General features: G+C 37.9%; 1 pseudogene; it reads left to right on the plus strand.

Annotated features, from left to right (window-relative positions):
* The first annotated feature begins 27,042 nt into the window (after nucleotides 1–27,042).
* On the plus strand, nucleotides 27,043–50,531 carry LOC149205726 (aldehyde dehydrogenase family 2 member C4-like; annotated as a pseudogene).
* Nucleotides 50,532–72,089: the final 21,558 nt, after the last annotated feature.

Raw genomic sequence — 72,089 nt, forward strand, 5'->3', positions numbered from 1 at the left:
ATATGTTTTCTTGGTGAAGAAAACATGTTAATGCATGCAGTTAAAGATTGAATATTTTATATGTTTTCTTGGTGAAGAAAACATGTTAATGCATGCAGTAAAAGATGATTATTTTATATGTTTCTTGGTAAAGAAAATATGTTAATGCATGCGGTAAAAGATGATTATTTTATATGTTTTCTTGGTAAAGAAAATATGTTAATGCATGCGGTAAAAGATTGAATATTTTATATGTTTTCTTGGTAAAGAAAGTATTTTAATGAATGCATATAAAAGAAATAGCAGTTAAGTTGGATTTTATTGAGAAGGGATATATGCTTTATTGCATTGGGATACTAGCTAATCTCTAAGTTTCTTGTGAAATGATTATGCATTACATGCATGATAGAAATAGCTAATGATGTGTTTCTAGGCACATAGATATTCATTTCTATAGTTTCTTTTCGGAAAAAGAGTGCATACTTCATGTATGAAGATGAAGGCTTTTATGAGAGTTTTCTTGAAAATAAAAATAGAGGTTCTTTCCTTTAAAGACACATATGAATAGTGTTCATACAAGAACCAGAATCCATACTTGTTTCATGAAAAGACTATGTGCATTGAAGTAAAAATAATTGTGTTAGGAGAAAAACACATGTTGCATGCACATAAGGGTAGCTATTGTGACTTTGGAAATATGAGTTTGTGTGTACATAGAGGAAGGGATCATGTTAAATTTCTTGAAAATAATAATCTCTTGAGGAGATTGTCTTGTTAGATGAGTTGTGTTGATTTCTTGATTTTGATGCATAAAGGGTAAGTAAACCTTGTTTTTGTATCTTGATTTTTATGCATAAAGATGGATATCTTTAATAATTTCTTGAAAGGGAAGCTTGAGAAACCCTCATATAGAAAGATAGAGAAATGAGGTTATAATGACTTCCTTTAAGAAAGAGGTATGTGGTTTGTTGTATGAAATGATGGTAGTATTCTAGTGAAGGGAATATGTGTTGCATACATTAAAGAAGGGCTAATATGATAAGCAATGGTATGAACAAGGAATAGTCATTGTGATATGGAGTTATGTTCTTTGTATGTTAGAGAGACTATGTTGAGTTCTCGAAAAATAACTATGTGAAAAGAACATATGTGCTTAAGCATGGAAATAACAGTTTATTACATGTATGAAGATATAACGAATGTGTTATACATGTTAGTAGAACTAATGAGTTAGAACTCTTAAAGAGAATTATGCATTAGTGTAAATAAACATTGTGGAGGTCAAACAATATTTAATTGGGTGTATGTACTAGTTAAATAGTATGTCATGCTTGCTCATGCATATGAGTAGATGCTAAAAGATCTCTTTTAGAGGTTGATTATTGATTCATTATTATGGTTTCTAATCTTGTTGCCAAAGCTTGTTGACGACAACATTGACAGGAAACGATGGCAGTTGGTGCCAAAGAAAAGTGATGTTAACATTGTGGCAGGAAAGTGATCAATGGTCCATGCAGATGAGTTCGAGTTGCAGGAACGTACATTGCTAGAACAATCATGCCACAAGGAATGTTGTATGTGGCGGTATGTAAGTAAAAGATTACATGAAAACTGTATTAGCTTTTAGCTAGTTATGTGACAAATTAATGATAATTCATTGTAATGATTTTATAACAATGGTTAAGGGATGGAATCCCTTATAAGCCATTGAGTGAGGGGTGAAATCCCTCATGAGCATTTAATAATAAGATTAAATGTTTGCTGGTTTTCACCCTACGGGGTTTCCAGGGTATATCGGTGTTCAATGGTGTGATTTCCTTTTGTGTCAGTTGGATGATGTTGAATCCTTGATGATGATGTTTCTTTATTTGATGTGATAATCATAATGTCCTAGTACGTGATTATTTAATATGGTTAAGGATATCATTAAATGGTTGCAAGGATCATGAGACAATTTATGCTATTAGACTACCACAGTGATGGTTAATGGTTATGCAACTTACTGTCTTCTATTGCAATTTACTTGATGTACTGATTGTTAATGGGGAATTGTGGAGTTGTGAATCTGATAATTACTTGTGGGTAAATTGTATAAAAAAATTCTAATTCCCTGCTTTTACGTGTGAGGTTACCGGGGTATGTGAAAATATATATTTGTTTTTAAGAGGTAGGAAACTTGTTTTTTAAGAATTGTATGGGAATGTTACTTTTTCAATGGGAGCTACTGAGAGTTCAGAGAGCTTTGATGTAATAATTGAAAATGATTACAATTCACAACATATTCATAATTGCTAATTATATTGACTTATCATTAACGACATTATTAACTACAATAAGCACTGTATACATTTGTCATCACCATACATTTGGGGTTGGGTGGATGTTGTTACAACCATAGCTTAATTTGTAGGCGGGTTTATGATTTCCAAGGTTTACATTTATCAATGGTTTTGTCAACCACCTAATTGACTATCCCAATTATACAAACCCTCATTCTACGCATCGGGGTACTGTCATAAATATCCACAGACTTGATCTATTGTGGAACTGTACATTCTTTATGGTGGACTCTAATTTTCAGAGGCCACTTGCCAGGACAAGGGGACAACCTCCTTGGGATGCTTCTCCATGGAGGACAGTTGTCCCTTGCTGCTTCGAGGTTTGTACCCCACCGAGGGCTCTCCTTGCTACGTTGAATATGATGGTGGAGGTCGCTGCTGACAGTATTATGCTTGGTTGAATACAAGAAATGTCTTTATTGTTGTTCTTGCTCACAATGGAGGGTTTCTGCTCTTGTCCATGCGTAGAGGGTTTCACTATGGTAAAACTCTGAACCCAACTTTTGCCTTTTCATCCTTGCTGCTGCTCGAGAAGCCCTTTCGCTCCTTGATTGTTCTTCCTTCTTGACTACAGTGTGCTGCTATGGCTTTGGGGGCGACTACAAGGGTACTGGAGGTGTTTTGTGACAGTCTGGGTAAGTCAACCCAACACTAAGGCATTGTTTATTTAGAGTTGCAGTGTTTGATTCAGTTGCCAATGTTTTCTAACTAGCCTCATTGTCAAGGTATGCAAGTGCAACTTGAGATGCCTGACTCCTGTTAACGCTCGAATCTGCCTCAGGCTGAAGAAGGCAAAACTCAAGGCAACATCAAACCACGCTCAGCCTCGTAGCTAGCCCTACGAGGACAGGAGAGGGCTCTCTCCGGGTCTATCTCGGCAGACAAGTTTTCAAAGGGGCTGAGATGACCGATAAAGAATACTGATTTTAGGCTAGTAAAGAGATATGAAATGAGGTTTTAAATAAATGTTTGGGTTTTCTGGGCTGCATGGGCAAAGACAGCAAGAGCAGAGGTTTAATCAAAGGCACAGGTTAATCCATAAGGCGAGGTAGGAGTGAAGTTTAACAATAAAATTGAGATTAAACGGAATGGCAAGACTGCTGAGAAGTCGACAAGGGCATGTGTGATGGATCCTTATCAAACAGAAGAAAACATTAAATATGAACACTTCCTCAAGACAGAGCAAATAAATTGAATTCTGCCTTTCTCACTTAAAAGTATTCATTTAGAAACGATTATGAATGAACTATGAAACATTACAAAATACATTGAAACAGAAAGAAAGATACATTTGCTAAACTTTCACACCACAAGGATCTTACAAATCAGAGCTGTACTCTTCAATTAATCTCTATCAAACACTGTACAATGAAATTTTGTTCTTCTCTACGCACTTCTCAAAATTCTCCTCCCCTAATTTACAAATGATTTTTAATACATTAAATCAACTATCCTAGAAGAAAACAGATCGACCCAATACAGGGGCGCTGTTTCACCTGAAGTTACAAAAATAGAGATAGAGTCATTTCTTTTTTCTAAACAGAAGATCGTTCCCCTTAAAATCCTCTGATGGCCAACAAACTGGAGCGCAGATCCACTTGGAGATTTAACTGAAGCCCTTAATAGGAGATCGAATCCTATTTCTTCTGCTGTGATGGATATCTTCGTTTTGTTTTAGGCGTATTTTGACTTGGCATTTTTCATTTGCTATTTTAAATAAAAACCAATTTTTAATAAAACTAGATTTTTTACTTTTTATTTCCTTCTTTTTCACAATGCTCACGTGTAACTTCTTCAAAAGCAGCTGAATCTTCTGACACGACGTTCTCAAGATCAGATTGAAACAATTTCAAATCGGATCTACTAATTTGATGAACGTTGCCAGGCGCTGACACGTACATAAGTGATGCTCCTTGGCAGGTCCACATAGCAGTAAAGGTGTTAAGCGGATGGGATTCCCAGATATTCAGCGAACTGCTATCATTTGGAAATTTGATCAAGTGAATACACTTTTTCCTTTTCTAAATTTAGGATTTCTTTTTAGGATTTTTGAACAAGGAGAAACCAAGCTGATTATGTGCTTGACATTGAACAAAAAATTGCTTTCTGACGTACTATGGTTTAACTAATTGCTGAGAAACTTTGTAGAATTCAGATCCTCCACTTCTCTGATAATCTTTCCATTGTTTGGTTTCATCTTGGAATTGTTATCAGAGAGATTTTTTATTTTAACTGGCTCCGTTAGTTCAGATTTGTCTTTCATTCTTGCGATCTCAAGAGCCTTAGAGCAAACTGGGAAATTATGATCTCCCCAAGAATCAATAATAATCCCCGATCCTAAACAAATATTTCCCTTGTAGAAAGCTACATATTGTCCTGCTGCAAGTCCTTGATCATCTTCTGATAGCCTGACTATGGTGATCTCTTGAGCAGTCTCTCCCAAGATCGGATGTTCGTTTTCTTTATGAAGGTTTCCTTTCACAATCTCTATATGACAGTCGTAAAATTTTGGTCCATGACGTACCTTGCATTGTAGATTTTCAAGATCCTCTGGAGTAGCACCTAAAATCCATTTTAATGAGCTAACATTAAATGAGCGCCTCTTCTTGTCAAGAGAAAAATAATTCCTTGAAACAAATATGACATTGTTCTCAGCATCTTCCGCAACAACATACCATGGTCCTCCGGGAAGTCGAAGACCTTGACGCTGCCCAATTGTATAAAACCAAAATCCTCTGTGCTTCCCAAGAAAATCCCCTGTCTCTGCTTCTAACAGTATACCTTCCATCTCACCAATATGTCTTGCCACAAATTCACTGAACTTCACCTTGCCCAGAAAACACAGTCCTTGCGAATCTCTCCGATCTTTATTTGGAAGACCCATTTCAGCAGCAAGATTGCGCACTTCTTCCTTTGACATACAGCCAAGAGGAAATAGTAGCTTTCTCAGTTGTTCCTGTGAAAGGTGAGAAAGAAAGTATGTTTGATCTTTCACCTCATCCGCAGATAAATGTAGAACAGAAGATTTAGTCTCGCCCTCTACACTCATATGTTTAACATGAGCATAATGCCCAGAGGCCACATAGTCAAAATCCATGTTGTTGATGAAATCTAAGAAGGCACCAAATTTGATTCTTGTGTTGCAAAGAACATCAGGATTAGGAGTCCGACCACTTTTATACTCAGAAATGATGTGAGACACCACATTCTTCCAGTACTCATCAGTTAAATGCACAACTTGCAGATCCACGCCAACCTCATCACAAACAGATTTCGCATATGTCAAATCTTCATCCCATGGACATGCCGACCATAAATTTTCGAAGTCTTCCAACAATGGAGCAATCCTGAATCTTGTTGGGATGGACGACTCCCAAGCCTTGAACAACTGAAAAAATGCATAAAAATATTCCATGACATGTGTCTCTGCTGAAGGCACGTTTCCATGCTGCCACATAGATACCCATTGTTCCAGATCACAACCCTGAAGACGTACATTCACCTTCCAAGTTTCATCCTTTGCAAATGCATCGCTTTAAAGTTTCCCCAATCTATAGAAGAGCACGCAATGCTTCACGGACAAAAACATCGAAAAGAGAACCTGGGAAATGTAGTTCTACAGCCAATTGCTCTGTAATAATTTGACAATTCTCAAAATTCAAACATCTCCAGAAGTCTTCATGAACACTAGCGAACACTAGCAGCATGCCAATGTCTGGATGAATAAGAGAAATTTTGTGGGCTCTACCCAGTGCGTAGCGCACCTCTGTGTGCGTAGCGCACCTTCCTTCTCATATATTTTTTATGAAGTCCAATAAAGAATATCCTTGTTCTCCCAAACTCTTGTTCAATGACTCATTTGCCAGTTATGAGCTCCAGCAGAGGCATATGTGCGGTGATCCTTTTCTGATAAGTTGTAAAAGCCGTTTCCAGCATATTGAACAGAGACTTTGACAACCACCTGTCTGAATTGGACTCTGACAGAGGATTTGAGAAGACAGAGTCTAACATTGGCTCCAATGGGGATGGCAGTTGCCACTTCTTGGAAGTGCCAAGAACCGTAGAGCTTTGGGAGAGCAGACAGTGCCTCCGTCCATTGGGCAATGGAGTCATTATTTCAACAAATCGACACAACTCTTGACTCAATTTTTAAACTGAAACTGAACTCAAACTGATTCGATCTCAAGACTGAAATAACTGAAAAACTGGCTTAACTAACTTCAAACTAAAGCTGCAATGAAACTGGAACAAGATGCTGCCTTATGGCTGCTTATTTATTTACAAAATCTACCCTATTTTGCTGTAAAAATAGTAGATCAGGTAATACTGAAATGCCAGATTAACCATTAAAGTAAACCTGAAACTGATGCTGCTTGAGAATGTTTCCACCAGGACACAGATGTAATTGTTGGCAACCCTTCATGCACGTAATGAGCCTGATCATGTAAAAGACAGTTTGATTTGACAGCCAAACTGAAAAACATTGTCATGTACATCGCAATAGGATCGTGAAAGCCAGACTCTATTGGCTGCCCCAACTCCGTAATACATACCTCCAGCTGCACACTGTCAATGCAAACATCTGTAGGCAATTCTATTATTTCTTGTTTCGAAGGAGGAATGATTTCCAAGAATGTTTTAGGGTCTCGGAAATCATATGACTGGATCTGCTCATCTAAACACTGAATCTCCTTCTCAACTCTTTCAACAACTAATTCACAAACACCAGTTTTAGCTTCAAAAGGGAACTTTGGAGATTTCAAACATTGAAGCAAGGCACTGAAAAATTCTTCATTAATTTCAGAATCTGCTAACTGATTTCTTACTTCTTTTGCGGCTTCACACAGTGCAGGGTTTACCATTGCATAAATGGATCAGCGAGCACTGGAATGTCTGGATCGCGTTGGAGTCGCCAGGTGAATGTTTTCAGCCTTCATAAGTGTCCGACTGTTGTCCACCATCAGCATCAGATCTGCAATTTGATTTCATGTACTGGGACAAGACAATCAACAAGTCGAATGTCACATCAACATCAAACCATCTCCCCAGTATGGTCGCCACTATGTTAGCGCTCGAATCTACCTCAGGCTGAGGAAGGCAAAACTCGAGGCAACATAAAACCAAGCTCAGCCTCGTAGCTAGCCCTACGAGCACAGGATAGGGCTCTCTCCGGTCAATCTTGGAAAAAGGTAATCAAAGAAGCTCGAGATGACTGAATTGATGACTAATTTTAGGCTAGGTATGAAGTACAAGGACTATGGAATTGATTTTTTGAAGTTTTGTTGAATTCAAGGGAAAGGCAATTTTGGGTGTGGGGATGAGGCATAGCTTTTGCAGAGGTCTACTTGGGGCAAGATAGGCGATTGTTTTGATGCCTTTAAAATGATTGAATGAATAGACCTGACAGGTGATGAGCTAAGGAGAGCAAGGAAGTCTCAAGGATTCTCCTTAAACTGAAGAAAACATGGAAAATTAAACAAATTTAAAGGCAGAGCATAGCAAATTTATGGATTCTACCTTAACACTTCATTTGTTTAATTGCAGAAGATTAAATAAGGAAAGTGGTACACATACACAACTTACAAGTACTGAGAGAAACACACCATCAACACATAAGGCCACATGAATCCCAAATAGTGCTGCAAAACCCTGGTCTATCCTTTGCCAAAAATGCAGATAAAATATGTACAATAGTGTATCAAGCTATTCCAAAGAGTCCAACCCTGAAAATGACTAGGAAAATACATAATATAGGCAAGCTAACTCATTCCCTTGCATCTAGGGGTCGAACTCATCATCCTAGGAGCTGTTTCAACCAATTCTAAACAAAGCACTACAATCTAGGCAGTCAAAACAACTTGCCTCTATAAGCTAGGAAACCAATTCATTCATTAAATTTTTGCTATTTTATGAATGAATCATCTAGAATAGGTAAATAAGTGTCAAGTCAACATAAATTTCCATTAATTACATCAAGAAGGGTGAAAAATCCCATCACAAATCAAAACTGGTCAAACTGGCTTTGTTTCCTGAGCTGAAGATGAAAATTACGCCAAAAACCCTGATGCACCTTGCGCCTTCCAACCTGCTTTTGGGGCACTTCCCGGCATCCAAATTGAGCTCAGGTTGGCTTTTTGGAAAGCCCTAGATGTCTACTTTCCAACCCAAGTGGATTTTTCCAATTTGGTGTCCATTTTCCCCTCCAAAAGTGCATTCTCCCAAGACTGCTTCCTGTGTGTCCAAAAAGGGGCAGTGAGGTCATTTTTTGCATGTTTTTTGACCTTTTGGGGACCCAAACCTTGATGAAATGCCTTGGAAATAGCTGAAAAGGCATATTTCATCATGAAAAATCCAAAAATGCAAACCATTTGTGATTTGGACCTCCCAATCTTATGGGTAGCGCGCGGCGCGCTACGCGTTGAGCCAAAAAACCTGTTTTTAGGACAAAATTTTCAAAAATGACAAAAATTTCTCCGAATTTCTTGAAATTTGGACTGAAGGTTCTTCATCAAGGGAAATGATCAGCCAAGGATGCCTCAGCCAATATCTAGAGTCCTTCATCCACTTTTTGCCTCCTTGAAGCTCTCTTTACCTTTGCTTTCAAACTCCCGAGGCGATTGTATTTTTGACATTTCTCTAAAACCATGACACCTGTGTAAAAAGTGAGGGAGGTTTTTCTTCTTTGGCATGTTGTGGACAAAAACCTCTCTCATTTTTCCAAAATTCATCTTTGATTGCTCTGAAACATCTTTTGAGTGAAACTTGTCCCGATGTGTGAAACAAGGAATTTTGTGGAAATGAAGCAAAATGAAGGAGATAGGGAGCTTCTAAATTCTTGAGGAAATTTTGGGAAGTAGGGAGGGATGTTAGGAAGCAGGGGAAAGTGGAATCTCAGAAATTGAGTGAGGGGAAGGGGTCCAAAAGGGCAAAACACAGGCCCAACCTAGAAAATTGCCAGGTTGTAGCAAGAAACTAGGGTTTGTGCGAAAATGAGGAATTTGGGGGATCTCAGTGATGGGAAGTGTTTAATAAGGTACATGAAGGATAGGGGAAGGTGTATGAACATCTGGATACAAGTTTTGCCGATGATTTGACCGTCCAAGAGAATTTACCTCCAAAACCCTAGGAGAGGGAAATGAACCTTGCCTAGGCGCAACTGAAGCATGAACAAGGTGTAAAATGACCCAATGGAACCTGACATGATGAGGAAAACCCTATGAATGATGATAGACTCAGCTGAATGATGACATGGACCAACATTTGGACAACTTTAGAAGGAGTGAAAGCAAACCCTAGACCTAATGCCTAGTGACCAAATTTTGCTTGAAGACTCTTTGAAATGACAAAATTTGACCTTGATACTCTGAGACCACTTTGTAAGAGCATATTTGATCACTAGAGGAAGGCTGGAAAGACTGACACTAACAACTCCGACTGTGGAAACTCGGCTTGGTCTTCAATGGGTATGAGCTTAGTTCTGTATATCTTTCAAGAAATGAAGGGCGTGCCCTTGGTCTCATGAATCATTATGTCGCGTGTATATGTTAGCAAGAGTCGGGGTTGCTCTAGTTTAGAGCTTCTAAGTTTTTAGCTAGGTTGAGCTGGTTGACATGTATTCTCTGTTAATGAGACCACGAATCTCTAGTCTTTGAGGCGTTATTTTTAGTTTTATGAGGGTTGGGCCCGAAATCTCTGCTCCTTTTGAATGTATGGTACTGTTCTTTAATTTTTGTGGTGACTACTATCCTCAAACTGATTGCATGAATAAGTTGGCTCGGCCTGAGTTTTATTATGTAAAACTGAGACATTTTCCTCTTGAACTGTAATTTCTGAGGACGGTCTCTATCTTTGGTTAATGTATGATTCACAGTTATTGCTTATGCAAAACCTACGGCTCATTTGCTTGGTGTCTGTACTGGAAGATAACTTTAAGTGACTCTTTTGCTCACTGATATTTAATACTCTGTTTTCTTTGCTTCCTGGCTTGAATGTATTTGATCTCGCACATTGTTTCTTTGCTATAGGTTTTCCATGTTTAAAACTTTCCTTTCGTGGATAACTGCAGCCTTGCGGCTATATTTCGTACAATTTCCTAATGATTGCTTCCTTTCCAACTAAAGAATTAGTTCCAGTTTCATTTATCTGTACCCAGATTTGGGGATTCCACCAGATTGGAATAGAGTTATGTTTTTGTTTTAATATTAAGAAGGAAATGGTTCTCTGTATTTATTGAAATGTAGATGTTATTCTTTCCTACGGGTATTGGGCCATTATTTATGCTGTTATCTGGGAATTCTTTTGAATAGATACACAGTGTTATCTCTTAAGCTTTCCGAAAATTCTGTCTCATGTTGCCAACTCTTGAACTTAAATGGGTTTCAGTTTATACATGTTTAGTGAATCAGTTTTCTTTAATTACTATTCGTATATGGGACTATATTTGGGATTAGCATTTTATTTAAGGGTTATTGCTGTTAGTAATTAAGCAAGATGTTTCAGATGTAACTTCTATGGTTTGTAATTTAGCATTCTATTTTATTAGTTACCATTGATAGTATTCAAGCAAGATATTCCAGATGTAAAATTGTCTCGCTTGTAATTTAGCATTCTATTCTAAGAAAATTACTGTTAATAATAATTAAGCAAGATATTCCAGATGTAAACTTGTCTTTCTTGTAATTTAGCATTCTATTCTAAGAAAATCACTGCTAATAATAATTAAGCAAGATATTCCGAATGTAAACTTGTTTGGCTTTTAATTTAGCATTCTATTCTAAGAAAATTATTGCTAATAATAATTAAGCAAGATATTCCAAATGTAAACTTATCTGACTCGCTAAACTACCTATAACCTTATGACTTGTTCACCCTGCCAACCTTGAGACTTGCACTCCAGCACCTTCAGTCTCCCCCCGAGGTACTCGAACTTGGTAAATTATTCAAGAAAACTCCATCTTGAATAGCAACAGATATCTGATCTTAACGAGACTTATCCACGGCTTGTCTGTTTGTCTCTATAGCACAAAAATTCTCCTTTCTTACTCCTCCATTCCCTTGATCGCAGATGCCCCTGCCTCCCATCCTCTTGATCTTTTAGGGATGGATTTTTCATAGGAGCAGTTAGGTTTGGGTAACTACCCCACCAACTATTTCTTGAGAACTCATTTCCATCACCCTTATGACAGATATATCTCATGAATTAAAACAGTTTCTTTCCTTAACATATTCCAGTACTAAATTTCTTTTAATCAATTTAAAACAAAATTTCTAATTATAAAAACTCAAATCAGTTCTAGTTTATTTTATTAGCAGTAAAAATAAATATTCACATTCACAGGGGATATCACATCTTCCCCCCTAAGATTGAACATCGTCTCGATGTTCCTCTATGGGAAACAACCATGGATAGACCTCCCTCATAGTCTGCTCATTTTTCCAGGTGGCTTTTTCAGGCCCATAATGCTGCCACTGGATTTTAACTTGGGTGATAACTCGTCTCTGCAGCATTAATTCTCTCCGATCGAGTATACCCATTGTCTCTACCATGAATTATCCTTCCAGTTCGACCCGCTTGACAAAATAGAAGAATTCAATCCTAAAAAAAAAAAAATTCAACTCCTAACTTTTACTTCTGCATTTGTATATCTATAGATTTGTATGTACATTTACAATAGATTGTTTTGAGAGATTCGTCTTTCTGACTCACCTGGATGTCTTGCCAGATTATTATATGTTTAGCATCATAAATATATCTCTTAAGTAAAGAAACATGAAAAATGTTGTGCACATCAATGTGGCTGGGTAGAGCGAGTTGGTATGCTACTGGCCCGATTCGAGCTAAAATCTGGAAAGGCCCGCAGAATTGGGGTGCTAGCTTAGCACATCCGGTCCATTACAAGGTGCTTTTCTTGGCCTTAACCCGAATGTACACATGCTCCCTTGCTTGAAACTCTCAGAAGCTCCTTTTCCGATCAAAAAAATTGTTTTTCCGGTCTTGAGCAGCCTTTAAACTAAGTCACACACTTTTTACCATATTTTCCATCTCTTCCAGCATATCTGGTCCCAACATTAGTTTGTCATCTGGCTTGTTCCAACTTAAAGGTGTCCTGCAATTACGCCTGTATAATACTTCAAATGGGCTCATCCGTAAGGATGTATGGTATCCATTGTTGTAGGAAAATTCTACTAGATGCAAGTAGTCTTCCCATTTAGATGGTTGTTGCATTACATAGGCTTGCAACATACCTTTGACAACTTGACTTACTATTTCTGTTTGCCCATTTGTTTTTGAGGATGATATGCGGTACTGAAATGTAATTGGGTCCCCAATCCCTCAAATAGGGCCTTCCAAAAGGCTGACGTAAATTTTACATCTCGGTCAGAGATGATTATCTTAGGTAATCCATGCAACTTAAAAACATTTTGCATAAAAATGTTAGCAATTTGTACTGCTTTATAAGTTGATTGTACAGGTATGAAATGAGCAGATTTTCTCAACTTATCTACCACCACCATGATAGAGTCATTTAGCTTTTTTGTTTTAGACAGTCCAGTAATGAAATCAATAGATATTGTCTCCCACTTCCATTTTGGAATGGGTAGTGGGTGAAGCAATCCTACTGGGTGCTGGTGCTCTGCTTTTACGAGCTGGTATTCCAAACAGTGTCCTAGATATTCTGCTACTTCTTTCTTCATACTAGGCCAAAAGAATTCCTTCCTAAGAATAGAAATCAATTTTTGATATCCTGGGTGTTCTGCGTAAGGACTTTTATGATATTCATTCAAGATTAATTCTTTAAGCAATTTTTGGTTAGGCACATAAAGTATCTTCCTATAAACCAACAACTCATTTGGAGTCACTTCGTACCGCATTTGCTATTCGTGGCTATTTTCCACTTTTTCTTGCTGCCACAAACGGTTATATACCACATCTTGCATGGTTGTTTCTCGAATCGGATCATAGAAGGTAGTGCGGGACTCACTAAAAGAAATCTCATATAAGCAATTTACCTTTCGGCTTAGAGCATCCGCTACCCGGTTTTCTTTCCCTTCAAGTGCCTGATTTCAAAATCAAATTCGCTTAGGAAGTCAGCCCAACGAGCTTGTATAGAATTTAATGTGGACTATTTGAAATAGCTTTTTAGGCTTTGATGATCTGTTAAAAGCAGATTTTTTTCCCCAACAGGTAGTGCCGCCACATTTTCAAAGCATGAATTACTGCTGTTAACTCTAAGTCGTATGAATAATACTTTTGCACGTATTCCTTGAGCTTTCTTGACTAGTAAGCTATGACCCTACTATATTGCATTAGTACGCCACCTACCCCCTCCTTGCTAGCATCCGTACACACTACATATTCCTTACTAGGATCAACAATACTCAAAATTGGAGCAGTGGTATATTACTGCTTTACCATCAAACATAGCAATCTTCGTGGATAGAGAAAATAAAACAACCTTAGTTGAAAACATGACAGAGGCGATAGCAGTAGAGAAATGCGTAATAGCCCTGGAAAAGAGATTCGCGATAGAGGAACGCAAATCTAAAAAAGTCACTTTCAAGGAAGACTCCAAGAAGAAACAAACAAAAGACCCTTTCGATCTGGAAGGATTGCAGAAAGTATTAAAAACCATGTCTAATGAGATGGTTGACATAAAAAAACAAGTAGCAGAAACTTCTTTAAAAAATCCCTACAGAGCTTTTAAAAGAGGTCCTTCAACGGATGCAAAACCACCCAATGCCATCTCCAATGCTGAAACTGAGGAAGAGGAAGAAGAAGAAAGTGCCACTGAAGGGCAGACCGATGACGAAGAAGTTGTGGAATTACAAGGAATGTGGGATTTCATCCTCCCACAAGAAGAAGATCAAGAAGTATTTCCGGTTAGCACACGAAGCAAAAATCAACTTGATCCTCCCCAAACTACCCCTAAGCAGAAGAGCGCAAGCCCTAAAACAAAAGATAAAGTCGCAACAAAGAAAACAACCACTAAAGCGACTCAATCTAGCCCAGTCCGAGTAGATCAAACAACTCCATCAAAAACACTGATAGTGTCGGATGAAATGGAGTACAATATTATTGATGACATGAAAAAGACTAGGGCTAATATTACCCTTTATGAATTGAGCAAATTGAAGCATCAACAGAAGATAATGATGAAAGAATTACATGCTGTGCCTATTTTAGCTTTGCCTACCACTGTACTCTCTTAATCTTCCCACAACATGGGAAGACCTCCAACTAATGCGATCAATAAAATTGATCCAAATAATATCGCCTTGATTGGAGGAAGATCAAGATCTCACACTCCCCCGTTTCTTCTCACTTATGAAATTTTCAATAAAAATGTGCACAATTGTTTGGTAGATTCCAGTGCTTCATCGAATATTTTACCCAGATCAATATGTGCTAAGTTAAATGTTCAACCACAAAAATCTGCAGTGCGCATAGTTCAGCTTGATCGATCTCAAGTCGAAGTGATTGGTGAAATTAATCAAGTAACCATAAGATTGTCATCTAACCCGAAGGTATGTCAGGTTATTCACATTCTAGTGGCTGATATCCCAGAATTCTATGGCTTAATTCTTAGTAGGGATTGATCCAAGAAACTCCATGGATACTTTGCAACCGACTGGTCGCACATGTGGTTACCCTACAACGGTAAACCGAATCAAATAAAGGTTGAACGAGAGTTACACCAGAAGTACATAGTAACGGAATTAGAGGGAGAAAATGAAGCAATATCGTATAACAACAGTATCATAGGCAATTACTTGGTAGATTCTTTTCTCGGTAATTTCAATGCTCACACATCACCTTACTTGGAAAATTCAATTTTGTCCCAAGTCAGAATTTTTTCCCAAACTGATAGTTCAAAGTTTGTAAATTTTGTAGATGAACCTGTAAATACATCTTTGTTTTGGAAATTATATTTCAATGGCTCTAAATCTAACGAAGGAGCAGGAGCAGGATGCGTTTTTATTAGTCCAGAAGGAAACAAGACCATGCTTACGTGCAAACTCGAATTCAATTGCACAAACAATACAACAGAATATGAGGCCTTGGTGCAAGGCCTATACAAAGCAATCGGGTTAAACGTCAAGTATCTTCAAGTCTTCGGAGACTCTAAGATTATCATCAAACAGGTACGTAACACTATACATTGCCTATCAGGTCATTTAAAACACTATCAATCTTTAGTACAAGATCTGACTGAGCATTTCATAGCATTTAATATTTATTCAATCCTGAGACTCCAAAACGCAAGCGCAGACCTTCTGGCTAACGTAGCCTCTAGGCTTATTCCCTCCGAAGATTTTAGTCGAGATAGATTCTCAATAGAATTAATCTTTAGACCGTCCATCCCTGACAACATTACAAATTGGAGAGTATTCAATGACGATCCTGATATTGTAAATTTCCTCACTTCTGAAGGATCCTACTCCAATCAGATAATTGACGAAGACCATCACGATTGAAAAATACAACAAAATAGCACTGATAATGCTATACCTAAATCGGTGGTTAAGTTAGAAGACTTATACGATTTGAAAAACCAGTTTAAAAGGTCTACCAATTCAAAGCTCTACAGTCCAACTCTGAATTACAAATTAGTAAACCTAGGAATCGAGGATAAACCACAAAACGTTAATCTAGGCATAGGCCTAGTCCCTGAAGAAAAACTAGCGTATATTCGTCTTTTGAGACATTATAAAAATGTTTTTGCCTAGAATTACGATGAGCTGAAGATGTATGACACTTCTATCATTCAGCATACTATTCCTATGATTGACAACGAAAAACCTGTCCAACAGAAACTGAGAAAGATCCACCCCAATTTAGAAAATCAGATAAAAACTAAGCTAAATAAGTTATTAAAAGCCAGAATAATTTTCCCCGTCAGACATTCCAAATGGGTCTCCAATATGGTACCCGTTAGAAAGAAAAACGGAGATATTAGAATCTGTATCGATTTTCGGAATCTTAACAAAGCCTGTCAAAAAGACAATTTTCCTCTTCCACCTATGGAACAGATATTACAGGCAGTAGCAGGTTCAGAACTGATGTCTTTCTTGGACGGATTTTCAGGATATAATCAAGTGCTGGTGCACCCCGATGATCAGTTGAAAACCACATTCAGAACTAAATGGGGCACATATGCATATCGGAAGATGCCATTTGGTTTGATTAATGCCGACGCTACATTTCAAAGAGCCATGGACATCGCATTTAAGGGTTTAGCCAATAAATCTGTAGTAATTTATTTGGATGATATAACAGTATACTCCAAGAAGCGAAGCGACCATCTCAAAGATTTAAAACAAAGTTTTCAATGATGTTTAAGGTATGGGATTTCACTTAACCCAAAGAAATCTTTTTTCGCATTAAGTGAAGGAAAACTTCTAGGATTCATAGTGTCAAAATCCGGTATTCACATTGATCCTGACAGAATCAAAGAAATCTCTGAAATATCTCTACCTCATAATAAAAAATCCATGCAATCTTTCCTTGGTCAAATCAATTTTGTAAAGAGATTTGTCCCAGATTTTTCACGAATTGTGTCTCCTTTGCAAACCATGATTAAAAAGAATTCAAATTTCAAATGGGGTCAAGATGAACATGAAGCATTCAACCTGATCAAACAAGCTATTATTAATGCTCCATCTTTAGCAACCCCTAATTTTTCAGAATCTTTTGTTTTATACACATTTGCCTCAGAGAAATCATATGCTGCGATTCTAACTCAAGCAAATCAAGAAAAAGCGGAAGCTCCAATTGCGTTTTTTAGCTCAAATTTACAAGGTGCTGAACTCAATTATTCAGACGTGGAAAAACAGGCCTATGCTGTTTTCAAAGCAGTCAAATATTTCAGACCTTTCTTATTTAAAACCCATACTAAGATCATAGTACCGTTTCTAGTGGTAAGAAATCTTCTAGTACAGAAGGATATGGGCGAGAAAAGAGCAAATTGGATCACTGCTTTACAGGAATACAACCTTGAGATCAAACCAGCAAACATTGTAAGAGGTCAAGGCTTCTGCAAAATGTTGGCTGGAGCATCGCAAATCTCTGAAATTTCATCTGAAGAGATACAAATGTATTAGGTAAGCATAAACGATGCAGAATCATTGTATGTTGATTTCATTTATTATCTTAAGAATGGGTATGCTCCATCACACCTGGATCACGCTAAGAAAAGAGCTCTGAGATTGAAAGCTAAACAATATCAGCTCATAAATGATATTCTTTTTAGAAAGAATTATGATTCTGTTTTTCTTAGATGTCTTGAAAAAACTGAAGCTGAAAAAGTTTTGCAGGAACTCCACGATGGACCAGCAGGCGGACACTATGCTGGAGATGCTACAGCACATAAAATTTTACGTGCAGGATATTACTGGCCTACGCTGTTCAAAGATTCACACAGTTACGTAAGGAAATGTCAAGTCTGCCAAACTACTGCTGGAAGACAAAAGAAGCCGTCCCTGCCACTACAACTGGTAAACATCGAGCAACCATTCAGTCAGTGGGGCTTGGAAATAATAGGTGAGATCGTTCCTCACTATTCTAAGCAACATAGATACATCCTCACGGCAACAGATTATTTTACTAAATGGGTAGAAGCAGTTCCTCTCAAGACAACTAATTCTGAAAATATTATCGAATTCATAGATCAATTTATAATCACTAGGTTTGGATTACCAACGGCTTTAATATTTGATAATGCATCATACTTTTCTAGAAATGCAATGACTGAGTTTGCACTTAAAAGAGGGTTCAAACTAAAATATTCGGCCAATTACTATCCGCAAGGTAATGGGTTAGCTGAGTCAACAAATAAAAACCTAATCAGGATTATTAAAAGAACAGTTGACCAGAACCAAAAGAATTGGCATAAAGCTTTGGTAAATGCTTTATGGGCAGATAGAATAACAAAAAAAGTTTCGATGGGCACTCCCCCCTTTAATTTAGTTTATGGGAAAGAAGTGGTTCTTCCAACTTACTTAGTCATTCCCTCTTTGTCTTTAATACAATACATTGATGAAGTACCTACTTCCTCCATACAACTAAGACAAATGGAAATAATTAAATTAGAAGATCAACGAGAACAAGCTAAGAAAACCCATGCTCATCATCAAGCGCTAATAAAATCCTCTTTTGATTCAAACATAATGACCAGAAATTTTTTTCAGATGAGAGATTTAGTTTTAAAATGGGATAAAGCTCATGAAGAAAAGGGCAAACATACAAAATTTCAAAAGATGTGGCTTGGTCCTTTTCAGATTGTTGAAGTCATAGGTCCATCAACGTTTGTCTTACAGGATTTAGCAGGTAGAAGAGATTCTTTGCCTGTTAATGGAAAAATCCTTAAAATATATTTTCCATAGAAGATTATTCTTCTATTTTGTAGAATTGTTTTATTTTTCTTTTTCTTTTTTATAATAAAACCAATTGTAAATGGTTACTACCATTATTCACGAAAAGACACCAATTCTCTTTCAGATTTTGAGCTTTTCACTTGTATAAATAGAAAATTTTTGAAAATCTGATCTTTATTATTGACAGATACAGTTAAAAACTTTAGCCTAGATATGATACTAGTTTCAACTTCAAAAAATTTGATGAAAGCAACCTTTAGCGAAGAAATTGTTTTATATCAGCACAATGAAAGGTATCAATAACAAAATAAAGATTCTCTGTAAAACTTCTGTTTTCAAACTCTATTATTTTCGTCCAGAGCTTTCTTAAGGAAAACAATGATTTCCTCCCTGTTAAAGAAAATCGCAGCATTCAGAGGGACAATCCAAGAAACACTATATCTCAAAGAATAAGAGGTCTCATCACGAGCCGGCTTATCATGATCACAGATATTATAACTTTGCTGACTTTGCCAAACACTATCCATCAAAACAGGGCAATGACTCAAGATTGTTGAAATCAAAAGACAAGGGGTCTCATCACGAGCCAGCTTGTTCAGCAAAAGTGTAAATCAAGTGAATGACTGTGTCATAATTTGGCTACCAAACCAAGACATTGTTCTTTAAGAATAAAAAAGGAAAAAGTGTCAATGTGGATTTTTCTTTGAAGGTTGTAGATAACCTTAAGCAGGATAAAGGATCATTGCTGGGTAACAGGTAACCCTGTTGAGGCTATGGACGCCTGCTGGCAGCAGAGGCTCTACCTACGAAAAACGAGCATATTTTAAAGCTAGCACACAGAGAAGACTTTATTTTATCTTTACAAGACCAAGTAATGGCTGATATAAATACAAGGACAAGCCTGAGGAAGCAAACAATTAGAATAGAAAGAGGTTGAAACAAAATATCATTGATAGAATAAGGCATAATGTACTCTATCTGTCCATAACAAAGTTTAGATTTATGAAAATTTTTCCGTTTTGGAAGTTTAAAAAATTCAATAGAAAAGCAGAGATAACTGGTTCTTCCAAGTGAATCGCCATTGTTGTGGCCACCAATAACCCCCATCCTTCTTTAGTATTAGCAATAACACTAAACAAGTGGGGACCCTTAGTAAAAAATTCAAAAAATTTTATAAATTTTTTTTGTATTATACTCCTTAAAAATACATCGCACGGAGAAGAGTAAAGCATTTCTTTATGAGCACAATAAAAAAATTGCAAAGAAGCGACGCGAAACTCATCGCATCGCATACATTAAGAAGAGCCCATAAATGAAGATCTTAAGAAATCAAAGATGGCCGATATGTGACATCGCATATCGCAACATCGCATAAACAACACACAATAACTTAACAAATTGCAACGATCTACGATCTTGCGATAAATGCGATCTGCGATCTTGCGATAAATGTGATCCGCGATGCTGCGATGCGAGTCGCAGAAATCACCCATCGCAAATTTTCCTCGGCTCAGCATTCAAGAAAAGCTCTCCCTAAACCAAAAATTGGGCGCGCGCCTTAAAGGAAATTAATGAATGTATGCCAAGGTATTCATGAAGGACAGTTTTGTGTTTTTCGAAGAGTCAGTTCACTATGGGTGTCATGATTTTATACATTCGTAGAGCTTAGAGCTTTCGTGTCAAAATTTATTATCATTACTATTTTCCTTTGCGTGAACTGCAGGAATAAAAAACAGGAAACAACATGAAGAAATGTGTAGGAAACATCTAAGGAAAAAGGGAAAGCATCAATGCTCGGAGAACAGAGAAGAGATGTCCTCATAAACGGATACCGCATGCAACAGAAACGCAGATTTCAGAGTATTACTGAACAGATGCTGATATCAATAGGAGATTCGACACTCAAGGTCAAAAGCTCACAAAAGTAGCATGTTTACAAAATTCTGAAGCTTATGCCCAGTAAAGGAAAAAACGCTAAAGGCGGAAAACGCACCAGAAAGGCCCGGATCAAAGAACGGAGGCAGTTTTCGATGCGTGATTAGCGCCTAGCGCTAATCACGCATCGCTAAGAAAATTGTTCTGAAAGCAAAGTCTCTAATTTGCTTAGTCATCCACGAGTCTGGAAACTGAGATAGCAAAAGCAGAAGCAATTTGAGAGAAATTTGGGTTGTTACCAAGTATATACGCAGTAAATTCGCCCAGCCAGAGGATGATTCCCAAAAATATCTTCTAGTTTACTAAAAAGTGGTGCCAGCGCTTGCCATTTCCATTTGCGTAGCCCAAGCAAAAGTAGAAAACAACCAGCCGACTCTTCCCAGGCAAATGTTGCATACTCGCAACATTAAGGAGCAAATGCAGAAATAGTTAGGAATTAGATTCAATTTTTAGAAATAAGTTTGCTTAGATAAAGGGCGGTCATTTAAATCGTATCCAAAATTTATGTAATTAAGTTATTTAGTTAGCAGTATTTAAACCCTTCTCATGCATTTAGAGAAGGGTCCAGAAATTTGTCAAAAACTTGTCCTCAGAACATGCACTTTTGCACCCTCAGAGGAGGTTTTGATGAATGAATGGATCAAGGTTTATTAATGTTTGCATTTGATATCTAACTGATGTTGCACTTCTGTACTCTTGGTAGATATTAGAACAAGGAGAGATAAATCATTGTTGCTTGAAGCTTATGAGTAGGACCAGTCATAAATGGTACTTTTATCTCTTGGCCATTTCTGCTTATATTCTTAAAGTGATATACAGTTTTTAGTTGTTTATGTGTTATTGCATGAATGTTTGAGTTACCATTTGGCAATTTTGTACGGTGGAGCCATTTATTTATGTTTGATATATGAATAACTTATTATGCGATATGTTGTTCGCAACTATTTTGCCTAACTTTTTATGCAAATTGGTTCATCTTAATTGATTTCCATTCTTATGATAGCTAAATGATTTTTACTACCAGTTATTATTTGAAATCTCTTTAGATCGCGTAATAGAAGAAATACATCCCGGGTTAGCATAGATTAGATGTGCTGTTTTCATTAGATTACAATAGCATAGAATTAGATTAAAGTAGCTTATATTAGAACTCTTAGATCAACATCATCCAACTCTACACACACACACACCCTTAGATTGGGAAAATGGTCCCATTATCCCCAGTCGGACCCGCTATACCAAACGGATAAGGAGCTGCCAACGAAGGTCCGGACCGGGCGGGTATCCCCCTTGTTGTCGACCCGATTTTCGGGGCCTCAACAGGTGTATGAAATGCAAAGGCCAAGGCCATGACAAGGATCACTATCCAGTGTTCACGAACTAATTGGCAGGAGGAGGGCCAATGCCATTGAGACCGAAGACGCAAGCAGGGCCAAGTGCGACACCCACTTTATGGTGCATGATCTGTCAGATAGGAGGGAAACACATGATGGATAATTTCCATTTTCTGCAGAAGTATACACAGACACCCCAACAATTGTTTTGTAATTTCTGCAAGTCGATAGGCCACGATGAGCGCACTTGTAGTAGTTACAAGCTAATGATGGATCGGACCCCTGCCTATAGGATGAAGACCGAAACGCGAGCCCTCAAACCAGATGTGGAGATGGCACACATTTGATTTCAGGCGCGAGGTCGAGGACGAGGTGGAATGGGACAAGGAAGGGGCCGCAGACAGTTAATTTGTTACAATTGTAGAGGAACACGACACTATGCCCGCGGTTGTACCAACCCGACGAGGATATCCTGTTCGTATTGTGCTTAGTTTGATCATGAAACAATAGACTGTCCTACGTTGATCACAAAGATGCGCGAAAAAGGGGTATTCCAGCCTCCCCTGACTCAGAATATACAAGTGATGAGGTCTGAGCCGCGCGAAGAGGACCCGAATGTAAGCATGATGCTTAGAAGTGATACGGCCACAGGAGAAGATACGAGGAAGTAGCCAGAGGAAAGTACATGGGGTCGCAAGGTTCCTGCAAAGGAACCTAAGTTTGACTTAGAATGCGCAAAGGAGACATTCATGGAAGCTAAGAAGAGCTTTGCGGAGGCCTCCACTTCAAGTAGTAAGGATCAACCAGAGCTAGGAATGGATCCTTCAATGCTCACTACCTTTCTGGAGACATGCATGAAATTGTTGCGTGACAACAAGGTGGTTAAAGGACTACAAGAATTGATCACCAGGTGCGTGGGGTCAGGAGAACCACACGTAGTCCAGAAATTGGGGAAACATGCATTTCACACTGGAAGGGAAATGAGATTGATTGCACAGATTGGTGAGTATGAAATGGATTAAGTAATCCTAGATCTGGGTTCGGACACGAATGTATTACCGAAGCAAACATGGGAATGTATGGGCAGGCCTGTGTTGTAATGGTCCCCTATTCAACTACGAATGGTGAACCAACAGAAGATTTTTCCCATGGGAAGGTTGCAAGGGGTAAAAGTGGATATCGAAGGCGCGAGCGTGCAGGCGCATTTTGAAGTAATAGAGATTGTTGATGACAGTAATCCCCATCCAGCACTGTTATGAATAGACTAGGCCACCAATATGAATGGAGTCATCAACCTGAAGAAGTGCAAAACGATCTTCGAGAAAAAGTTACTACGCATAGTAGTCCCACTGGACCTAGCCGAAGGAGCGCACTACACTGAATCGGTGCACAATGATGATAGCGACGATGATCTTGAGTGTATTTACATGATAACTACGCGAGGCCAAGATTGGGTGAATCCAACTGCAGATGGACGGATATCGTGGGAGAGCGAAAGCTCCTACACTTCGGATTCAGACGAGGAAGTAGAGCGATGGCAGAATCGGTTGCACGAAGTAACAACACTGAATTGCAACATGATGATTAGATCACTGTGTTGCATGACAACAGAGGCAAGAGCACTGCCGACATATGATGGATTAATAGCGGTGGATGAATTCTTGAGCAAATTTGAAAGCGCAGTACTGGCGCAGTAGTGGTTCAATGCGTTGAAGGGAACTGCGCGCAAAACCCACCCGATGGTGGGTTACACATCAAGGAACCTTTGAGGACTGGCGTGAATGTAGAAGGATGATGCGCCTATGGTTTGGAAGCCCCTAGCTTTGAACAAGAGTCAGCTAGCAAGGATGAAGCAACTTGCACGCCCACCTGTCTCGATGGGTACAGGCATGTGCTGTGCAGCCCCCACAAGCACACACCAAACTCAGGATCCAAGATCGGAACCGGATGTAGCAACAAGAAAGGCAACGCACACCACAAACAGTCCACATGGAAGCATTCAATAAGGTATGTGGAGTCTTGAACAAGGTTCACTAGGTGAGAAGAACTAATTGGGACCTGCGCGTGCCAGCGATTCGATGGCCCTATAGGGCCATGTGCAAAAAACTGAGCACGAAGATGATTCTGAAGCTGAGGAATAGAGTCGAGACCATAATTTTAGAGGAAATGAATCCTCATGCAATAGCTCCCACAGTTGGGATAGTACGCAAGGACCAGGATGAAGGAATTATGCAGCTACGTGAGGGTCGACATATGCAAATTTAGGAAGCCATTCGGCGAGGGAACCTTAAATTTTGTGAACTCGAAGAAGATAGAGTATGACTAAGGAAGAAATGCATGTTAATGGACGCGGAGATAAAAAAATTGGAAAATGAAATCGCGCAAGCATGTCTTGTCAACAATCTAAGAATGATAAGACCAGATACAAACAACCATACTACTACATTAGAAGACTCTCATCGAGAATTTGTGACTCTGCTACCATGGCTGTGACCACTCCTTACCAAACAAAGTAACCACAGGAGCGCATCGCCTAAGGAAGAACGCGCGGTGCTGATTTTCGCGAGGATAATTGAGAAATGCCCATGGACTAGGTTGGAAGGTGAATTAAAGCCTCGCACAGGTGGTGGGACCACCTGACTATCCATCGGGAGCACAGTCTGAGCGTTCCAAGCAGTTGAAAGAGAGCACGGGACTATAAAAGAGTTTGTGAGGGAGCTGTGCGATAAGGAGGTTGTGTGCAGGATCGGCATGTCACAAGGGTCGCGCCTGTGCAGAGGGGGTTGCGCTGCCACACGTGTAGGCTGGAAAGTGACCGTTGGTGTCACTATTCATGACAAGATATCCAATTTAAGACAAAGAGGAGTAGGTGGCGGGCAATTAAGATATGAATTAAGAGCTAGATTTGGGATGATCTGCTGCCAAGAAGGCATTAATGACTCAGAAGTGGGGGGAACGGTCAAATTCAAATTCAAAAGATGCTATAAAACCCCTAGGGCTAGCCACGAGACAACACTTGGTTGTTTGATATTTGAGCAATTACAGAGCATTGAGCACTAAGCACTCTTACCACCTTTCAGTACGCAATGGAACATATCCCGTGTAAACACGATGACTGCTACTAGACCAGGAGTGCGATTCATCAAAGATACCACTGGTGAGGTCGCGGTGCCTCATATGGTCCATGAGGGGCCCGGAGATGTGGCGTTTGCACCAGAAGTTCCAAAATTGCTACAGACGCTGCGACAGAAGAAAGATAAGCAGACTATGGGACCAGTCCGCGTATCCCCAAGAAACCCACGGTTCAGCAAATTGTCAATGGAAGAGAAAGGCAAAGCCATCACCGTTGAATCAGATGCAGAGGAGGAAGACTTACTGGCTCTAATTGATCAAACAGAGGTGCAAGACGATGTGGAGGAGGATGTCCCACCAATGCCTTCTGCAACAAAGTTACCCATGTACATCCCTTCGTGGAAAGGGAAAGTTAGCACGGCCAAAGACCTGGAGGCCACAAAGAGTGCACTCCAAACCCCACTCCTCCCTGGAAGCATTACTTTTGAAGGTTCGCCCCTCGGCCAGGTGCCTACCTTGAAGTTCGAAGATTGGGACCTCATAGACAGCGAGAAGTTCCCACACCTGACGATGGAAATCTTGATGAAATAGAAGCTGGAGGGGTCAGTGATCACGTTGGAACCACCAAAATGGTTGCACGGTGTGGAGAAGGCTGGGTTACTGCATATATGATGGATACCCCACTTTCACCACACGCCCATCACCATTTTAGTGATCAGGCAGCGGCTGTGCTAGGTGCATGATGGGTATCTATGGCTGGAGGAGTTGGTTCCCATCACGGCAGAACTTATTCACAGGATTTCTCAGCTTCCCTGTAAGGGAAGGGACCCCGTGAAAATAGCTGGTAAAAGCAGTGATTTGGCTCTCGCAGAAGCCATGAAAACCAAGTACAATTTGGAGAAGAAGAAGCGCGGCTATGCAATTGCGAGTATCAAGGACAAAGGCGTGCGTGTAGCCACCTAGATCCTGGCCAGCAAGTTAATGCAGAAATGCTGTGTCGATGAAGTACTAGCACTTGTGGTTGCGCTATCCGAGCAATGCACGGAGGGGGGCTAGTTCAATTGTGCTGAGTTACTCTGTGAGGAATTTTTGATAAACAGTAAGGAGGCCCAAGAGCATGGTAATACCTTCCACTATGCGTGCTTACTCTTATCCATTGTGCTGGTAGCAGGCGAACTACAGGCAGAAAGCCAGTTCCCGCCTATCGACCAGGACCTTCCTGAGGTAGCGAAGTACACTTTGCTCTAGACCACGAAGGACACAAAGCAGATTCATGTGGTCAAAGTGTTTTGGGTGTTGATGGAGGCGAGCATCTGGATATGGATAAATAGAAGGCTGTGATTGTCTCCCACAGTGTACGCCACTCTACAGAGCTTTGCAGAGTTTAAAGCGGACATGCACAACATTCATGTCTGGGCACATAAGGATCCAACGAAGGAATGGACAAAGCTTCCATTTATTGCTATGGATGATGCCATCTTCATAGCATTGGAAACATGCCCTCCAGAGTGGCGTGGTCCGGACTTGGCCGTAGCCCAGCAAAGGAAGAAGGACACCAAGTTGTGCCTTGCACATCTAGCCGAAAAGAGGTGCTAGGAACAAGAAGAAGCCACATAGCAGAAGATGGTTGATGCAACAGCAGTGGTATAGATGACAGAAACAACAATAGTGTCAATAAAAGAGGTAGAGGGGGGACAGGAAATGTCCACAGGGTAGGAGGCTGAGGACATCAACCTGGATGGAGAGCGCGTGTATCTAGAAACTACCTCACAACAATTGAAACGGTCGCGCGTCCCTCAGAAACCAGTCCCCAGAAAAAAGACGAAGGAATCTAAGGCGTCCATTGACCCAATCACGCATACACAAGGTGACTTGTTTGACATGGGCGTACGGTTCGCGATGTCACTAAGGACGCGCTCCAAGAAGTGATAATGGAGCAGAACACTGTGTTGGGGGCGCTATAAACGTAGTTACAGGGACTACAGGTGCAGCACCTGCAAACAGGAACGATGGCGTCATATGTTGTAGCACGTACATCAGAGACAGAACAAATGCTGCACGCTCGCCTGACCAACACATTCGTGTTCCCAGAGGGCGCGTTAGCGACAGAAAATGAAGTTGATCGAGCTGCGGTGGGCAGGATTAAGGGGTTGAGCATAAACTTGGTTGCCCTTCTGCGAGAAACCCTATACAAGTTACAGGATGGGGTCATAGCCAAGCTCAATGCCAGAGAAGGTCGTGCGCTACAGGTATTGAGTGAACAAAAGATAAATATGGAACAGCTCAGCCGGTAGCGTGATGAACTCGTTGCATAGACTCAAGGACTGGTGCAGGCGATGGACGATGGTTATAGAACTGTCCCGAAATGGGTTGTCTTGGCGGATATACCAGTAGGAGAGAGAATTCACAGATTGGCCAGTGGATTCTGCGAGGCAAAGGAGGAAGTAACGAGGATACAACTGGACCTTAACCTTCAGATTGTCGAACTGTGATTGAAGGCACAGTCATCCATGCCCCCGGAAGTTTGGGAATAGCCCGCTAACGCTATCCAAAAAGGGTTGGAGGAAATAGTACAGGTAGTGTAGACCTCTACGAGTATGTTGGAAGAATCCTTTGCAGTCCTCACTTCCTCACAAGAAGACCCCGCTATACAGAGCCTGGAAACAGAGGTGTAGGAGCTTCAAGTGCAGTATGACAGTGTGCGCAGAATGGCACAGATAGTTGTCTTGACTCAACGGCTGGAGAAGCTATAGCAGGCGAAGGCATTGAAGGAACTGGTGGATGTCGCGCGACAGAAAGAGACAGTACTTAAAGCTCGTGTCCAGCCCTGGATTGATGAGGCCTTCCTCATCACTGCTGATATTGAAGGAAAGCTCAAAAATATGAAGATGATTCATGCCATAAGTCAAGGATCTACCCCTGACAGCAGGCACTCGGCAGAAACAGTAGAGAAGATCCAACAGATGGCAGAATAGTGCACTGCAGACCTTCGCGCAACATAGGCACAGTTGGAGGGGCGCTGTGCTAAGATCGCCGCACCAGCAGAGTGACTCAGGATGAGTCACGATGATTGTGTTGCGGGCCTGTTGGGCATGGGATCCCCCGCAGCAGGTTTTGGGGCTCAAAGCCCAGGTTTTGGTCAAATATGGTGTAAGACTCCATGAATTATGGGTGCAAAGCGCGAAGTTTAGGATGAGTCATAGGGATGTCTGCCCTAAAATATTGTAATTTAATGTAAAGTTGTGTAGACCTACCCATGGTCCGCGGACCATGGGATTGTATAAATAGAGCGAGGCTCTAAGTGTAAAGATAGCTTAGTAGAGTAGATATAGCATAGTGAAGGCAAGGTTCGAGGTTAGAGTGGAATTTGAAGTGTACTGTGTCATAGTAGTAGCTAGAGGCTCTGTAGCTGAGTGCGCAGAGGCCTAGTAGAGTCTGAAGCTGAGTGCGCAGAACCCTGCAGCTGAGTGCATAGGGCGGAGTTGGGTCTGTACTTGGGGTTGAAAGTTAATAAAGAGAAGTTTATTTTGTGCATCTGTTCTTGAATCCTTATTATGATGTTATACATTACTTTTACTCTATTTATTTACTGTGCGCACTTGATGAATACTTGTATGAATTCTTATATGTGAACTTAATCTAAGTAATCATCTAACGGAGACTAATAAAAGAAGACTTGGGTAAATAACACGGGTTGCGCTGCAGCTAGAACTGCGCGAAGATAGTATCATAGGGCGTGGGGTGCCAGCAGTTGTGTGTACCGCAGTAAGTGCGAAGGTTGGATAGTGTACCAATCACCTCATATCAAACATCCCCAAGGTGTGGAAACCTGGCTCTAGCACCCTCCCATAATACTTCGGGTGAGACCTCAGTTTGTGCTCCACGGGCTATTGCCGAAAGGGCCAATAGTACTGGGATTTGCTTGGCTAAATCAATTCCGAACCTAGGTCAGGCCCCACTAAGCCAAAAGACGCATAGATCAAACACACTTGCCAACAGAGTATCCAACTGTATCGAGTTGTCAAAGCAGGCCAACTCCTTCACCATGGCAAGTGGCTCACTAGGGACCAGGTTCAACAGAAGTTTCATCATCTCATGGAGGAACTCAATGCAACGGGGACCATTGCTTCCTAAGGGGGGAGGAATGATCCAGGTGGATAATCGTGGCCACCCGCCAAGTCCACTTGGACCCCCACCATTGTTTCTTTCAGCTTTTCAGTTTCCTTAATTGTAGCATAGTTTACTATTTTTAGCAGTTTTTCGGGTCCTGAACTTCTCGAGCCGTTTTGAGGCCCTAAACAACAGTTTTTGGGAAAAGTGGGAGTATCGTGGGTCTATGCACTAATGTCTCTGTTCCCAAAGTTGTAGTTCTCAGATAGATCTTTCTAACAAGATATTGTGTGCGTTAATGGAGATCGTATGCCAAACTTACGACCCTGGGAAGTTGATGTAGCAATTTACTCAAACGGGGTCCACACTTTGGCGTTTCATCTTCTACGGTTAGGTTTAAATCCAGATCAACAACCTATTGTTCCTAACTCAATCCTGCCTCTCGATACTACTCCTCAGGCACCCTTTCCTTCTGCTGGTGTCTCTCCTAATCGATTTATGCCTAGAACCATTTCCCTAGGCCTTAACCATCATAGATCAGTTCCTCCATTCCATTATTCTTCTGGTTAGATATTGTTCTTATTTCCACCTCCTACAGTTTATTCTACACCTTTCATGGCTACGTTGAGTCTACCCAACGTTACATTGGGGATCCCAATCTGGTACATCAATCCTCCTGCAAACACTCCATCCAATCAACTCAAACCTTGCACTTTTTTGACCTCGGTCCAACCTGTTGTTCCTACCCCTTCCTTTTGATGAGCACCAGTATTGCAGCAAGAATGTTGCACCTCCTGGGGCTACCAACTTTACTTCATCAATTCGGGGTTCATACAAACTTGGAGGTCATTGTGTTGTATACACAAATAGATGTAATGGGTCCACTCTTTGTCACTGTTGAGCTGGGATGATAGATCACTAGGGTTTCTCAAACCATCCTTCTATTGATTTAGAAGAAGTTTTATTACGAATTGAGAAAGGATAATTTTACCCTAATGGAGAGGATTGAAATGTTGCCTACTACAGTAATGAAAGACTGAAAGAGATGCCTTAAACACAACTCATCTAGATATTTGTTAATGTACCTTGATTTCAAAAGAATTCTAATTTAACACATGTGAAATATTAACTACCCTAAGCATGGAATCTAATCTAAACAAGCAATTAACTGTTGTGTATATGAATAAACATGACCTTTTTCCATTTTATCTTTTTGTAAAAACATGAATGCTAATCCTTCTTGGTTGCATGGAAAGTGAGATAGGTGTGGAGGGAGATGAGTGTAATGGGTCAAAAGTCTTGGGAGGAAAGAAGGGGTGTTCTCCTAGCTTTCGTCATGTCTTTTTCACAAATCGGGCTCAAAACAAGCCACTATAGGTTTTCTTATAGGATGTCATAGTTCACCTACAGGATCCCCTATTTTCCTACGGGAACAGGATGAAATCATAATGAGTGATTTAGAAAGTGGTATAGACCTTAGGGAAGGTGAGGAATGGAAGAAATAAGGCAAGGGAGTGGTTGGAACTCACTCAGAACTAAAACCAAAGCTTTATGATGGTTGGATTTGCTCAATAAGCATAAGTTGTCTTTGTAAAACAGTACTTCGAATTGAGAATGTAGTGGCCCTTGGCAGTCATGGGTGGATATGGTGTGGCTTAGGCTGATGACATAAGGTCTTCTTTCAATGTAGAAACTCCTACAACATATACATCATTGATGACATTTATATATAAATCATCTTAAAACAAGAAGGGTTTACAAAAATATGAGAAAACATAATTGGCATCATTTATTTGCGAAGTTCATGCGTGGAAATGCTTGAAACCTACTATGAAAGCAACATGAAATCTAATACAAAACTTAAGATGTCAGAAATGACAACTGCAACCTATCTTCTAAAACTGAAAGAGGATGACCTAATTAGCAGAAGAACGCTAAATTTCATAAGAAACCAGAATTTTGTCTTTTTGGGCTAAATGGGAGTTGTTCCTCAAGCCATGGTCCCTTAAGGGAGGAATGAGGTAAGAGCCACCTGATATTAGCCTTTTTGTGAATATTTTTTTATATATGTGATGCTACTATTAGAGTTATGTAAAAATGGAAGCAAACTAATCAAATCTACCAATTCTTGTAATTTAACAACACCAAAATCAATTTAACAACTAATCTATGAGATACACTAGCTCGATCGAGCACTTAAGAAGTTCGATCAAGCGCTTAAGGTAAAATTTGAAATAACTCGATCAAAGGTTTAAAAAACCCTCAATCGAGCTCTTGACATGGTTAAACAAGGGCTCGATCGAGCCCTTCAAACCATAAATCCATCATTATGTTTTCGGCGGGAATTTAAAAAAAATAGCCCGATCAAGCTGTTATGTAATTGTGGGTTACATAGGAGCTGGATTGAGGGTTATTTTTAAGCCCTGAAATAGCTTGATCGAGGGATAAACTATTTCCCAATCGAGCTATGTTTTTTCTCCCTTCTAATCTGTGTGCTTACCAAAAAGTGTAACCCATATTCATGTAATCACCCTAGAATAAGCTATGAAAGATGATATAGGATAAATGATTGTAAAAAGGAAAAATTATAGTTACGAAATAAACATAATTATTAAGAAAAATTCAAGGTTAGTTTAAAACAGTGAGTTTAGGATAAGTTATGAAATTTGAATTCAGGATAAGCTATGAAAGATGATATATGATAAGAATAAAATTGATGATGGAATCCATGATTAATAAATAGGAGTTGAGGTGGATGAAGTAGGTAGATTATAGATACATTAATTTTAATATTAAATTTAGTAATCTAATTAATAGATGAATTGATTTTTTTAAGGGCATTTTTCTTGGTTATTTTTAACCAAAATATGGAAGAGATTTCTTAAATCTTGAGTTTAAGTTGTTTAATATGTAAAATTCGAGTTTCCCAAGGGTGTTTTTGGGTACTAAAGCCATTTGTGCATAAATTTCTTTTAAATAATAAAAAATCACAATCTTGCTTGAAATAATATCACCAGATTATTATGAAAAAATAATTTCATCTATAAATTAATTTATGAAATATTAAATAAATTTAACAATATTTTCTTCCAACAAATTAAGTTATTTTTTTTATAACTTAAACGTACACTAAATTAAATGTATATTATATAAATTAAATGTATATTTTAAATTATTTTATGTTGCTATAAGAACACTTGCTTTGAGGAAGAATATATCATAAACCTCATAAAGGTACTTGATGCTTCTGGGCTTGGTTGCAATGGATGCTTGCTTATTGCAAGAGGAGTTTTGAACTCAATAACCATGTGTGCACTTTATAAACCAAATTTCACCCTCTATAGAATACCCACCTTTAAAGTCATTTATAATAAAACAAGCATAGAGATTTTATATTACTAAAATGAACTTTATGAACCGTATACACTTAAAACATTCAAGTTATGCTGCTAGGCTACAGGGGTACTGGAGGTGTATTGTGACAGCGCGGGTAAGTCAACAAAACACTAAGGTAGTGTTTGATTCAGTCGCAAATGTTGTCTAACTAGCCTCATTATTAGGGTATGCATGTGCAACTTAAGAGGCCTAACTTCGGCTGTCGAAACTCGGCTTGGTCTTCAACGGGTATGAGCTTAGTTCTGTATATCTTTCAAGAAATGAAGGGCGTTCCCCTGGTCTCATGAATCGTTATGTCACATGTATATGTTAGCAAGAGACGGGGTTGCTCTAGTTTAGAGCTTCTAAGTTTTTAGCTAGATTGAGCTGGTTGACATGTATTCTCTATTAATGAGACCACGAGTCTCTAGCCTTTGAGGCATTATTTTTAGTTTTATGAGGGTTGGGCCCGAACTCTCTACTCCTTCCAAATGTATGGTACCGTTCTTTAATTTTTGTGGTGACTACTGTCCTCAAATTGGTTGCATGAATAAGCCAACTCGGCCTGAGTTTGATTATGTAAAACTGGGACATTTTCCTCTTGAACTGTAATTTCTGAGGACGGTCTCTATCTCTCGTTAATGTATGATTCACGGTTATTGCTTATGCAAAACCTGTGGCTCATTTGCTTGGTGTCTGTACTGGAATATAACTTTAAGTGACTCTTTCACTCACTGATATTTAATACTCTGTTTTCTTTGCTTCCTCGCTTGAATGTATTTGATCTCGCAGACTGTTTCTTTGCTATAGGTTTTCCATGTTTAAATCTTTCCTTTCATGGATAACTGCAGCCTTGCAGCTATATTTCTTACAATTTCCTACTGATTGATTCCTTTCCAACTAAAGAATTAGTTCCAGTTTCGTTTATCTGTACCCAGATTTGGGGATTCCACCGGATTGGAATAGAGTTATGTTTTTGTTTTAATATTGAGAAGGAAATGGTTCTCTGTATTTATTGAAACGTAGATGTTGTTATTTCCTACTGGTATTGGGCCATTATTTATGTTTCTATCTGGGAATTCTTCTGAATAGATACATAGTGTTATCTCTTAAGCTTTTCGAAAATTCTGTCTCATGTTGCCAACTCCTGAACTTAAATGGGTTTCAGTTTATACATGTTTAGTGAATCATTTTGCTTTAATTACTATTCGTATATGCAACTATATTTGAGATTAGCATCTTGTTTAAGGGTTACTGTTGTTAGTAACTAAGCAAGATGTTTCAGATGTAGCTTATTTGGTTTGTAATTTAGCATTCTATTTTATTAGTTATTGTTGATAGTATTCAAGCAAGATATTCCATATGTAAACTTGTCTTGCTTGTAATTTAGCATTCTAGTCTAAGAAAATTACTGCTAATAATAATTAAGCAAGATATTCCAAATGTAAACTTCTCTGTCTTGTAATTTAGCATTCTATTTTAAGAAAATTACTGCTAATAATAATTAAGCAAGATATTCTAGATGTAAACTTGTCTAGCTTGTAATTTAGCATTCTATTCTATGAAAATTATTGCTAATAATAATTAAGAAAGATATTATAGATGTAAACTTATCTTACTTGCTAAGCTCCCTATAACCTTATAACTCGTTTAACCTCCCAGCCTTGAGACTTGCGCTCCAGCGCCTTCAGTCTCCCCCGAGGTACCCGAACTTGGTAAATTATTCAAGAAAACTCTGTCTTGAATAGCAGCAGATATTCAATCTGAACCAGACTTATCCATTGCTTGTCTGTCTGTCTCCACATCACATAAATTCTCCTTTCTTACTCCTCCATTCCCTTGATCGCAGAAGCCCATGCCTCCCATGCTCTTGATCTTTTTGGGATGGATTTTTCATAAGAGCAGTTAGGGTTGGGTAACTGCCCCGCCAACTATTTCTTGAGGACTCATTTCCATCACCCTTATGACAAATATATCTCATGAATTAAAACAGTTTCTTTCCTTAACATATTCCAGTACTAAATTTCTTTTAATCAATTTAAAAACACAATTTCTAATTATAAAAACTCAAATCAGTTCCAGTTTGTTTTACTGGCAGTAAAAATAAATATTCACATTCACAGGGGATATCACATATCCCCCCTAGATTGAACATCGTCTTGATGTTCTTCTATGTGAAACAACCGTGGATAGATCTCCCTCATAGTTTGTTCATCTTCCTAGGTGGCTTCTTCAGGCCCATAATGTTTCCACTAGATTTTAACTTGGGTGATAACTCGTCTCCGCAGCATTACTTCTCTCCAATCGAGTATACCCATTGTCTCCACCAAGAATTATCCTTCCGGTTCAACCTGCTTGACAAAATAAAATAATTTAGTCATAAAAAAAAATTCATTCAACTGCTAACTTTTACTTCTGCATCTGTATATATATACATTTTTATGTACGTCTACAATAGATTGTTTTGAGAGATTCGTCTTTCCGAATTACCTGGATGTCCTGCTAATTTATTATATGTTTAGCATCATAAATATATCTCTTAAGTAAAGAAACATGAAAAACATTGTGCACATGAATGTGGCTGGGTAGAGCGAGCTGGTATGCCACTGGTTTGATTCGAGCTAAAATCTAGAAAGACCCGCAGAATCAGGGTGCTAGCTTAGCACATCCAGTCCATTGCAAGGTGCTTTTCTTGGCCTTAACCCAAATGTACACGTGCTCCCCCACTTGAAACTCTTGGAAGCTCCTTTTCCGATCAGTAAAATTCTTTTGCCAGTCTTGAGCAGCCTTTAAACTAACTCACAAAATTTTCACCATATTTTCCATCTCTTCCAGCATATCTAGTCCCAACATTAGTTTGTCATCTGGCCCGCTCTAACTCAAAGGTGTCTTGCACTTACGCCTGTATAATACTTCAAATGGGCTCATCCATAAGGATGTATGGTATACATTGTTGTAGGAAAATTCTACTAGATCCAAGTAGTCTTCCCATTTAGATGGTTGTTGCATTACATAGGCTTGCAACATATCTTTGACAACTTGATTTACTCTTACCGTCTACCCATCCGTTTGAGGATGATATGCGGTACTAAAATGTAATTGGGTCCCCAATCCCTCAAATAGGGCCTTCAAAAAGGCTGACATAAATTTTACATCTCGGTCAGAGATTATCATCTTAGGTAAGCCATGCAACTTAAAAACATTTTGCATAAAAATGTTAGCAATTTGTACTGCTTTATAAGTTGATTGTACAGGTATGAAAAGAGCAGATTTTCTCAGCTTATCTACCACCACCATGATAGAGTCATTTATCTTTTTTGTTTTAGGCAGTCCAGTAATGAAATAAATAGATATTGTCTCCTACTTCCATTCTGGAATGGTTAGTGGGTGAAGCAATCCTGTTGGGCACTGGTGCTCTGCTTTTACGAGCTGGCTTTCCAAATAGTGTCCTAGGTATTCTGCTACTTCTTTCTTCATATCGGGCCAAAATAATTCCTTCCTAAGGACATAAATCAATTTCTGATATCCTGGGTGTCCTGTGTAAGGACTTTTATGATATTCATTCAAGATTAATTCTTTAATCAATTTTTGGTTAGGCACATAAAGTCTCTTCCTATAAACCAACAACTCATTTGGAGTCACTTCGTACCCCATTTGCTGTTTGTGCCTATTTTCCACTTTTTCTTGCTGCCACAAATGGTTATGTACCACATCTTGCATGGTTGTTTCTTGAATATGATCATAGAAGGTAGTGCGGGGCTCACTAAAAGAAATCTCGTATAAGCAATTTACCTTCCAGCTTAGAGCATCCACTACCCGGTTTTCTTTGCCCTTCAAGTGCCAGATTTCAAAATCAAATTCGCTTAGGAAGTCAGCCTAACAAGCTTGTCTAGCATTTAATGTAGGCTGTTTGAAATAGCTTGTTAGGCTTTGGTTATCTATTAGAAGAAGAAATTTTTTTCCCAACAGGTAGTGCCACCACATTTTCAAAGCATGAATTACTGGTGTTAACTGTAATTCATATGAAAAATACTTTTGCTCGTATTCCTTGAGCTTTCTTGACTAGTAAGCTATGACCCTATCCTCTTGCATTAGTACGCCACCTACCCCCTCCTTGCTAGCATCCGTACACACTACATATTCCTTACTAAGATCAACAATACTCAAAATTGGAGCAGTGGTGAGTAGGTGCTTAAGCTGGTCAAAGCTTCTTTGATAATCAGTGGTCCACCTGAAGGCTCTTCCTTTCTTTTGCAGAGAGGTAATAGGGTATTCTACCCTAGAAAAACCTTCCACAAACCAACTAGAATCTCCAACTAGGCCCATAAATGATTTTATTTCAGCCACATCTTTTGGTACCGACCACTCTATAATGATTTTTATTTTCTCAGGGTCTACTGCGATTCCTTCCCTGATGATAATATGTCCCAAGTACTGGATTTGTTCCTTGAAAAAGTCACACTTGTTGTACTTAACATAAAATTGGTGTTCTCTTAGAACTTGGAGGACAATGCGGAGATGTTCCTTATGTTCTTCCACGCTTCGTGAGTAGATCAAGATATCATCAATAAAGATCAACACGAACTTGTCTAAGTATTAATGGAATATGATGTTCATGAGGCACATGAAGGTGGATGGGGCATTGGTTAGTCCAAAATGTAGCACCACGAACTCATAGTGCCCATATCAAGTTCTGAATGTTGTTTTTCTATATCTTCCTCCTTTATCCGGATCTGGTGATAACCTGATCGGAGGTCAATCTTGAATAAAATGGTTGCCCCCTTAACCTAGTCAAACAATTCATCTATACATGGAAAGGGATATTTATTCTTAATGGTTAGCTTGTCTAACTGACGGTAGCCCATGCACATTCTCATTGTTCCATCTTTTTTCTTAACAAACAATACTGGAGCTCCCCAAGGGGACACATTGGGTCGTATATACTTCTTGTCTAGAAATTCCTACAGCTGCATTTTTAATTCTGTCAGTTCAATAATACCCATATGGTAAGGGGCTTGGGAGACTGGGGCAGGTCCTAGAATTAGCTCAAGGGTAAAATCTATGTCCCTTTTTGGGGGTAAACCTGGAATTTCCTTAGGGAAAACATCAAGAAAGTTTTGTATTACTGGTATATCTCTTAACACATCAGATTTCTCCTTAGGGTCAACATAACCTACTTTGAATGGAAAAAATCTAAAAGTCTTTTTTGATGCATCTTGCTAGTTGGGAAGCTGTTACAGGTCTTATTTGTAGAGGCTTTTGAATGCCCCATATTTCTTGTCTTTCCCCCTTATCATCTCAGAAATTAATGGTTTTAGTTTTGTAGTTAATAAGGGACCAGTGCTTTTCCAACCAATCCATACCAATAAGGATATCATATGATCCTAAGGGTAGTATATTCAAATATGCTTGGATGGACTGGCCAACTAGCTCTAAAGGGAAATTATTGACCTTGGCCAAAACTCTTCTTTTTGCTCCTGTGGCTAATTGCACCAACCGTGGATTTTTAAATTTTACTGCTTGTAACATACATTGTTCCACAATCTTGGGACTAATGTGACTTAAAGTTGCCCCGGGATCATCAAAATAGCTATAGTTTGGTTAAAAATTTTACCTTCAAACTCGACCATTGTCGGCTGAAATTCTACTTGGTGGTCTTCGAGGGTTGCATTAATTTTGGGCAGACTCCTTGCTATTTCCCCTACTATAGAGGCTTCTTGTAGCTGAGATATCTAGTTAGTTCCCCTGCACTGTGGGCAATTTTTGACATAGTGCGGCCCTCTGCATCCCCAACGTTGTACAGGGGGCCTTACGGCCAATGCAGCTTCAATTTTGCCTAGTTTCTCATTAGTTTTTGCTTCGCATTGTACCTTAAATCTGTGTGGATTTTTGTTGAAGTTTTTGTTAGTCTGTCCCTTGAAAATTCCCTTGCTTCTTGAGCCTCTATTTCCTTTATGTCCGGGAACGAATTTATTTATCCTTTTGTCATTCCATTTCTTGTTCATGTCCCCTTTTCATCTTTTCTGCTGATAGCAAATCCGTGTTTTGAGGATCACTTCGTCCATGGTCTTTGGGTTGTCAAATTCTAGTCGTTCTTTCATAAATAAAGGTAAGTTGTTGATGAATAGCTACACCTTTACTTTTTCTTCATGTATGTGGGGCACATAATGAAGCAACGAGCTGAACTTTGTTATAAATTCCTCCATGGTCAATTTTCCTAGCCTCAGATCATGAAACTCTTTAGATTTCTCATCATAAAATCTTTCTATTAGGTACCTTTCTTTAAAATATATCTGGAATTTCTCCCAAGTTATACTTTGTTCATCCATTCCCCGAACAGTCTTTACTTCCTCCCACCATAATGTGGCCTTTCCTTGCAGATGGAAAATGGCTAAATGAGCCTTCAAGTTATGGTCATACTCATATAGCTGGAAGTATTTGTTCATATTTATGAGCCATGCTTCTGTTGCTTCTTCCTGCTCTCCATCGAAAAGTGGGGGCTTTATCTTTTGAAACTCCCCCTGGAGTTCCACTTTTTGTTTTTCCTGGGTTCCATGGTTGGATACAGTATCAGAATCTTCTTCACAATTCTCCTGACCACCCCTAATTTCCCCATCTTCTATCCGGAATTCTGGCTCCCCTGACATATTCCTACATTCACGGCTAGGAACTAGTGGCCAATTATTTTGTCTATTAGATAACCTTTTTATAATCTTTTCTTGTTCCAGCATCAATCTTTCGTTATCTGCCCATAAACGGGCCATTTCATCTTTTAACTCTTGTACTGTCTCTCTAATGTCTGTACCAGTATCTCAGGGTTCCTCACCTCGTTGTATCCATACTTCAACATTGCCCTCCTGAAATGGCGGGGCTCCTGCTCCTGCTCCTATTGTAGGTTTGGATGGTAGGTTCCTTGTTCTTCTCATGCTGATTGTTCCTACTTCCTATGTTCATACGACAAAACTTGTTATTTCTTACCCAAAGGTCTCAGTTTTACAACCTGAGTGCTCTGATACCATATGCAATGTCTCCATATAAAAAAAAATTGAAAATGATTACAAATCACAACATATCCATAATTGCTAATTATATTGACTTATCATTAACGATATTATTAACTACAATAAGCACTGTATACATATGTCATCACTATACATTTGGGGTTGGCGGGATGTTGTTACAACCATAGCTTAATTTGTAGGCAGGTTTATGATTTCCAAGGTTTACATTTATCAATGGTTTTGTCAACCACCTAATTGACTATCCCAACTATACAAACCCTCATTCTACGCATCGGGGTACTATCATAAATATCCACAGACTTGATCTATTGTGGAACTGTACATTCTTTATGGTGGACTTTAATTTTCGGAGGCCACTTGCCAGGACGAGGGGATGACCTCCTCGGGATGCTTCTCCATGGCGGACAGTTGTCCCTTGCTGCTTTGAGGTATGTACCCCATCGAGGGCTCTCCTTGCCGTGTTGAATTAGATGGTGGAGGCTGTTGCTCGTAGTATTATGCTTGGTCGAATACAGGAAAGGTCTTTATTGTTGTTGTTGCTCACGATGGATGGTTTTTGCTCTTGTCTACGCGCAAAGGGTTTCACTATAGTAAAACTCTAAACCCAACTTCTGCCTTTTCATCCTCACCGCTGCTCAAGAAGGCCTTTCGCTCCTTGAATATTCTTCCTTCTTGACTACAATGTGCTACTATGGCTTTGGGCGCGGCTACAGGGGTACTGGAGGTGTTTTGTGATAGCCCGGGTAAGTCAACCCAACACTATGGTATTGTTTATTTAGAGTTGCAGTGTTTGATTCAGTCGCCAATGTTTTCTAACTAGCCTCATTGTCAGGGTATGCAAGTGCAGCTTCAGAGGCCTAGCTCCGATTGTTGAAACTCGGCTTGGTCTTCAATGAGTATGAGCTTAGTTTTGTATATCTTTCAAGAAATGAAGGGCGTGCCCCTGGTCTCATGAATCATTATGTCGTGTGTATATGTTAGCAGAGCCAGGGTTGATCTAGTTTAGAGCTTCTGAGTTTTTAGCTAGGTTGAGTTGGTTGACATGTATTCTTTGTTAATGAGACCACGAGTCTCTAGCCTTTGAGGCGTTATTTTTAGTTTTATGAGGGTTGGGCCCAAAATCTCTGCTCCCAAAAGTATGGTATTGTTCTTTAATTTTGGTGGTGACTACTATCCTCAAACTTGTTGCATGAATAAGTCAGCTCGGCCTGAGTTTGATTATGTACTACTGGGACATTTTCTTCTTGAACTATAATTTCTGAGGACGGTCTCTATCTCTCATTAATGTATGATTCACGGCTATTGCTTATGCAAAACCTGCAGCTCATTTGCTCGGTGTCTGTATTGGAAGATAATTTAAGTGACTCTTTCGCTCACTGATATTTAATACTCTGTTTTCTTTGCATCTTGGCTTGAATGTATTTGAACTCGCAGACTGTTTCTTTGCTATAGGTTTTCCATGTTTAAATCTTTCCTTTCATGGATAATTGCAGCCTTGCGGCTATATTTCTTACAGTTTCCTACTGATTGCTTCCTTTCCGATTAAAGAATTAGTTCCAGTTTTGTTTATCTTACCCAGATTTGGGGATTTCGCCGGATTGGAATATAGTTATGTTTTTGTTTTAATATTGAGAAGAAAATGATTCTCTGTATTTATTGAAACGCAGATGATGTTCTTTCCTACTGGTATTGGGCCATTATTTATGCTGTTATCTGGGAATTCTTTTGAATAGATACACAATGTTATCTCTTAAGCTTTCCAAAAATTCTGTCTCATGTTGCCAACTCCTGAACTTAAAGGGGTTTCAGTTTATACATGCTTAGTGAATCAGTTTACTTTAATTACTATTTGTATATGCCACTATATTTGAGATTAGCATTTTGTTTAAGGGTTACTGCTGTTAGTAATTAAGCAAGATGTTTCAGATGTAACTTATCTAGTTTGTAATTTAGCATTCTATTTTATTAGTTACTGTTAATAGTATTCAAGCAAGATATTCCATATGTAAACTTGTTTGGCTTGTAATTTAACATTCTATTCTAAGAAAGTTAATACTAATAATAAGTAGCTTGTAGTTTAGCATTCTATTCTAAGAAAATCACTGCTAATAATAATTAAGCAAGATATTCCAGACGTAAAATTGTCTGGCTTGTAATTTAGCATTTTATTATAAGAAAAGTATTGCTAATAATAATTAAGGAAGACATTCCAGATATAAACTTATCTGACTTATTGAACCGCCTATAACCTTATAATTCGTTTAACCTCGTAACCTTGAGACTTGCACTCTAGTGCCTTCAGTCTCCCCCCGAGAATTTCTTTTTCTATGTGTAGGAAAGGGGTCGCTTTCTGAATAAGTACGCTGATTTGGTAGAGCAGCATATAGATGAACTAGCAGCTCTTGAAACCTTAGATAATGGAAAACCACTTACCCATGCTCGTGCTGTCGATTTGGTGTATCCAGACTCTCAGATACTATGCAGGTACTGAACAGTCAATACTCCATGATACCTGTGCTTAAAATAGTTCCCATTAAGGAATTTTGAGTCTTATATGTATCTTGGGGTAGGTAGAAGATTGAAAATTCCTATTATATTATGTGTACGTTGTGGTACGTGTTAAGGATGGAATATTTTGTTGTAGGGATTATGTTGTTTTTTGGATAGAGGGTTTGAATTTCATGTTATGATATGTATGTGGATTATTGTTTTCTTTCTATTTCTAGTTTGAATACCATGTTATGACATGTTTATCTCCCTATATAGATCTATCTTAAATACAGATCTAACATGAGTTTAGAGGGATCTAATTTCTTTACGTACAATTTTTTCTATGAACCTACATTATTTAAATGTTTTGTACAGTTTTTTATCTTCATATTGTTAAAAATTTTCATTTTGTTTGACATGAGCAAAATTTCAACTTTGATGAGGGACATAACTTTACACATCACACTGAGTTGTAGAATGAACTTCTCAACACAATAATATAATTATCCATCTTGATTTCTCATTTCTCAAAACAAAAATAAATATTATTTGTACCAAATATAATAAACTATTTAATTTTTTTATATTTTTTATCTCATATAACATGTTTGTAATGCCATATTCTATGTAATTTTTTTATATTTTTATCTCAGATAACATATTTGTTTGTAATGCCATATTGATTCCTTTATTTTGATTTCTTATAATAGAGATAAACTTTATTTGTGCCAACCATATTATTACAATAAACCATCTAATTTTTTTTTTTTATTTTTTTTATTTTTATTTTTATTTTTTAATCTCATATAACCTATTTATTTGTAACGCCACCTCGATTCATTTAAATAGCCGGTAAAGGTAAATGTTGTCTCAATACTGTTGTCTTTTTATGACATATTTATCTATACCTTGATTCCTTAGAATAAGAAATAGGTGTTGCTCGTGTAGTTTGTACCAATAAAACAAAATGTTTCCTGGGGTAGGTTAAAGAGAGTTTGTCAATATGGTTCATGGTCAAGGTTGTAACTTCCAAGTTATCACAATTATAAACATCGCAGGACCTCCACTGTCCAATAATAAAAAAATACCTCCACTGTCCAATAATAATAAAATATTATATTGACTTACACTGCTCTGGAAATGCAATTAACAATGGTTTCTATGTGATTACGATATATAAATTTCATGCCTTGTACAGGAGCGGCTGATAAAATACATGGGGAAACATTAAAAATGGGAGGGCAATATCAGGCATATACTTTGCATGAGCCTATTGGAGTGGTCGGTCAGATTATACCATGGAACTTCCCACTTTTCATGTTTTTCATGAAAATCTCTCCAGCTTTGGCTTGTGGATGTACTATAGTTATCGAACCTGCAGAACAAACTCCTCTAACTGCACTTTATTGTGCAAATCTAGACCAGGAGGTAAGTCAACATGTGTCTGTAATTTCTATTCACCGTTGAAGTCAGAAATCATTTCTTATCCCCTAAGAAGTTTTCATGCCAATGTGTCAATGTTTTGCTGTTGTAACAGGCAGGGCTTCCACCTGGTGTTCTTAATGTGATAACTGGTTTTGGAGAAACAGCTGGTGCTGCAATAAGCAGCCATATGGATATTGACAAGGTAATCATGTTTCTTATTTATCTTTCTTAGCATCAAGGTACCATGGAAGCATTGGTAAAGAAGAATTTGTTTGTGTGTAGGTCGCCTTTACAGGGTCTACTGATATAGGTCGGGTTATCATGGTGGCCGCTGCCCAGAGAAACTTGAAACCTGTAACCCTTGAACTCGGGGGAAAATCTCCGTTGATTATCATGGATGACGCTGATATTGAGGAGGCCGTGAATCTTGCCCATACGGCCATATTTTTTAGCAGTGTAAGCACAACTCAACGATGTAGTCATAGTCTGTTATTAGGTCCGCTTCCATTAATCAAACCAATTACTGTTTCATTGGGATGGCAGGGACAAGTATGCTGCGCAGGATCCCGGATATATGTTCAAGAGGGCATCCACGATAAATTTGTGAAGAGAGTAGTGGAAAGGGCGAAGAAACAGGTGGCCGGCGATCCTTTCAACCCAGAAATTGACCATGGTCCTCAGGTAAGTTTATGTTGATCTGTGCAATTATATCCGTAATTTTCTGTAAGGGGCTGACATTTTAGAACTGTATTCATCAGAATTGGGTTACCAATATTTGTTGAAACTCGGCAGCATTTCCTTTCAAATTTCAAATTGCAATTCCACAAATGAATTCCATACTCTCTGAAAACTTTATGTCGAATATTAACTTTATGTCAATTGCAGATTTTAGGAATATTAACTTTATGTCAATTGTGGATTTTAGGAATATTTAATTTCAGGGAAACTTTAATGGTGAATTTATGTCGATTATAGATTTCAGAAATATTTAGTGGTGAATTTATGTCGATTATAGATTTCAGAAATATTTAGGACACTGATGGTTGGGAGAGAAATGAATGGTTTGATTTTTATTTTCAGATTAGAGAATATTACTTTTATGCAATATCTAAAATTATTTACTAAAAATTCTAACATATTTTCAAAATCTACCATTCACATAATAATGTTGTAGTCACTATACAACATATAAATCTCATATTAAAAAATAAAAATCTTAAATTTTCATTTTTTCTTAGAAAATGAGCAATGTAACTTTCTATTATTTTCGCTCAGTAGATTGAAAAGGCGCAATTTGAATAGAAAGAAGCACTATAATTATAAAAATGTGTATACTGAATATTCATGTCAATATTCTTTGCTGTCTGAGCAGATTGACAAGACACAATTTGAGAAAATATTGGAATACGTTGAGTATGGGAAGCGAGAAGGAGCAAATCTATTGACAGGCGGTAGTCGCGTGGGTGAGAAAGCATTTTACATTGAACCAACCATTTTCTCCCATGTGCAGGTTCTCTCACTGAACACTATACAGCTGGATCCCATAAATTTTTACTTTGATAATAGCTTTATATATATATATGGATAATAAAATTTCCTAATGTTTTATGGTGGATTTCTTTATTAGTTGATGTACCAGGAAGACATGAAGATTGGGAAAGAAGAAATATTTGGACGAGTCATGTCCATTTTCAAGTCTAGGTAAATTTGAAATTTAAATAAAAAAATTATTAATTATTAAATTATCCTATCTATTTTCTGTTATGATTCTTGTCACACTTAATTGTTTTTTACAACTTTACGATAATATTTGTAGTGATAAAAATGGAAATGTTTGTATTAATAAAATAAAACCTATTTGTACCAAAGAGAGTCTGAACTAGAAGGGTTTGGCTCTGACATTGTTTATGCACATTACACATTAAATAGAAAACATGGCTTTAGGGAAGTTAAAACAACATTCTAAGAAATAGAAACTAATTCCTATCCTGAGGTTACGTGAACCACTCTACCTATTTTAGGATATTTTCTATTATCTTCAACACTCCCCCTTAATGGAGAATGGGTTCACATATATGCCTAACATCTCCCTAAACATTTGAAACTTAACTTTCCAAGAGGCTTAGTGAAAATGTCTACAACATTATCACATATATTACAATATTCCAAATGGATTTCTTTGGATTGCACTTTTTCTTTGACAAAGTGGAATTGTGTATCAATATGTTTAGTGTTTTTGTGAAACACCGGATTGTTGATCAGCTTGATTGAACTCTGATTGTCGCATTTTATTGTTGTTGCAACTGTCTGTTCTTCCCCAACATCTTGGAGAAGTCTCCGCAACCAAACCGCCTCACACGTTGCTGCACACATGGCTTGATACTCTGCTTCTGCTGAGGACAAGGAGACTGTGTTCTGTTTCTTGCTGCTCCATGTGATCACCTCGGATCCAAGATTTAAAGCATAAGCTGTTATAGATTTGCGATCATCTACATTTTGTGCCCAATCTGAATCTGCAAATCCTGTCAATCTAACATCAGAAGAGTCAGTGTAAATAATTCCATAATCTACAATACCTTGTAAATACTTCAAAACATTCTTCGCTGCATTCCAATGGCTTTCAAGTGGCTTAGACCTAAATTGGCTTAGCACACTGACTGCATAAGCCAAATCAGGTCTAGTGGTGGTTAGGTAAATCAAACTCCCAACTAGTTGTCTGTAAAGTGTTGCATCCACCGCTTTTGAGCCATCCTCACACTGCAATTTGATGTTCTGTTGCAATGGTACTGGTTGCAGCTTACACTGATCCATTCTAAACTTTTCTAACAGGCCTTTGATATAATTTTCTTGAAGCAGAAATGTTTGACTTGAATCTCTCCAGATCTCGAGACCTGAATAGTATCTGAGTTCATCGAGATGCTTCATCTCAAACATCTGTGACATATGTTGTTTGATTTCATTAATTAGATATGTAGCATCACTTGTAATTATCAAATTATCTACATACAATGAAATCAGCACTATGCACCCTTGTTCATCTTTCATCGTGAAAGATTAGGGTCTTTTTTACTTCTATTATAGCCAGCTTTTAGAAAAAATGAATCAATTTTCTCATACCATGACCTAGGAGCTTGTTTTAGTCCATAAAGTGCTTTCTTAAATCTACAGACTAAATTTTCTTTTCCTTTCTCGATGAACCCTTCTAGTTGCTCTAGATAAACCTCTTCTTTCAGTTCTCCAATTAAAAATGTAGACTTTACATCTAGTTGGTGCATCATCTAATGTTTCTTAGTAGCTAAAAAAATTAACATTCTAATAGTGTTTAATTTAGCTACAGGGGCAAAGGTTTCTTCATAGTCTATTCCTTCTTTTTGTGAGTACCCCTTTGCAACCAACCTAGCTTTCTGTTTTTCTATAGTTCCATCTGCATTAATTTTCAGGTTATATAAGAATTTGCAACCTATGGTCTGTATTCCTCTAGGAAGTTCAACCAATTCCCAAGTGTTACTTTGATTATTGAATCATATTCCTGTTCCATGGCTGTTTTCCATTCACTACTTTCATTTGCTTCTTTATAACTAGACGATTCAACCACATTCATCATACTAGTTATAAAAGCATTTTCCCTATATCTTGCAGGCATTTGAGCTTTCCTACCTGATCTCCTGAGTGGTGGGGTGGTGGTTTCAAACCTTATTTGATCATCATTTGCTTTTTCTTCTTGCTGTTGTTGCTATTGCTATTGCTGTTGCTCATCCTCTGCCTTAATCTGCTGCTGCTAACCCTGACTGTTCTTTGCTTCTTCTTCATCCACAAAGTACGGAATGTCCCATTCCTCATTGTGCTCATCAAATTCTTCATGATCCTGCTCATGGAATTTAACATCTCTACTAACAAAAATCTTGTAAGTATAGGGATTAAATAATCTGTATGCTTTATATGGCGAACAATACCCTATAAAAATACATCTGATGGCTTTTGAATCTAACTTTCTTCTATCTTCCTTTGGAATGTGGGAAAATGCTTTAGATCCAAATATTCTCAAGTGTTTTACTGCAGAATTATATCCATATAATGCTTCAAAAGGAGTTTTAGACTCAAGACTTTTTGTAGGACACCTATTTTTCAAATAAACTGCAGTATTCATTGCTTCAGCCCAAAAACCATTCAAAAGATTCTTACCTTTCAGCATACTTCTAGCACATTCCACCAGTGTTCTGTTCATTTTTTTGTTACTCCATTTTGCTGTGGAGTATGGGGTATTGTAAACTACTACAAAATTCCATGATTTTTACAATATCTGATATGCTCATCCTTCCTGTATTCTCCCCCTTGATCAGAACGGAAAATTTTTATTTGTTTCCCTGTTTTTCTTTCAATCATATTTTTAAACTGCTTAAAGTATTTTAATGTATGACTCTTCTTACTTAAGAAATACACCCAAAAAAACTTCGTACAGTCATCAATGAACAGTAGGAAATACAGTGCACCTCCTAATGATTTTGTCTGCATGGGTCCACAAAGGTCTGTGTGCACTAAGTCTAGTATATCCCTCTATTTCTTTTCTACTCGAACAGGGAATTCTTATCTATGCATTTTTCCTAATGTATAGGCATCACAATCATTATGAACTTGCTTTAGGATAGGAAGATCGCTTACCATTTCCTTCTTTTGTAGTAATAGAAAATCATTGTAGTTGATATGGCCGAATCTCTGATGCCAAAGCTCTTCTATAGTTAGGCTCACTGTTGTTAATGCTTGAACTCGTGTAGGTCTCACATCCAACTTGTACAGTCCTCCTTTTCGGATTCCTGTAGCAATTGTTTTCATGCCATCTAGCAGATCTTTAATGTAATAATTAGATTTTAAAAATTCAACTTTCAAATCTTGATCTGTAATCATACATGCAGAAATCAAGTTCTTTGTTATACCAGGCACATACATAACATTATAAATTTGTTTGATATTACCATTAGGTAGGATGACAAAAACTTTCCCACACCTTTTGATTTGATGACTTCTGTCATTACCTAGGTAAATCTGTGTGCCTTCATCAATTTCTTTAAAATATTCGAGCCAGTGCTTATTCCCTGTCATGTGTGTTAATGCTCCTGAATCTACACACCAGATATCTGCATCAACATTCTCATCACGATCTGCCATGCACAATCTTAAATTCTGCACCTGATCACCATTCGTGAGATGACCTACATGTCTTTTCGACTTCTGTTGTTCTTCATGATATTTCTTTTTCCTACATTCCCTGACAATATGAGCCAATTTTCCACAATAAAAAAATTTAGTTTCAGAGTATTTTTTATTCGGATGCATACCTTGGGTCTGATTTGGTGTTTCTATAAACTCTCTCTGTTTTGCTATTGTGGACCTCCTTTCCCTTTGTAGAAGTTTTTCTTCACCATCAATGCAAGATCGGCACTTTGGGGCTTCAAAGTTGATCTCCTCTCTTCTTCCTGCATCAGTATACCTGTCAGCTCTTCAAAATGCGGGATCTTCTCTCTGGCATTTATCCCAGTGATGAACATTTGATAATCATCAGTGACACCATTCATTGTAATGGTTACAAGATCTGTATCATCAACTGTATGACCAATGTTTGATAATTTGTTTTTCAGATCCTTGATCCTTGCTATGAATGAAGCAATTGTTTCATTCTCCTCTATCTTCATGGATAAGATCTTACTCTTGAGGAACAGAAGATGATTTGAATTCCTCGTGTCATACAATTCCTTTAGAATTCCCCAGATCTCATTAGCTGACTTACATTCTCTGATGTGCAGTATGATGCAGTCTTTCACTGACATCTTTAACATTGTCATTGTTCTGCTTTCTCGTTTCTCCCAATCTGGGATTGACACTGATCTTGCCGCGAGCTTCGGCTCATCCCTATTCACAATAGTCTAAGCACTCTGTGCTTCTAGCAGAGTCTGCATCTTGAACTTCCAATTTGCACAATTGGAACCATCGAGCTTGTTATGCTCGTTCATGCATGCTTCAAAAATATTGTTATTCATCTTGGCGATTTAGAAAAAAAAAATTCGACAGGTAAAAGATGTTAAATTTACCCTAGATCCATGACAAAGACAGGTCACTGATCTTCAATGTTGTTTGATCTTGCAGCACACCCGCTGATCACTGTGGCTTCCTTCTTAGCCTCCAGACAACCTTTTGTTGTCAGCTACAACCTTGTTCTTGGCCTCTCCACGCAGCTTCTCTGATAGCAACAACCTTTGTTCTTAGCTTCCCCATGCAGCTACAGCATTGTTGTTGGCTTCCACGATCGTCACAGAAGTTCCTATCTTTTCTGCGACATCGCAGCAGTTGTACACGTCTTTCCTGCGACGAACTGGGATGAAAAAATTAGAAAATATGCGCGAAGGTGCTACAATGCCCTTGTCGCAGAGGTACACTCATAACCAGTGACGATTTCAGAATCGTCGCAGTTATCTGCCTTACAACTGCAATGATCTCGGTTCAAAGAACCACCCACCAGCCAACGTATAGGTTCCTCAGCCCTGACACTCTGATACAATGATAAAAATGGCAATGTTTGTATTAATAAAATAAAACCCACTAGTCAGCTCTACGAAAGAGAGTTTGAACCAGGAGAGTCTAGGTTTGCAGAACACTCTACATTGTTTATGCACGTTACATATTAAATAGGAAACATGGTTTTAGGGAAGTTAGAATAGCATCCTAAGAAATCGAAACTAATTCCTATCCTCAGGTTACGTGAACCAACTCTACCTATTCTAGGATATTCACCATTATCTTCAACATGCAGGACCATTGAAGAAGCCATAAAACTGGGCAATAAAGCAATATATGGTTTAGTTACTGGAATTGTGTCGAAGAATATAGATACTGTCAATAGGCTTTTGAGATCTATTCGAGCAGGAGTGATTTGGGTTAACTGCGACTACGCATTTTTTCCTGATGCTCTGTTTGGAGGGTACAAGATGAGTGGGATCGGTAGAGAGCAGGGTCTCAATGTTCTTAAAAATTATTTGGCAGTCAAGTGTGCCATAATTCCTCTCCATGATTCACCTTGGTTGTAGAACTATGCTTTAACCTCTATCAAATGTGTTTGTCAAATTCTTCATAGCTTTATATATTTAGATTGAAGCTTCAATAAATTTTTGTATGTAATCATTTGAGTCAATGATGTCATTTCCTTCACATGAATTCCTTATAATATTTATGTATCAAATTAGTCATTACATTTACATGGGCTTTTATTTAAATAATTATACATATAAAATTGAAATGGTATTATCTATAATATTATATTTTTTAATTTTTTGAATGAATTTTGAACTATTTATTATTGATATCTAAATTTCTAATAAATTATTTGTTTAGTATCAATTTAAAATTAGATAAAGTAATAATGATGAAGAGGATTTTGATTATTTTTAGTGATATAATTTATGTTTATTAAATTTTAAGAAATTATTTAAGATATTAATTTACAAGATTCAATAGCTTTAAAAATATTTTGAAATTGCTGTATATAATATTTTTGAGATAAAGTATTTTTTATTGTCTAGTTTTTTAATAAATTCTATTATAACCCCTCGTTCATCAAGTGTTGAGAGGGATCAAATCCCTTGAGGTGGAATTTTCTTAAAAGAAAAAATAATTAAGAAAGGTTTTCAAGTCAAGGGATTTGATCCATCTTGATGTTTGATAAATCGGATTCCACCATTAGTGTAGATATATGTTGGTTCCAATTGTTGTGTCTACATAAAAATTTAGATGATCATCAATTATGTACATTTATATTTTTTTTATTGAATATCCTCTATAATCTAAATAGTACTATCAAGAATACCACTTCAAACTTTACATAAGGAATAATGTGAATATGGTAAATAACATTGTTCAATGATGATGGGAATGGTAAGATAGATCACAAATAGATTATAGAATAATCTCAATCAATATTCATCACCATTTTTTATAGCTATACTTGGTAGATGGGAATGGTAAGACAGATCACAAATAGATTATAGAATAATCTCAATCAATCTTCTTCACAATTTTTTATAGCTATACTTGGTAGGCTTCTTATATTTTTGTATCAACCATAGGGAGGTTGAATTTGAGGGCCATTCAAAATTCCATGTTAAGACAACAAGTTGTACCCTACCTCTCCTTTCCAATACTACTAGTTACTTTCTCCAACATTTATTGTTGTTACTTCATGAAGCCTCAAGCAGCACCCCACTTATGAAGGTGGATATCATAAGGACTACTCATCCAAATTGATGAAGTATCAATGAAAATTTCAATAGCTTGGGGTGTACTTGGGATTACAGGAGACTTCCTTAGTCTTTGTATTTTGAATTGATCATCTTTGAAATTAGAGTCCATGTGACATTTGCTACCTATTCTTAGGCATCTAGGCTTAATATAAATTATAGAAGTGGGTTATATGACCTCTTCATTTAGATTCTTACCATTTGGTCCCTTATAGTTGAAGATGTTGGAATGATGTGGCCTTTTCTTTCATAATTCTAGTTCTAGTAGCTAATGATTTGGGGCTCATGTAAGCATTTTCCTCTAATTATTTTTCTATGATTGTGATTTGATATCTTATAAATGACTACTTATATTTTGTTTAATGTTTAAGTTATATTATTGTACCAAGTGATTTCCTAATGTTTTTGATCTGTGAATAACTATGGATACTCCATTGGGTAGTTCAACCCAACATATCTAATAAATTTTATACTGAAAATACAAAATCTATATTATGAGGATCATTTTCCTTATAATTATGGATCTATTAGGTTTCTATTTTTATGGATATAATATAAAATTTGAATAAATGGAGAATATACAAAATACAATTACTTATAATCATAATAACACAAGATATGACTCGAGAAATTGTTTCAGGAGAGCACCCAATTGGAAGGTGATGTTGCTCTACTATCGCTCTCTATAAATGTAAATGGATCCAAATACAAAGAAGTGAGATCTATGGCTCATATAATACTATAGTGCACAAACCATCTTTGTTCTCTCTCACTGACTAGGTGCTTAAAATTAGGCTCAAAACTCAAATTGTCAGAATCTCCATAAAATTAGCTTTAGATTGAAGATCTTGTCATCTTGATTCCAACGGTGTGAACGACACTCAAATCCGAGCTCGTATTAAGAAGTTAGAGCAAGTCAAAGTTTAGGTTTGAATTGGACAGATGGGAGGAAAATATGATGTGGCAGGGCTCTTCAGGGAATGGGGAAGCACCAAGTGGCAGACCGCCATTAGACCCCACATTTCGTAAGTCTCATGTCGCAGGTGGGTCGGTGTTAAAAATCGGCCCCAGAAATAGTTAGGGTGTAATGCAATAATCGTAATCGCACGTTGCAACAGGGTAGGAAGAAAGACACTAAAGAATCGCCCCCCGAGAAGGGAAGGGTTGACATGCAATAATCATAATCGCACGTCGCAACAGGGCAGGTAGAAAGACACTAAAGAATCGCCCCCCGAGAAGGGAAGGGTTGACATGCGATAATCACAATCACAGATCATAATAGCACACCACAGAAAATGGAGTCCTGCAGATATAAGACTGTCAGTACTCCGCCGATTGCAAATTGCGAAAACATCCTGGATGCGATAAGTTTATGAGTTCTAGTTAATAGTTTTATTGCGTCCGCCATATCGCAATTGCACTTCGCCCCGCTATATACACAAACCATAGGCCCTTCAGTTCTTGCCAATTGCGATTTGCGATGGGACAGCCAGTGCTAACAGATTATGGACTGTTGCATGGTAAAATTTTCCCTCAGTTAGCACTTTTTGGAGATAATTTGTAGGATCATGATGGATTTGGAGCAATTTGTGGAGCAAATAGTGGGAAATCTAGGAGAGGTCGTAACTTTTTCAGTTTTCAACCAAATTGGATGCAAAAATAGGTTAGATAGCCATTTTTGGTTATTCTAAACTGATTAGAGTAGGTTTCAGAAGCATTTGACCATTGTAAACACAAATTTTTACACTTTGGAGCATGATAGAGAGGTCAAAGGCATTGGAAGCTAGACGAAGGAGACGTAGCCCAGGAGGGATGAAATCCTTTATCACGTTCCTATTGTAATGTGTTTTTGATGATGTTTTGTACATATTTATGTAGTTGTTCAATATCTTATTTATATTAAATTTCTCATAAAATTAACATAAAAACTCACCATTTCACTTGCAAAAAATCATGAATCCTTAAGCACAATGAAAGCAGTTTGTTTCTAATCTTAGAAGGATCTTAACACAATAATCTAATATTTTAAATTAGATCATTTTGGTATTAGAGCTCTAGGTTTTCTTTGTGAAATAAGGATTTAATTGTTTTCAATCTTATGTCATGCTTACAAGGTTAAAACTCAAAAGAGGAGAAGGGAAGCTGGTTGGAAGCCCTGAAGTTGGGTGAAGGGGGAGGAGAGCAAGGTTTCCACAATCTCTAACACTAGTTTAGCCTCGAGTTGCAGTTAAAACTCTATAGATCATGTCTCATGAAGGAGAACCTACAAACATGACAGAAGATCAGAAGACCTTTAGAATGACTTTCTTTGATATGAGAGATATGGCAAAGGTCCTCTCTGAAGAGAGGAATACCAAGTTGTAAGGGGAAAGTTCCAAACCTCCCAAAGGAGAAGGCTATTCAGAAGGAGGTAGTGGAAATGGAGGCAAACCTCCACCCTCTCCACCATATTCTTCATCTTGTTCTTCAAAAGAATCTTCACCCTCTTCCACTAACACAACCCTTACTCATACTCATCATCATTCTTCAAAAGGAACTGGTAAATCACCTTTTTTAAAACTTGATGTTAAATTTGAGTTGCAAATATAAAATGGTGAAGTGAATATACAGAAGCTTGATAATTAGATTCGTCATTTGGAGGTCTATTGTAGGATTCAAAACCTTCAATAGGATGACATAAAGATTCAATTAGCTTCCTTCAGAATGGAGGGTGCAACATTGGTATGGTGGGAATCAAAGACTCACGAAGTGATTTAAAAACATGGTAAGATCTCAATTTCATGGATTGATTTCATTGTTGCAATCAAAATACAATTCTACCCTCTAGCTTATATGCAGAAAGCCATCGTGAATTGCCAGAACTTTAGACAGCTCAAAGGTAAAAACGTGCAACATTACACCCAAGAATTCAGAAAAAGGTCTTTGACGTTAGGTGTAGATTTGCAATGAGAGGACACATTGCTAAAGTACATAGCGGGTTTACACAGTTACCTTAGGCATAATATCTTAATCTTTAATCCCAATAATCTAGATGATGTGTTTGTGCAAGGCACTCATCTTGAGGCAAGAGGGGAAAACACCCAAGAAGAAGGTAGTAAAAAGCCATTTAAGAGTAAAGGAAAGGAAAAGGCTTTGAAAGGGAAGGCAAAGAAAAATGTGTTTATCAAAAAAGAAGGAGAGAAAATTACATGCAAACATTGTTCCAAAGAGGGTCACGATGAAGCTCATTGTTGGAAGTTTCATCCTGAAATGAGACCAAAGAGAAACAACAACAAGGGAAAACAAAAAACAACTGCAACCACTCAACAATATTTGGGATTTGATTTGGGTGATGAAAGTAAAATCACAATCATGGGTTAAAAGGAAAAGAATTCATTGCTAGCACTAGTTCTTAAAACTCAAAAAATGAAACTCCAAATGAAAAGAGGAGAATAGAACTTTTTCACATAAGGGCGATATCAAAACACAACAAGATTGATATGCTATTCTATAGCGACTCTCAAGCCAATCTTGTCTCTGAAAGCATTGTCAAAAGTTTAAATTTGGAAATCATTCCACATCATAAATTGTATCCACTGGGATGGGTGCATGACAACGCGCAATTGGAGGTTATGAGAAAGTGTAAACTAAAATTTTCCATTACTGCAAATTTCATAGATGAAGTGGAGCTTGACTTTGTGCCGTTATATATCTGTGGCATAGTTTTAGACATCCCGTACCTTTATGACAGAAAAGGTATCTTCCATAGACATGAAAATGAATATCATTTATTCAAAGGTGGAGTAGAATATATTGTGAGAGCTCATAGCAAGAAAATAAATCTTTCTCTTGTTAATGCAGGAAAGATGAAAAGCCAAGTGAATTAGAGCAAGAATTTTATGCTTCTAATGATCAAACCCAACGATGATGTTGATAATGAAGGTTTGTGGTTCGTGGTTCAAATTTGAAATCTGAATTGGTTGACATAGTTAACCAATATGAAGAGATGTTTCAGGAACCAAAGGGATTACCTCCCAAGAGAGGAATCTAGCATGAGATACAATTACATCAAGATTTTCCTCTTCCTAACATTGGCATGTACAAGATGTCAGTGATGGAAAGTGCAGAAATTAAGAAGCAAATTCGAGAGTTTTTGAACAAAGGGATCATCAGACCATCTTCCTTGCCATGTGGTTCACCTATTGTCTTGGTTCCAAAGAAGGATGGAACATTGCGCATGTGTGTGGACTTTCGTGTATTGAACAAAATTACAGTAAAGAACAATTACCCACTGCCCAGAATAGATGATTTACTTGATCAATTGAAAGATGAAAAATATTTTTACTATGTTGGACTTAAGAAGCAACTACCATCAAATTAGAATAGGTGAAGGAGACATTTGGAAGACTACATTTAAAACAAAACAAGGTTTGTTTGAATGGATAGTTATGGCGTTTGGTTTATGTAATGCTCTTGCTACATTCATGCGTGTGATGAATGATGTACTAAGGCCATTTCTTGATGATTTTGCCATAGTCTACTTAGATGGCATCTTAATTTTCAGTAAATCTTGTGATGAACATATCATGCACATAAGAAAAGTACTTGATGTCTTAAAAGAAGAAAAATTGTATCTTAAGATGTCAAAGTGTGAATTTGGAAAAAATTCATTAGTTTACCTAGGTCATATTGTTGGAGGAGGTGAGTTGAAAATAGATCCCTCCAAGGTTGATGTCATTGTGAATTGTCCAAGGCCCAAGACAGTTATGGAGGTAAGAAGTTTTTTGGGAGAAGCCCAATATTGGAGGAAATTCATTGCTAATTTTTCTCTTAAACAACTCTTTTGCATTTGTTGACAAGCGTGAAAAAGGGTTTTTAGTGGGGAGGCAAACATCAAAAGGCCTTTGATGCATTGAAGGAAAAGATCAGTACAGCTCCAGTACTTGCACTTCCAGACTTGAGATAGTCGTTTGAGATTCAGACTGATGCTAGTGACTACACTATGGGTGCAATCCTCATGCAACATGGTAAGCCTATATGTTTTCATTCATAAATGTTTAATGGTGCAATGATTAACTATCCTACATATGCAAAGGAATTGTATGCATTGGTGCAAAGTGTGAAAAAATGGAAACACTACTTGGTGGGTAAGGAAACAGTCATTCACACTGATCATCAACCATTTCAATACATGTGATCACAATCAAAGTTGTAGCAATCAAGGCACTTCCAATGGATGGGTTTTCTTCAACAATTCCACTTGGTAATCAAGTATAAGAAAGGTATCTACAATAAAGTTGCTGACATGCTTTCTAGTCCTATTGTTAGTGCAACTACTTTACTCAAGCATACTTTTTTTTTACATGAAAGTTATATTGAGAAATATGCATTAGATAATGAATTTAAAGATGTTTATGCAAGCCTGAGTCAAGGTAACCAGGTAGTGGAATTGGATTATCATTTGCATGATAACTTGTTGTACCATCTTGGTAAGCTTTGTATTCCACAGGGAGAAAGAGTTAACATCATAAGAGAGGCACATACTTCTCTTATTTCTGGTCATTTCGGTGTATTTAAGATGGTGGCACATCTACAGAGGTATTGTTATTGGCCTTGTATGCTTGAAAGTGTGTCTCGTTTTATTAAAGGATGTTCATTATGTGCAATCAGTAAGCCTAGCAATAGGAAGCTAGGATTGTACACACCACTTCCGGTTCCTTCACGACTGCGGGAGAGTGTTTCTATGGATTTTGTAGGAGGTCTTCCATTGTCAAAAAGAGGTCATGATTATTTGTATGTAGGTGTGGATAGGTTTAGGAAAATGTGTATTTTGATTCCATGTAAAAATAAAGTTACAACTCAACAAACTACTTAGTTATTCTTTCGAAATGTTTAGGTGCATTTTGGATTGCCCACATCCATTGTTGGTGATCGAGAGTCTCACTTTATTGGGAATTTTTGGTCAATCTTATGGGGATTCATGGACACCAAATTGAAAAAGAGTACAGGTTTTCATCCACAAACGGATGGTCAAAGAGAAGTGGTGAACAAAAAAATGATACATCTTCTTTGTTTATTACAGCAAGCATCCTAACTTGTGGGATGAACATTTTCACTATATTCAACATGCTTACAACCGAGCCAGGCACTCTTCAACTCAAACTTCGCCATTTGAGGCATGCTTGGGATACGTGCCTAAATCCCCTTTGGATTTTATTTTGGCAAAGATGTTGCTATTGAAGGTCATAGCGACATAGACAAAGAAAGAAATTTAATTGAACAAATCCAATTAGTACACCAAAAGGTTCGAGAAAAACTTGCAAAAATCCAAGGCAAGTACAAAGAAAGGCACAATAAGCATCGTCAAGATCACAAGTTCCAAGTTGGTGATGGATTTTGGCTTCACATTAATAAAGAGAGGCTCCAAGAAGAAGTTAAAAATCTGAAACCAATCTGATATGGTCCATTCAAAATTTTGGAAAAGATTGGTAACAATGCCTTCAGGTTGGATTTGCCTTCGTATATTAAAATTTATGTTGTTGTTAATGTTGAGAATTTAAGGTTGTATGAGCCTCCTTTTATTGAAGATAAAGGAGATATTATTCAAATTCCATCTATTGAAGTATTTTCTCATGAATTCCTTGATGAGCTTTAGCAAGACACTATACTTGATAGAAGAACAAGGACATAAAAAAGGGGAAGTATTGATTATCTTCGAGTGGGGCTCAAGGGTACAAATACTTTAAAAGCCAAATGGATGGAGGTTGGAAAGGTGAGGGAACTGTACCCTCACCTACTGGACAATTGAAAGTGATCCTGTTGGGGTCCAAAAGGCTTCCAGTGGGGAGGAGTGATCAGTGCTCAAAATTAGGCTCAAAACGCAAAGTGTCAAAATCTCCATAAAGTTAGCTTTAGATTGAAGATCTCGTCATCTAATAATTCTAGCAGTCACATCACACTTGTTCATTGAATACTTGATATCATCATGGTCAGTATGTGTTGGGCCTCAAAAATTTCATCCACTTTCACCTTAATGTCCATCATTTTACCTTCATTCCGTAACTCTGTAACTACATAACCCTACATTAAGTAACCACTTTCATGATCATATGGGTTTAGCATTATATTTTCGAAAGTTATTTATTTTAAGTATTTTAAGTGAATTTGTGATTAAATATTATAAAATTAACATGTTTTCATATATACATGAAAGTGGGATCTGTTTTGTGATATTGTAAGCCTACTTGGAGCTTCCAGAAGGGTCCTACTTGGCCTCCTAACTACAAATTTAAATTTCAAGTTCCAACTCAAGAAGATTTGTGGAGTAATTATAGAAGATGAGGATCGCTATATATGCATATTCAAAGGAGAAGAATCATGGATGAGAGGATTTTGAGAGGATATGTATCTCACATTTTTACGAGATTGGTAGTAACCACATGAGATAAATGTAGATTTAGGAGAGATTTGAGCGATCTGCATTTATTGATCAGTCATCCTTAGTTTTTGTATAAATAGGGGTGCATCCTTCGAAAGAAACATATCTCTCTATATATCTATATACCTATGTATTCTATTCTTCCAATCAACAAAATAGTTTAGTCCAAGATTCTCCAGCATATTATTACTTTGAAGATGTGATGGTAGTTTGGTGTGCTTGCTGAGGAATGGAGGGCCCCCATCAACCATAGTTTGCAAATCTTTGTACATTGGTAACATAATATAGTTTTGTTATTTTATTTCTTTTCATGCAAGTGTGCTTTCAATTATGCAAATGTGAGTGTGATTTCCTTTCAATAAGAGTGCTTTCAATTCCATAAGTGGTGTGACTTTCATCTATGAAAGTGTGATTTTAGTTTCTATATGCTTGTTTTGGATTGGATTGGATTAGATTGATTTAATTTCTTAGTTTTAATTGCATTTATATTAATCTAATATGAAATATAACCACCTAGTACATATAGTGCAGGTATACATCATCACTTTACGAAATCCCAGGTTGACAAATTAAATGACAGGGATTTAACTAACCATTAAATCACCCAACAATATGCACAAAGTTTTTATAACCATTGATGTAGTGTTTGAATGTATTCAAGGACACTAGGCATAAGTCAGTCCAAGGGTTATCTTCAAACTCCTTCACCAGCTCATCAAGAGGCATGGTGTTGGGCGGATGGTTCTAGAGGATTTGTTCAATGAGGCCATGTTCATCAGGTTTCCCCCCTCCTATAATAACATCTAGGGTACAAATTGGATAGGATGTGGTATGACATACTTCATCCTCCTCCTCCTCTTCCAACCATAAGGGTAAGTCATGCTCTAGGGATGGTTGAGGAGGAGGTTACAAGGCCAACTGTTTGGACAAATGCCCATTCTTAATGGTCATGTTCCTAGTTCTACTATTTATGTAAGAATCAACAATGGTTAACCATGGTCTTCCAAGGATGAGAGGATAACCATGGAATTCGGTCTTAGGTTGGAGAACTAAGAAGTCAGCAAGAAGGAGTTGTTGTGGACCTGTCTGGAAGTTGCAATATTGTTGTGGTCTTTCTTAAGGATCCTTGGAGATTTAGTTTGAGCATGGTCTCCTTAGTCATCACATTATTGGTAGCCCCAAGATCAATCAAGGTGTGAGGGACAATGATGCCATCAATGTGCACATCTACCACACGACTTCAAGGGTTTACATACTTTGGGAAAATCACTCTCCTCGGAATTATGTCAGAAAACTGACCAATGGCATTAATGGTAGGGGTGTCTTTCTTTCTACTCCTGGGATGTTTGAAGCATTTCTCCTTGATTAGCTTGTTGTAGATGGGGACATCCTTGATGGCTTGGAGTAGTGGGATCCTAACAAACAAGTTTTTCAGTTCTCCTAGAAGTTTAGTCTCTTTTGGGGTGTGTTGAGTGGGATAGATCAATATTTCAAGAAAAATAGGTGGATTGGCTTAAGGATCACTGTCTTCATTTTCCTTTTCAATATCCTCATGTGGAGATGGAGGTTGGTTATCTAGGAGCACTATTCCAGACCCGAGGTTGATTTATTGAATTTCCACAACATATGAAGGGTAAGATGTCTCTCCACTATAAACCTATTGTGCTTGCTTGTTATTCGGGTTCAGATTTGGTTGAGCAGGCATTTGAGGTTGCTTGGGTGTAGCAAGATGAATTAGTTGTTGTTGAGATGAAGGTGGAGGCAGTAAAGCAGCAGGTTGGTTGAATTGAGACCTCCAACCTTGTGATGGGGTATTCCACTGAGGATGTGGAGAAGCATATGGTTGAAATGGTTGATTGGAAGGTTGGGGAGGGGACTGAGGTAAATAAGAAAAAAGAGAAAGTGTGGACCATGAAGGGTGAGTAGGATAACACCAAGGGGGAAGGAGGGCATTTTGATTGCAATTGTAATAGGAATATGATGCACCTTGCATGCCCTACTAGTATGGCCGAGGTCCTTGAGGCCTCCTTTGATTAATATAACCGAGTTGTTCAGCCCCACCTTCAGCCCCTTGCTATATAACCTTTAATCTAGGCAGATAATGACACTTATCTGTGGAATGGTTTTCCTCACAGACTGAGCAGACCTTTATAACATTTAGTAGACATTACTTTATGGGGTGCCTCCTAGTGCATTTACGGCAAAAGATAGCTAAGCATCTCTCTGCTTCCTCTTGTTTCCTCTTGATCTGCATAGTGTCCATTTCCAGAGCAAAATTATGCAACATTTCACTTTTAAAGTCCTCCAACATGTTTCCAATTTTACTCTTGATAGATGTGTTGGAGGAAGAGGAACTCGCCAAAGCATGACTAACCCTATCCTTCTTTCTAGCAGCCCTAGAATGGTTTTTGAATATTGTCTTGATATCATTATAGGGTATTTGATAAATATCCCCTCTAGACAACATGTTTAGCGTTTCCAATATGTCCCCCTTAATTCCTATAAGAAGGACTAACTTGAGTCATTTAGGATCAAGGGTGCATTTGGCCCTTTTTTAACTGAGTTGGAACCTTTCCTCATAATCCTCCAGGGATTCATCAAGTTCTAGGGTCATTCTAAACATTTCCTCTTTGGTGTGTTTGGACCTACAATAGTTCGTGTACTTGTTATTAAAGGATTGTTTCATTTAAGCCCAGGTAGTGATGTTATCCCCAGGTAGACCCATGAACTAGTGAAAGGCTACATCCTTGAGGGTGGATGGGAACAACTTGAACCTTTGGTCATGAGAGGTATAATCATAAGTTCTACAAATGAAAAAAAACTCAAAAAAGAAGGTATGAGGGTCCTCTGAGGTTAAGCCATGGAAGTGAGGAAGGTCAAAGGGACTTATATTCTTCATCCTAGTATCCCCATTAGTGTCTCTAATGGGAAAAGCACCCCCATTTCTGTTTTCAACTTCATTTTTGTTTTCATCCATGGTGTAAGTGTGTGGAATGGCATCTTCTTCTTCTTCCCTAATAGGCTCTTTAAAGATTTCAGGTTGTTCTCCTAAGGAGTCTTCTAACTCTCCTGCAATCAGAGAGGGAAGCTGATAGTCACCGAAGAAGAGGGAAGGTTGATTGTTTGATGGTGTGGGGGTATTTGGAAATAATTTCCCTAAAGTGTCTCTACTCCTACGAGGCATGAAAGAAAAATGTTTTTCCTTTTTATGAGTTTTTTTCAAAACCAAATGCAAGACGGAAAGGAAATCAAGAGTAACATCTATTCAGAAAATGAAAAATAGAAACAAAAAGAAGAAATTACATCTACTAGAAACTTACTCGGCAATGACACCAAAAGGTGATGAGCCTCAGTATTGTAGCAAGACTACTACAACTCTTAGGGCTACCAGCTTTACTTTATCAACTTGGGGTTTCGTACAAACTTGGAGGTGATAGTGCTATATACCCAATAGATGCATCATCATCTACTCATGTCACTTCTCAACTGGGGCACTTGACCATTAGGGTTCCAAACCATTCCTCTATTGAACTAAAGGGAGTTTGACTGCTAACAATGGAATGTAAAGCTATTTCTAGTCCAAAGAAGGTAAATTCTTATAAAACCAAGAAATGAAAGTTACGAACTTGTAAATGCTATGAAATGACACCAATCACTTGCAGAAAGGAAATTATGCTAATATTGTACTTGATCACCTAGCTATCAGGGTTTTTTGAAAATGGAATATTATTATATCATTTCATAATTCAAACATGCATGCATTAACTATCTCATTCGCACTTGCAGAATAGATAAAGTTCTAATTACTAAACTTAGAAATAAAAGAGCTAATGCTATTTAATCGTGCAAGAAGGAAAGGAGTGAAAGGACTAGTCTAGGTGGCACTTTTGGTTATGGAGCCCAAGTTGAGGGGTTAAATTACACCTAAACTAGGCTATACTATCATTTTTAGGTCAAAATAGGGTCAAAATAGGTTGCTACAGGATCTCCTGAATTGCTACAGGAAGTTGGCTGAGAGGTTTTGGAGGAAAAGAATGGTGGAATGAAGTGTTGGAAAGGTGCATGACAGTGGTGGAAGGTGTGGGGAAGGTGAACTTCACCCAAGGCCAAGCCTAACATGCCAAGAAGGTTGGATTTTCCTAAGACGGTTTGCTCACGGTGGTTGGAAAACAAAGGTTCAGAATATGGGCTGGCATGCCTCAAGAGAAGGTGGAGAAGACCTAGGTGGACTTGGTTGGAGGATTCCCTTCCTCCAGATCAATAATCCCTACAATAAAACCTGTCTCTCTTTGCATTTACAAATTATTTCATGTCAACATGGAAAATATGAGTTGAATTTAGAAAATTTGATCTAACTGTTCTTAAGGACTAGATCTGTGAAATGGACTACCTTCTAAGCTACAACAACCTCAAGAATAAGAATAAAAACTGCAAATATTTCCAAGGAATCATAAACATATATCTAGCTAAGAGTGAGACTTAACCTAGCCAATGAATAAAAGACAAACTTTTTTTTTGCGTTGTTAGAGTGGGGTCCCCTAATCATGGTCCCATAAGGAAGATGAGATAGAGGTCACTGTCACAATCTTTCCTGGTATATTTTCCTTCACTAGACTACAATAATACTCTACTCTTTAAGATAATGAAAGCATGGATAAGGAACAACTTAATCAACCTTATAAGCTAAACAGAAACATAAATAAATTTAGTAGTTAATCAACATTCTAAGCTAATAATACAGATACAAAAGAGAGGAACTTCTACTGCTAGGGTTGGGCCCTAACCCAAGAGCTTCAGTCCTCCAAGTCAACTCAGTGATGGATCAAAACAGAATTTCTCATTATCATAAAAATTTCAAATACATCATAACAATAGCAGTCAAATCTACTTCAACTTAATGGACTCTTGGATACAATGAAACTTTGAATCCTAATGAGTCCCTTAGCTTTCTTATTTATAAAAAACTGGAGCTACCAACAACTCCCTAACTCGAGAATAAATTTTCCTTGACTATCACTAACTTGGTTGTCAATGAACTCAGCTTTCTTGGCTGCTAGTGACAACGAGCTGATGAGATAGAAGGGGGCAATCTTCAAATGATTTGAGGAGTTAAGGAGGGAGATCACTTCCTAGAATCTCTCTTGCTTCCCTACTTCGAGTCCTTTCATTCAAGTCATCTCAAAACTACTCCAATTTTCTACATTTAACACACATTAAGCCATATGACATAGTAAGTCACTTTTACTCTTCTCACTAAGCAAAATATAACAAAATATATAAATAAGTGTGAGAAAATACAGTTTAATAAGTTGGAGAGTTGCATTGTGACCCATATAGTTTACCTATTCATGAGCATCATCAACTTTATCTACATTCGTCCATGGTATCAAGGGTAATATAACATATATCTTGTTATCCCCATCTTCGTGAAGATTTTATGTTCAACGTCTTGATACAGAAGACCCCATGGAGATTTTATAGAAAATGTAGGTTATGTGTTTTATTCACTATCACATGAACATGATGCCTCAATTAAAAAATATATATATTTGGATTGCCAAATGGCTTTGGATGGGTTCTCACTCATGGGGATTTTACTTTCGTAGGGCCTTCCCCTCCTCTGAAACCTTGCCATGAAATGATCACCATCAATTTGACTCTTTTGATGTGAACAACTAGACTCATTCAAACCTTTTCCTCTAAAATTTTGTGAAGAGTCACAATACGCACAAGTAGATTGGATAGATGTAGGTATTAGGGCCATGGAACACGATACCCCTCTCTCAATAACCCTACTAAAAAGTTGGTGGAACCCTTATTAAATTGGAACCATACTTTGGATATCTAGAATCACATGATTTGATGTATTTCTTAATTTTAAACACGAGGAAGAATATTATAAAATTTATATGATGTTGCAACATTATAAACTTTAATTGACGTTGTCACATTTCTGGTTTCCCTTAAGGGAAGTTTTAGTTACTCGGTACATGCCTTAAAGTATGTATTTCACTAGTTTCAATCCCATTTCATTTCCTATGTGAGCATCACCCAATGCAATGAGTGCTAATTGAACTATTCAAACAATGGGAAATTAGTTAATTGCAACTAATATTTATGATTACAGGTCATAATGACTTACCCTTTGTAGATAATCTCATAAATGACATTTCATAAAATTAAATTATTGAAATCCCTCGATGTTGAAATAAAAGAGTGAAGTGAACTAACTCAGTAGTTCATAGGGCAAAATACTTGCGAAGATTTTTGCAAATGGGATAGATACATAAGTGGGATTGATTATAGGGAAAGCTACATACCTAAGCTATGTTGAGCTAGATCAGTGTTGGAATAGGTGACCTCTCAATAAGTTTTAAATATCAACGATAAAGCTTGAGAAGTGTCAATTGATGCTATGTGATTCATTTTCTCATTTAAAGTTATTGGTAATTGTTCGGTATTCTTAGCTAATTTTATTGTCGAAGCTCCCATTGTGATGTATGCCAAATATTAAAAATTGAGATAGGTAATCCTCATGCCTAGACTTAAAAGAGCATGCCTTAGTTCCATGTTTGAATAAGCCAAAATTGGATTTCCAAGCACATAAACATGGCCATATTTGTAAATTTTTTGCTACTCACATTCTCCACATGGGGCCAATGAACTTTTCCATATGTAACATTGGATCATATCAACAACCCCTTAAAACAACTTCTCAACTGTCAAACAAAAAAGAGAGCATTGTCTAGTGTAAATTTATATACAAAACATGTCAAAAAAAAACTAAAAATGTGTGAATCATTGGTTTCTAATATTCCAATTGTTATATCTCTTGCATATGAAGGATAAATGATGTTCCATAAGAAGTAGTGCATAGAAAACACAAAGGGTTTTTTGAGGACTAGTTGCATGATACTTTTCGATGCCTTTTTTATGTACTCTATAAAGCATAATGTAAAAATTTTCATCTTGGGGAGACCTTTTTAATGTTATGGTTTTGAACATTTGGAGGTCAAAATTAAATTATGTCAACTCCATGATGCTCCATGATCCTTAAAATATATCTAGGCTAACGCCTACCTTCAAATATGTCGTTCTTTTTTCTATTTATTTGCTAGCTTGTTCACGACTTGTGAGACTAACATTTGGCTAAGAAACCATGAGTTATGGGAATCTAAGACATCGAAATCATAGAGGGATTTCACTCGACCTAGACCACACCAACCCTTAACAATTCTAGCCTTTTTTGTACCCATGAGGATTTGAACTAGCAACCTTCACACAAGGAGTGCATTAGAAAAACACCCTTCATTCATTGTTCTAGTCCCATGTGTTTCAAATAGGTCATTCTATCATGATGCATAGTTTGGTTTAAAGGAGTTCCCACTATGTTTTCATATTGTAGTTTTAAATTAGATTTGGTCAACTCCAACATGATCGACAACTTTAAAATATTTGCTTAAGTCATTCATTGTACCTGAATTCTTCGTTTGACCTAAAAACACAATTTCCTTTTACGTAGTTTCATATCTCTGATCCATTTCCCATACTTATATATGTTATTTCATAAGAAAATTTTAGTGGCTAAATTTCTCCATGGTCTCAAATTCCATGTTTTTTGCCCAGAATAATTCAAATATTTCCATTTTTTATAAAAGTGATTCACCTAAACTCTATAAAACAAAATTATTGAATAACGGAAATTTTATAGAAATATAAAAAATCTTTAAAAATTTAAATATCTTTATAAAAATATAGCTAAATATTTTAAAATTTGTATACCAAAGATTAATTAGACTAGCCAAAATTTTTGCAGTGAATTTGATTATACATTTAAATTTAATGTATAACCAATTTAATTAATTTTTCTATTTTGTACAACTAATTAATAGTATTATTTCCTTCTTATTTATTTTCCTTTGACTTGATTGATGTTTTATTTGATTATTTCTTCCATTAATTCGGATTAGGTTATTTTCTCTTTTTTGCTGAAGCAAGAGTCGTGCCTTCTATTCATATTAACCAAAAATGATTAATTACATAAATTACAACCACCCCTAAGGAATCGGGGGACATTGAATTAACTGTCCCTCCCAAGGAATGGGCCAAAGAGCCCAAGGCTAAACAGTTGAGCCATGGGCTCCCACCCCTACGTCCTCCAAAAAACAGATGCAATTTGATCCATCACAAAGGAGTGAGACAAGACAAACAAGTTGGAACTAGAACTGGACCCGAAAAGGAATTAAAAACCAAACTAATCAGATTTCGGGTCTAAAAAGTGGCATAAATATAGCGTATGTGGTTTGCCCAAAATTCATTGCTACCCGCCATGAAGCTGAACAAGAACGGACAATAAAAATAAGGTGAAACTCTGACTCGAACCCACCAACATGCGAAATGATCTTGGGCCGTTGATCTGCCTCGCAAGATCCAATGGTTGAAGAATATATCGGATGGAAAAGAAGCCCTGAGAATACCCACCCGATGAGGGCGATATTCTCTCTCCTACTAGAGCCACGTATTGCATGTTGAGTGGCATCGGGTTCAAATCTTTGAAACCACTTTCCGGAGTTGAGAGCTTTCGATAAGCCAAAAACCACCATGAGGGCGGTATTGAAACTAAAGGTAGTAATGAGGAAGGTTTCGAGTCCGCTGAGGAAGCAAAATCTCTGGCTTGGACCCATCATTCTGGAATTTGAATCTCCACCCTTGACCCTCTTCCGTTTCATACAACGGATGAGAGGAGCGATTCCCACCATTCGAGCATCCAAAAACTTGTAGACCAACCCTGTCAGTTCGCTGTATCCATTGCCAATTATTATATACCTATGGTGGGGTGCTGCTGTTCCTTCTGACTGGAGACTCTTCACCCCCTCTTCCCACTGAGTAAAACTGAGTTGATCTGAGTTAGGAGAAAGTTTTCAAAGAATCCTTAATCTATAGATCATCTCCCACCCAAGAACTCTGTGTCTGAGCTGTTCTGGACTAATAAAGCTAACAAAGGCCTGCGTGCCATTTTCAAAATTACTTCTGGAAAACCCCTTCATGTTGATTGTGTATCTACAAACCCAACCTCTGCTACTGCTAACCTTCTCTGTTCTGATGTATCTCTCGATCCTCATTCACCTGGTTAAGACAGTGTTCCCTCAATCTACCCCGAGGAACCTCTTGCCATCTGTACTTATTACTGTTTTTGGTGTAGAGTGCACCTTTGTTGGCAAGTATGTCCGCCAATTTATTGGTCGTCCTACGCACATGTGTGAAGCTTAAGGTTCTCATGTTTTGCAGGAAGAGATGGATTCTTTGATAAACCTGCAGAAACCTCCAGTGTCTCGAGACCTCTTCTGGAGCTGAACCAGAATAGATTCTCTTGACCGAATTGATGATCAACTCATAATCTACTTCAATTATGATATTCTGAAGATTATTGTACTTCAAGATTTCTAACATTGTTGTAATGCCATCAGCTCCACCATATTGTCTGTGGCTCTTCCCAGATTGAAATGAAAATTTTATTGTATGCAACCCTTATCATCCCTTATTACACCACCATGACTAGCCATACCTAGATTTCCTTTTGAGGCCCCATCTATGTTACATTTCATAAATCCCTGAGGGGGAGGATGCCATAAATCTTTATCAGTGACCAGTTGCTTTACCACCCTGTTCTTGCCCTAAGGAGTAAGCCCCTGCATACCCAACTAAAGAAGTACTACACATCAGCGTTTGAAGGGAGAGTTGTAGGGAGTGTTTGCATTAAAGTTCCAACCGTCTCCTTGAGCTGTCTTAAAATTTGTTCCATGATGTTCTGGGAGGAACTTTTTTTATTTTTGAAAACTCTATTGTTGCGTTCTTTCCATACGTCCCATATTAGGAAGCTTGGAGTTAAATCCCAAGCTTTGTTTATCGTTTCATAATCAGAGAAGTTCCTCCTCCAGTTGCTTAGGGTATTGGTAATGCTTCCTCTGTCCCTGTCTGTTTGTCTGAATATTAAGGCAATACTATCCCACAACATGGAGTTAGATATGCGGGTGTTGAGAAGGTGCTCCATTGTTCCCTCTTATGATTCACATAGCTAGCATCTGGATGGGCCCAAAATGACCCTTTTCCGGATATTCTCCCATGTCATAATTTTCTTATGATGTACCAGCCACATGAACAATTTGGTTTTCATCCATCCTTGGTTCTTTCAGAGATTCTTCCATACCCAATCCGGTTTTGTGGAATCAAGCTCAAGGGCTATGCATTTTGCCTCTTTAAGGTTAAAGGTGCCTTCATTGTTATCTCCCCATCTGAGTTGATCAGGATCAGCTGATATCAGTATCTTTCTTTGATCCAGAATGGCCATTAGAGCATCAGCCTTTGCTTTCAAGGGGTTATCATACCTGTAATCCATTTTCTTCCAGGTTCTCCATTTTCCTTTCCTGTTTGTCTGATCCCAAAAATCATTTACCCAGAGTAACCCTTTGTTATCAGTATCATTTTTGAGATCCAAAAAGTCCTCTCTTAACAGCTTTGGTTCCTGTTGCCATTTATCCTCCCAAAACCATGCCATGTCTCCTGCTCTAATCTCCCAGAAGCTATTATTTTGAACTATGTCTCTATTATTCCAAGCTTTATTCCAGATGTGGGAGCCTTTTATGATGCCAGACATTCTTATGTGGTCCTTGTTTTGCCAATTTCTTGCATATTTCTGGTTCCAAATTTGAGCCCAAGGAGCATCTGAATCTTTTATCCATATCCGCTATAATTTTGCCCCCAAAACTTTATTTAGCACTTCAAGATCATCCAGTCCTAAGCCTCCGTGGTTTTTAGGTTTACAAATCTTTTCCCAAGCAACCAAGGCCAATTTCTTCTTTTCTTCTCCTTTACCCCAAAGGAAATCTCTTTGGATATTTCTCAATTGTTGCATAACTCCTTTTGGAGCTCGAAGGGCTGAAAACATGAAGATGGGGATTGTTTGCAGGACAGCTTTTGTAAGCACCAATCGGCCTGCCAAGTTCAAAGATCTATTAGTCCATATTCGCGTCTTGTCCTACAACTTATTAATCACAGACTCCAAAACAGTCTTGTTCAGAGGTTTGTCTGTGAGCGGTACACCCAAATATTTGGAAGGTAGCATTTCTCTTTGAAAGCCTAGAATTCTGGAGATATTTTGCTGAATAGCAATATTAGTATTGAAAAAGAAAATCTTTGATTTGGAGAGACTCACCTTTGTGCTTGCCGCCATAGTGAAGTCACTTAGGATTTGTTTGTAAGCAAGTGATTCTTTGACTGTGGGAATGCCCTGTAGCATGGTATCATCTACAACTTGCTGATGGGTAAAAGCCTGCTCGTTCCCGGAAAGTTTGAGACCCTGGATCTTACCTGCTTCTTTAGCGGACTTTATGGCTCGACCTAGTCCTTCCATCATAAGAATAAAGAGAAAGGGGGATAGAGGATCTCCCTACCTGAGGGCTCTTGAAGTTTTAAAGGTCTTAGATGGAGAACCATTTACTAGATTTGAAAAAGTAGAGGAATTCACCAGGGCCATTACCCATCTTACCCAGTTGTGGTCAAATCCAAAAGCTAGCAAGACCTTCTTGATGTAGGTCCAATTTAACTTATCATACTCCTTTTCTAGGTCCAATCACATAATAATTCCTGCCTACCTTTTACGCACCAATGAGTGAACCACCTCATGCACTTGAATGATATTATTGAGAATTTGTCTGCCCTCCACATATCCCGTCTGCTCCACCGAAACCAGAGTAGGAAGAATGGGTTTGAGTCTGTTGGCAATAATTTTGGATACTATCTTATACACCACATTGCGTAAAGCTATAGGTCTAAATCTGTCTGGTGTCATAGCATTGTCCTGTTTAGGAATCAAGGAGATGAAGGATGCATTGAGTGCCTTCAATGCCATTCTATTCTTCCTGGAGTCCTCCACCACATTTAGAATATCTTGCTTGACAATACTCTAGCATGCTTTAAAGAAATCTACATTGAAGCCATCTGGGCCTGGCACTTTTCCATTCTGCGTTTCTTTAATGACCTCACTAACCTCATCTTCATTCACCAGCCTATTAAGACTATAATTATCTTCTCTTGTTACTAGCATAGGGATGTGCTTTGTGAAGTCCCTAATGGATTGTGATCTGTCGAAGAGAGGTTCCTCTACTATGCTTTGAAAATGCTGAACCAACACAGTTTCTATTTCTTTATGGGTATTGAGATGATGGCCTCTGGAGTCCTTGATCGTGGAGATTCTGTTGTGAGACATGTGTTCCATTGTAGATCTGTGGAAAAACCTTGTGTTTCTTTCCCCTTCTTTTAGCCATTGTACTCTTGATTTTTGTCTCCAAAATATTTCCTCTTGTTTGCATAAGTCCTCCCAATCCTGTTGATGCTTGTTGGCTTATTCATTTCTATCCCCATCAAAGCCATCTGCGATAAGGGTTTGATTAATTTCCTGCATTTTTCTTTCAACAACTTTTTTCGCTTCAAAAATATTACCAAACTCATTCTTATTCCAATCTTTGAGCCTGAGTTTGATATGCTTCAATATTTTGTGTAATAGAAACATCCTCATTCCCTGGATCTGCAGATCTTCTTTCCACCATTTTCCAATGTTGCTAATAAATTCTGGATGGGTGAGCCAAATCTTTTCAAACCTAAAACATCTGTTCTTTGGGGTTCCAATGCCGATCGCCTCAAATTGAATAGGCCAATGGTCCGAGCCACCAAAGGGGAGAATTCTCACTGTCATATCAAGGCCTGTGAGCATGAGGTCTTTTGAGATAATGAATCTGTCTAACTTTGAGGCTACTTGAGCCTCTCCTCTTTTGTTGATCCAGGTAAAGAGGCCATTATTTGTAACTGTGTCAACCAGCTTCATGTTGTCTATAAAATTTTGAAATGCTATAGAGTCTCTGCTTAGTGTTCTGGTCCCA

Source organism: Pinus tabuliformis, chromosome 1_2 (genome assembly GCF_031772625.1).
Source record: "Pinus tabuliformis cultivar Carrire ecotype Pingquan chromosome 1_2, CPIR1, whole genome shotgun sequence".
Taxonomy (NCBI): domain Eukaryota; kingdom Viridiplantae; phylum Streptophyta; class Pinopsida; order Pinales; family Pinaceae; genus Pinus; species Pinus tabuliformis.